At 38.6% G+C, this 72089-nt stretch overlaps 1 protein-coding gene and 1 long non-coding RNA gene across 3 annotated transcripts; one reads left to right on the top strand and one right to left on the bottom strand.

Annotated features, from left to right (window-relative positions):
• Nucleotides 1-12186: 12186 nt before the first annotated feature.
• Nucleotides 12187-40922, bottom strand: ITM2B (integral membrane protein 2B). Its single transcript, XM_003913861.3, has 6 exons — nt 40588-40922; nt 20052-20180; nt 17653-17859; nt 15827-15937; nt 15114-15264; nt 12187-12919 (listed from the first exon to the last, which is right to left on the bottom strand). Exons 1-6 carry the CDS (start codon nt 40702-40704, stop codon nt 12834-12836), a joined length of 801 nt encoding a protein of 266 aa, XP_003913910.1. The 5' UTR covers nt 40705-40922; the 3' UTR covers nt 12187-12833.
• Nucleotides 40923-41018: 96 nt separating this feature from the next.
• LOC103879233 lies at nt 41019-55486 on the top strand. Of its 2 annotated transcripts, none has more exons than XR_002518359.2 (3): nt 41019-41108; nt 41978-42098; nt 54350-55486. It is a non-coding gene; the product is annotated as an uncharacterized LOC103879233 (long non-coding RNA). The 2 variants fall into 2 exon arrangements; XR_002518358.2 differs by having other exon boundaries at nt 41034-42098; nt 54350-54397; nt 54680-55486.
• The last annotated feature ends 16603 nt before the right edge of the window (nt 55487-72089 follow it).

The following is a 72089-nucleotide window of genomic DNA, read 5'->3' as shown; positions in this document are numbered from 1 at the left end:
GGATTTGACTGCCAAATAAAATAGATTTATATTTACCATTAAATCTAACATAGAAAAACTAGCACATGCTTCACTTTGGCTAATGGACGGCACTTTCAAAACTGTTTCTTATTAACTACATACAACTCACGCCCCTGTGGAATCTGAAAATTCTAGAACTTGTTTGCTCATTTATGTATTAATGACTGGAAAAAGTGAAACACTTCATAAATGCTTATTTGAAGATTTAGTGTAGAAGAAAATAGATTTTAACTGAATGCCCAAACCATAATGACAGATTTGGAATTAGGTAAAACCAAGGTTTCTAAAAGCAAATTTTGAGGTGTTGCCAACAAAGTTTCTTTCTTACATTCAACCCAATGTGTTTGCGTTTGAAAAATTCAGATGAGTGGATTGGTCATGCAATACAGCAATGACGAAAACTTCAGTTTAAAAATGTGTCACTTGCCTGCATTGGCATTCCCTCTAGCTGATGACATGCCAGGAGCTTTCAATAAATTAAAGCAGTGTGTGCCTGAAAAAGTCGTCAAAGTTACTGACTGGTCCAAAAATAATTATGTGCATGGTAGAATAAGAAGACACTTACACGACGGTGTTGCTGTTCAAGCACTAATATTATTTCTCCTGAATTTGTGGTCTGTATATGTGTGCATGTGAAATGGATTTCCATGTGCGCAAAACAACAAAGAAGCATGGCACAGAAAATGCAAAAATTTTATAGGGAATGTTTATGTCCATGTATACTGAATCCTAGAAGAATTTCAAAAAGAGTAGCGCCAAATAGAAAATCAATGTGAAAGAGAGCCATGCTTTAAAAGAAAAAAAAAAAAAAAAAAGCAGCTATTCATAGAGACCCAAGATTTCAAAATGATCATGAAAGTTGGCCAGCTCTTAGAAATTAGCTCTGGTGCAATTGCTCACACTCTATCCCTGTAATAAACTTTTTCATATGTTGAGTTTTCTTATTATTTGTGTTTTGGGATTTTTTTTTTTTAATTTGTTCCCACTATTTTAAATTGTCAGCATTGGTTTTGACAATTTGCTATGCTTTGAATCATTTCCAATACCTGAGATATGAACTGTGTAAAGACTTTTAGAGAGTTCTAATTCATTTTATGCATTTTTTTTTTTTTTTTGCAAATTTGACTCCACAAGTGTTCTCACAACATTGACTTTGTGTGTAAACATTGTACTTTGTATGTACATTTTTGTGTACGTAAAGATACTGAAACTTCCTCAATAAGGGAAAAGATGTCCTTTTGGTACATCTGCATTTGTGAAAGGTAAAATCTCTTGAGATTTTGGTTCTTTGGACGACTGCCTATGTGGTGATGACCCATCATGGATTTCGATTATCTCCTCAAAAGACTTAGGTTGTCTGTCATGGTATTTCAGGTGACCACAGTTCTATTAGCTATTTCTTTATGAATATGGTGCATCTGCTCATAATTGTCAGACCTGTGCAACTGCCATTGGTATGCCTGTTTATGCTTGCAAAAATATGTTACTATTACTTATTTTAACGTGTAGAGTGGCCTATGAAGTATTCTGTCATATTTTTATGTTTCTCAAATAAATCCCCTTTGAAAAATGTAAACAAACAACTTTTAAATAATTTTAAAGTTATTTTTTCCAGAATTATATTTTTGGGATTTTGCTCTTTCAGGATTTCAACATTTGGGATTATGGACTCCATAATCCCAGGATTGTTATGTTTGGGGATTATGATCAACTCCCCCAGAGAAAGATAGCCAAGTTTATGATTCCCCTTTCAACCAATACTCCCAGGCAGATAAGACTTGCAACTTCCTTTAGGGCAGAGTTTAGTGTTGTAATCTGCACACATGGGTGCTCACTATGTTACTAATCAACTACCAGGAAATTTGATTTTCTGGGTCGTGTTGTAGAAAGCATTTCACTATAATGAAAATGTTGACTTCCAAAAAATAGAATTACACTAGATACTTGACAAAATTATTTGTTGGGCTGGTTATAGTGGCTCATGCCTGTAATCCAAGCACTTTGGGAGGCTGAGGTGGGAGATCTCTTGAGACTAGGAGTTTGAGACCAGCCTGGGCAACATAATGTAGGCAAGACCTCATTGCTACAAAAAATAAAAACATATTTTTTAAAAAAATTTAAATATTTGGCCAGGCACAGTGGCTCACACCTGTAATCCCAGCACTTTGGGAGGTCGAGGCGAGTGGATCACAAGATCAGGGGTTCGAGACCAGCCTGGCCAATATGGTGAAACCTCATCTCTACTAAAAATACAAAACTTAGCCAGGCGTGGTGGCAGGCACCTGTAGTCCCAGCTACTTGGGAGGCTGAGACAGGATAATTGCTTGAACCTGGGAGGCAGAGGTTGTGGTGAGCCAAGATCATGCCACTGCACTCCATCCTGGGTGACAGAGAGACTCTGTCTCAAAAAAAAAAAAATTTAAAATTTAAAAATTATGTTAGAATGAATCAATGAGAAGCAGCTACCGTTTCTATTTTGCGTCTCTACTATTCAAACCCATTCAGACCCCAAAACATGCAGATTTTTTTAAAAGGCAGTCCCTTTCTCATAGTGTTGTCTCCAAGAGGCCTTTTACTTGTGAATCAAGTCTGTATTTCAATATACTCTTTGCCATTTTTTCCTCCATTGTGATTCAGCCCTATCACATTTAAGGGATCCCTACATTAGGTAATTTGAACTTCGGATATTAAAATAAGGTAATAAATTTTGATTCTGTCTACTGAAGGCACAAGGCCCAGCTCACTTTCTTAACATGGCAACATCACTAGCACCAAATCTGAGGTGTACATAACTTGCTTTCTTGTGGCCATTCCCACTCCCAGATGAAATTCTGAAACTACAATTAAAGGAAAAAGAAAAAAAAAAAAGGCAAGTTTGATTTTGTTTATCAGTTGCCCCTGAAGTCTATATAACAGAGCCAATTTTTAAAAAGGAGGCTACATAGAACCATGTTAAATTTACTGAACAAAATTCATTCAGTAAATATTTGGTACCTAATACGTGCCAGGTGCTTTACTAGGTGCTGAGGATGTAACATGAACAAAAATAACAAAGTCTCTTGTTTTTAGGGAATTTACGTTTTATTTTGAGAGAGAAACAATAAACAAATACAAACATAAATATATAATGTATCAGATGGTGATAAGTACTATGGAGAAAAATAAGGCAGTGTGGTCATGGCCAGGAAGGCCCCTAAGAGGGCAGAATGGAAAAGTCTTAGAGCACAGGCACAGATAAGGAGCAATGCTCACAGCCACAAGGATACCCGGGCAAAGGCTTCTTGACTGGCTCACTGGGCAGCAAAATTATGGGGTTAAAGGAAGGGAAGCGGTGCCCACGGTTCTGTGTTTCTCTGCCCTAGTGGACATCTCACTCCACATGGGCTATGGAAACGACCACCTCCTGGAGGAGCCTCTGTGAGAAAGGAAAGGAAGACAAGGGAAAGCTTGTCTCCAATTACTCTCTCATTTATTCTTTGCATTGCTTATTAGCTGTTTTAGGAATCTTGAGCCAAGTCCTAGTCATTATTTTTGCCCATCCTTGAACTTGAAGCAGTCTTCATGGTCTGGCCTGCATTGTGCTAATTTGTATTGTTAAGAATACACTATAGGCCGGGCGCGGTGGCTCAAGCCTGTAATCCCAGCACTTTGGGAGGCCGAGACGGGTGCATCACGAGGTCAGGAGGTCGAGACCATCCTGGCTAACACGGTGAAACCCCGTCTCTACTAAAAAATACAAAAAACTAGCCGGGTGAGTTGGTGGGCGCCTGTAGTCCCAGCTACTCGGGAGGCTGAGGCAGGAGAATGGCATAAACCCGGGAGGCGGAGCTTGCAGTGAGCTGAGATCCGGCCACTGCACTCCAGCCTGGGCGACAGAGCGAGACTCCATCTCAAAAAAAAAAAAAAAAAAAAAAGAATACACTATAAACAGACATTGCCAGCATTGAAGGTGGAGGTGGGACTCACTATAGAAAAGGCGATCAGGCAAGACCTATCTAACGAAGTGACATTCCAGCAGACTTCACAGGAGGAAGGCAGTGAGCCTTGGGATACATGTGAGGGAAGGAGGGTGTGGAATTCCTGGCCCAGAAACAGCAAGTGCAAAGGCTCTGAAGCAGAATTGCCCCTGGTCCATTCAAAGGAAAGTGAGGCAGCTGTGTGGCTGTAGAGTGAGAAAGGGGGAGAGTTATAGGAGGCGATGTAAGGAGAGCTTTGGAGGCCTAGATTACCTACAGGTAGGGCATTGTTCGGCTTTTATTCTGAATAAAATGTTGGGATTTGAGCAGGGGAGTGACATGATGTGGCTTAGATTTAGAAAAGATCGCTCTAGCTACTCTGTTTAGAAGAGGCTCTAGGGGCCAAGTATGGAAGCAGGAAGAGCAGTTGTGAGGCCATTGCACCAATCCAAGCAAGAGATGACAGCAGCTTTGACTAGTATGTTAGCAGTAGAGACAGTGAGAAGTGGCTGAATTCTGGATAATCTGTATCTTGAAGGTAGAGCACACCAGATTTGCTGATGGATTTGATGTGAGGTTTATGAAAAAGAGAGGAATCAAGAATGACTTCATATTTTTAGCCTGTGCAACTGGAAAGAAAAGGAGCTGAGGAAACCATGGGAGGAAAATCAAGTTTGCCTTTGAACACGTTGTATCTGATAATGCCTACTGGACAAGCAAAACGGGAATTTGGAAAAGACAGTAACGTATGCCTTAAGGGGAATTTATATGAGAAGGTACCCAAGTTACACTAGTTTACTTGAAGGGATACATTACATATTTGGTTAGACCTTCCATTCTAAAACAATGAGAAACTGAAATTTATAAATGGTTCTTAGTGTTTGTTATGACTGTAACGCTAATACTTGGACTCCTGCATTGTCATGTATTTATTATTTATATTTTACCAATCTACCCTCAAAAAGATACGTTTACAATAAAGATGATTTTGCAATGAAATCATTAAATACTTTTTAAAACATGAGCTGTCTACAAAGACTTGTACATGCATGTTCATAGCAACTTTATTCATACTTCCCAACTTGGAAACAATCAAAATACTTACACTGAAAAAAATGATAAATTGTGGTATATACAAAAAATGGAATACTGGCAGGGGACAGTGGCTCACACTTGTAATCCTAGCACTTTGGGAGGCCGAGGAGGGTGGATTGCTTTGAGCCCAGGAGTTCAAGACCAGCCTGGACAACATGGCAAAACCCTGTCTCTACTAAACAAAAATACAAAAACTAGCTAGGTATGGTGGCATACGCCTGTAGAGTCTTAGCTACTTGGGAGGCTGAGGTTAGAGGATGGCTTGAGCCCAGGAAACAGAAATTGCAGTGAGCCGAGACGATGCCACTGCACTCCAGCCTGAGTTGACAGAGTCAGACTCTGTCTCAAAAAAAATAAAAAATAAATTTGAAAAGCACGCGCACACATACACACACACACACACAGAAAAGAAATGACTACACAGCAACTGAAAATAAACAACTGCTGAGTCATGCGACATGGACAAATGTCAAAACATTATATTGAGTTTTAAAAGCCAAACAAAAAGATTATATATGTACGATTCCATTCAAATAAAGTTCAAGAATAGCCAAAAACTAAACTACGGTCATAGAAATGAAAAAGTAGTTTTAGCAGAGTGAAGAAATACTTGCTGGAAAGGGGCACAATGGTATTTTCTGGGGCAATGAAAACGTTTTGATGATCGTTAACATGGACATACAAAAGTGTCAAAACTCGCTGAGTTGAACACTTAAGATACATGCATTTCGTTGCATGTAAACGATCTATAAAACTCACAACAAAATATGAGCAAACTGAAGGGTTACTTCAAGCCCTACCAAAGGCTGATATACAGAAAAACCTAGGCTGAAAGTAATTAACCTAAGCAATGAGCTTGGCTCTGAGTTTCCCAGTAACGAAGGCAAAAGGGAAGCAAATAAATTATTTCGATGTCCTACCTAATATTAACATGTATCGTAAGTGAAAAAAACTTTCCTAACACAATTTTTAAATACTGAGATAAGAAGTACTAGATATTACATAATGCTTTTTATAGGACTTTTACAAAAGCTGAAGAAACATTTCTGGCTCATTTTTATTTCTATCAATCCTCAACAAAAGTCAAGAGAATAATATTATGCCATGGTTCTACAAAGACATTTCTATCGGGAGCTAAAGGCAGGCATTCATAGTAGTTTTTTAGAGTATCAACTAGCTGCAGGGCTAGAATCTAGGGACTCATTCCAGAGACATGAAGGATTCTCACATTTCACAGGCTCATCTTCCTGAATGCCTCAGCAGTGTTTTTGACAGAACTTGGGTATCAGATAATTAGGGGTTAAATAAAGTGTAATGTTCCCTGGAGTTGATTAAAACTAGGTAAGTTTTAGCTGTTAAACTAGTATTTGGCTAATTATGTGTTTTAAGAAATGTTCTAAGAAGTTGCCGTATTCATACTCAAATGGAAAACTATCCCTGCATCTTAGTCTGAAGGCTTAACGGATATATTTATCCCTGGCATTCTGAAAGCTCTTCTCTCTCCTTTCATGCTTCACAGCAGGGGCATAATTGGCAAATCAGGAAGGGCAGTAATTTGTTGTGCAGGACTCCTGGACTTGTAAGACATTTAGCAACCTGCCTGGCTTCACCTACTAAATACAAATGGCATCCTCTAGTTCTGTGACAATCAAAAATTGCCCTTACATTTTAAAATGTAGTGCCAATCCCTTTTGATAATCACTGGGCCTTAAAAGAATGTTGGTATGTTTTAAATGTGGAAAACCATCTGGCCTAAAATACTATCCTGGAAGAAGGTGGCATTATGGAAGAAGACATAATCTTGGCTTGAAACATTTGTGGATATATATATAATTCTGTCATATAAAAATCTTAATATGGCCCCCACAGAACATTTTACTTAAAATGAGGCTCTAACTTTGAACAAGCCTGCCAAGATGAAATAGCCTCCAAGTATAACCCTTACCAGCTGAACGAGTTAATCCATGAAATGTAGCTCATTCATTCAACAAACATTGTCCATCTGAATAATGAAGATTGTCTGCCCCCCCAAAAAACCCCTTTGGTTTTAGTGAAGTAGATACCGTATTTTCTTTTTTTCTAGCTATAGTTACCAAGATGTTTATTCCTTCCTTCAATGTCAAGAATATCTATTATGTGCCAAATACTAAGAACACAGTATTAGCATTTTGCTAATAGGCGAGAGGAGGACTGCATGAAGACAGGTGATAAAGTATCATGAAAGGTATCAGAAACAGAGCTATGGTGGCATCTCAGGAAACTTTTAATCTGAGGATCTGAAAGATGAGTAGGAGTTAACTTTTCTTTGTGGAGGGCAGGGGGTGGAGTAGGGACAGAGACAACTGTTTCAGGCAGGGCTGTAAGCTTATATGAGGCCAAAACTGAAAGGTTAGGATGCAAATAGAGAAATGGTGAGAGAAGTCTAGTGAGGGCAGGATTTTAGGGCTTGAAAAAAGGATTTTCTCTTAAGTGCAGCAGGACACCATCACTGAATCTTACAGAAGACATGATTAGATTTATATTCAAGGCAACTCACTCAGATCCATGGGGATGAGATCTGAGGAGAAAGCCAGACAACTGGTTGGGAGATATAGTACCCAGAATAAAAATGACAGTGGGCAAGACTAGAGTGGTACAGGAAGGAATCATTCATTCATTCAATAAATAAGAGCTCCAACTACATGTCAGGTGCCCTACTAAGGTATTGAGCAGTCTAGTGGGGGAAATATATTAACCAAACAAGCAACAATGACAAAACATAAAATATTATATTCAAGTCACAAAAAAGAGACAGATGATGCTATGAAACTGAGAAACAAGAAAAGCCTTTCCTAATGGTTCAGGAAAGGTTTCTCTTGAGGAAGGGTCACCTGAATTAAATTCTGAAGGCTGAGAGGAAGCTAACTGAAGGGTGTGGGAGGAACAGATGGAAATAATCTTCAGGAAGTAAGAATAGCATTTACTAAGAAACAGTAAGGCAGGCAATGTGGTAGGACACTAGGAGCAAAGAGGGGTGTGATTAAGATGAAGCTGGAGAGTGGGTTGGGACTGGACTGTGCAGCATTAAGTATTTTGGTCTTTATCCTAAGAACCAGGGGAAGCCAGGAAAGTGTTTTAAGCTGGGGTGTGAAACCATCAAATTCGTGTTTTGGAAAGATTGTTGTGGCTCACGGGTGGGTGTGGGGAAGCAGGGAGAACCACTAGAGCAGAAGAACAGCAGGAAGCTATCGGGAGGTGGAGGACATGGTGACTGTGAAGACTTGGGGTTTCTGGCTTGGGTTTCTTAAATACACTCCATTTGTGATGGGGGTAAGACCACATCATTTGAAAAGAAGGTGTCTGCATCTTCTTAGTCACTAGGGCAAGAACTAGGTCATTGTGTATCACACATTATTGTATTGCACATTAAACTGTTGGGGAATGGGACTGAGGAAGGAGGATGGTAGAATGGGGGGAACATTTACTTTTTACCTTCAACATTTCTATATTATTTGATTTTTTTACAATGAAAATATAAACTAAAATGCAAGCTTAAAAATCAGATATAGAAGTCCCATCAAATTATTATAAGTGGGAGAAAGCTAGATTATCTTGTTTTATACCACACTTAGGTCTCGATTTTGACCCCTAAAGAGCCCACTCCCACTCATCCTGCTTCTCAGAACCAATCTGCAACAGGTGGCTGGAAGATTAAAAGTGTGGAATCTACAATCCATACCTGTGTGCTAACAGGAAATAATTTATGGCCTCAAAATTCACTAAATAGTTCAAAAAAATATTAAATTGTTCTTAAGTTTTTCAGTAAAAGCCTAAAATGATCAATAGATAGCTGAGACTAAATCATGCTTCTTCCTCAAAAAAGCACTAGCCACAAAGACTCAGAAAGCAGCAAACTAGCAATAACTTTGGACAAGATATTCAACAAACTGATGGCTGTATAGCTTTGTGGAGATGAAGAAATGTTCTTTTTCTAAATAGATACACATGAAGTCCTTAGTCTCGAAGAGTTAAACCTAAGTCTCAAAGAGTTAAACATGCAAAGATTAGTGTCCAATAGAGTAAGATTTATATAACTCTGGGCAACAAACTCTTTGCTAGGTGGAAGAGAAGATGTCTAGTAAACTATTAAATGTGCACTTAGCAGAATCTTAGAGATTCTGCCAACATTAATTCATAACCACATTCAAACATAGAATCTAGACCTTTTCCATTCAATAATCCATGTCTTTTCATTTGCATTATTAATCAGCCTTTAAGTTTTACACTCCTCCTTCTATTATTCAAGATAAACAACATTTAGAACACTGTGTACGTTTTTTTTTCTTGCTTCTAATATGGATGTGGAGTCTAAAAAGGGATATAGGAAAAGTAGAAATGAAAAATTACACATTACAAAACAAGATCAGTGTTTGCTTGCTAACATACAGCAGTGATAGGTTTCAAAAAAGGCATTGTCAACAACTGTAAAGAGCTGTACGAAGCACTTTCATGCCTATTATTTTAATTCTCAGCCACCTTTCGAGCCAGACTCTCATTTCTGCGTCACAGATGAGCAATCACGGCCAGAATCCTAACAACTTGTCAAGATTTACATAGTCTCATCTTGACTTCTATACTGTTTTTTTAAACCAATGCAATAGGGGCAGAATGTGTTGCAAAGCAGCAAACTAGAGCTATCTTAGATAAATAAATAAATAAATACACACACACACACACGCACGATGGGCTGCATTATGGAACTTGCTATGGTCTGAATGTTTGTGTCCCCCCAAATTCATGTTGAAATCCTTACCCCCAAGGTGACAGTATTAGGAAATGGGGCCTTTGAGAGGTGTTAGGTCATCAGAGTGGAACCCCCATGAATGCGATCAGTGTCCTTATATGAGGAACCCAGAGAAATCTGTGATATAAGGTCACAGAGAGAAGACAGCTGTCTGTGAGGAAGGAGGACCTCATCAGACACTGAATCTGCAGGTGACTTGATCTTGAACTTGCCAGCTTCCAGAACTGTGAGAAATAAGCTTTTGTTGTTTGAAGTCACTCAGTCTATGGTATTTTCTTATAGGAGCCCAAATGGACTAGACAGAACTCAAGAACAGGGAAGGACAGCCAAGTCTCCCTGGAACCCACTGAGAGACCAGGCAGTCCTCTCTGCGTATCTGATTTTCTTTGTCATCTTCTCATCCACATCCTTTGCCCTGTTTTTTCCATGCCACACCAAGACCACAGTTTCCAGCATGGCACAAGAGTTCAAAGGGCACATTATCCATTCAGCCCTAGAATGAATAATGAACCTGAAACCTCAGTTGGAGTTCCAAAATTCCTGGGACATGACTAAGCTTGGGTGAGAGGGGTACTCTCTACTCAATTGACTCTAAAGGAAATTATCAGAATACTAATGGAAATGAAGTAAAATCATGGGTATCATGTTAGATCAATGTGGCCAAATCAATGATTGCAAATGTTGTGAAGAATTATCAAAGGTTTTACTAAGATGATTATACAAAAACCTTTAAAAATTCAAGTGAAACAATTATATTTAGTAAAGTGTAAGTCTAGGTCCCTGGGAGTCTGGAGGCTGCCTGCCACACTGGACTGTGATGAAGGCATATTCCTACTGCATGAAGCCAGTGAGATGTTGGGATTATTACTGCAGTTCAGCTACCCTAATACCGCATTACTACTATAATCACCGGGAAAACAAACTAATAATAAGCTCCTTCCAAAATGTAAAGCTTCAACAGTGGCCCATGGTCTACTGAATGAAGTCCTTAAGATGATATATACGGTCTTCCATGACCTAATCCCATGCACTTCACATTCTTTTTTTTTTTTTTTTTTTTTTTTTTTTGAGACGGAGTCTCGCTCTGTCGTCCGGGCTGGAGTGCAGTGGCCGGATCTCAGCTCACTGCAAGCTCCGCCTCCCGGGTTCACGCCATTCTCCGGCCTCAGCCTCCCGAGTAGCTGGGACTACAGACGCCCGCCACCTCGCCCGGCTAGTTTTTTGTATTTCTTAATAGAGACGGGGTTTCACCATGTTAGCCAGGATGGTCTCGATCTCCTGACCTCGTGATCCGCCCGTCTCGGCCTCCCAAAGTGCTGGGATTACAGGCTTGAGCCACCGCGCCCGGCCCGGCCGCACTTCACATTCTGAAAGTCTCACTGACTCTCCTAAATGTTTTCCAAAGAACCTACACCTGTTCTCCTTCATACTACTGATCCCAATGTATTGTAACTAGTTGGGTGCTGTCCGTCTCTTTTCCTAGATTGTGAGTCTCCACGATGGCAGTGGCTTTTTTTCTTCTTTGCAGATGTATCTTCAACATAATATCGTATGTTGGGCATATAAAAGATGCTCAATGAACAATGTGCTCCTAAATGTTCACAGCTACCTGAAAATTCATGTAATTTTAGAGCCTGGAAAGTAGGAAAAACCAATTCTCATTTTATTGAAACATATTATCTTCTAAAATTGTTAATTCCTGAATACCCAACTCACTGGCTTAAAGCTCTGACAATATTACTGAAACGAAACGAAGAGCCATGAGTAAATAATATCCTTTTGAATTAGAATTGGTTTCTAGACCAAATCCTTTAAGAGTTTGAAGCTTTAAAAACTCTGACCTCCTAAAGTCAGAATTGACATTTTTTGTCTTAGGAATTTGAGGTGAAATGAATCATAGATATTTTAAATGGGGATGGATTCTGAATTATTTCAGAGAGGAAGCAAACTTAGAAGTATAAGAATCATCATTATTAACTCAAAATGTTCCATTTCTGAGGTGGGCACTCTCAGAGAAGCACAGTTCTTTTATGTTCCTTGGAAACGTTAGGCTTTGATAGCCCTTCCATGAAAAATAAAAGCATTTTATATTAAACAACATCATTCAAGGTTGAGGCTTAAATGTTATTTTAATAGTATCCACAAAGAATCTGGTTTAGTTATTAAAAGGACTTATTTTTATTTAAAGAAAAATCTATGATTTTACTCATTGTATATATATATATATAAGTGAATTTTTAAAAAATAGTTTCTTCCTTTATGTGGATTCTCTTAAGATATGAAGAACCAAACTATTCTTTGGTTTTATTATACGGGAAAAACAACACGCAGTCTAGTTAAACAACTTTGTGATATTTATATTCCATTGCACAGATATGGGTTATACAAATTAGTAACACAAGTTATTTCTTAAATTCCAAACATTTTCTAAAATATTATTACAGCAGATGCCTAGGATATTAAAACATAAAGGTGGAAATCATTCTCTAAATAGTTAAATATGATACTGAAAATACTGCACATTTTAATTAGAGGAAAATTAAAATGTGTGCTCAAATGCTCTAACAAACTAGGTAGCAGGGCAACTAACAACTACAAATAAGTCACTGTGGTCCATTTTTACGTATGCATATATATGATTATTCTCTAGATAATCCGTCTTCTTGAAAATGCTAATAAAACATAAAAATCCAGATAAATGATTTAAAGAAATTGTAATTCTTCCTACTACCTAAGGTGACATGTACTATTATCTATGACTTCATACAGTTACTAATTCAAATACAAAAGACACCACACTTGGAAAGAAAAAAATTTTAAGGTAATGGTTTTAATTGAATTAATGAGATGAAAAGATAGTAAAGCCCTGTTTGCTACTTACATGAAAGAAGATTTTAAAAAATAATCACTGCACAAAATGTAAAGGGTGGGATTATGCTGTGGTATTAATTTTCCTCAATAATGTTTTTCTCGACTATTCAAGAACAAATTAAAGTTTCCACGGCAAATTTGTTTTCAAAATGCCGAATTGCGAAACAATTGCTGGCTTCACGTTTCTGAATACCTGTTGGAGAGGGAAAAAGTTTTTTAAAATTTTGATTCTTTAGTCATAAACATTCACATATTTTTTATAGTTATTATTTAGATGTATAGAAGCATTTCACTCTATACTCCACAAAAACTTCTACAGTTTGAATCTGTTTATGCTGAAGAAAAATAATTTTTTTCCCTTTTCTGAACTATTAATATATTGACAGATCACAGCAACATTAATAATGCTACACAGATTGCTTACAAATTCATGAACTTGAAGGTATTAAAAATGTTCCGTATCTTGACTATGGTGGTGCTTGCAAGACCATGTGTATCTTTGTGGAAACTCAGAGTTGCACACTAAAAAGGGTAAATTTCATGGCATGTGTAAGGCTGACTTAAAAAAAAATTATGAACCAAGAGCATTTTTAAATGTAAGAAATCAACACAGCAATAAAAAAGAATGAAATCATGTCCTTTGCAGCAATATGGATGCAGCTGGAGACCATTATCATAAATGAATTAACCCAGAAACAGAAAGCCAAATACCTACCTTACAATGCTCTCACTTATTAGTAGGAGGTAAACACTGGGTACTCACTGACATAAAGATGGGAACAATACATACAGGGGACTATAAGGAAGGGAGGGAGGGAGGGAGGAGGTAAGGGTTGAAAAACTACCTATTGGGGAATGCTTTTACACTGTTGGTGGGAGTGTAAATTAGTTCAACCATTGTGGAAGACAGTGTGGCGATTCCTCAAGGATCTAGAACTAGAAATACCATTTGACCTAACAATCCCGTTACTGGGCATATACCCAAAGGATTATAAATCATGCTATGATAAAGACACATACACATGTATGTTTACTGCAGCACTATTCACAATAGCAAAGACTTGGAACCAACCCAAATGTCCATCAATGATAGACTGGATTAAGAAAATGTGGCACCTATACTCCATGGAATTCTATGCAGCCATAAAAAAGGATGAGTTCATGTCCTTTGCAGGGACATGGATGAAGCTGGAAATCATTATTCTCAGCAAACTATCACAAGATCAGAAAACCAAACACCGCATGTTCTCACTCATAAGTGGGAGGTGAACAATAAGAATACATGGACACAGGGAGGGGAACATCACACACTGGGGCCTGTTGGGAGGTGGGGGCCTTGGGGAGGGATAACATTAGGAGAAATACCTAATTTGGTGACAGGTTGATGGGTGCAGCAAACCAACATGGCACCTGTATACCTATGCAACAAACCTGCATATTGTACACATGTAACCCAGAACTTGATAATAATAATAAAAAAAAAAAAAGAGAAACTACCTATTGGGTACTATGCTCACTACCTGAGTGATGGGATCATTTGTACCCCAAACCTCCCATCAGATAATATAATACACCCTTTGAAACAAACCTGCACATGTACCCCCTGAATCTAAAATAAAAGTTGGGGGAAAAAAAAAAAAACATGCAATCAAGCTGGTTTCAGATGACTCAACAGCCAGAGATGAGAGAACAGTATTATTTAAAATGCTAGCAAAAAGCCAGGAAAGCACTTTTACTGGGTGACACAATTCCAAAGAAATCACACCACAGTGTATCTGAATGGCACTTCTTACTTTCCACAGCTGCCACATGTACTTTATTTTCACAATGAGCTTAAAAGGAAATGGGGAGATACTGTAATCCTTATATTTCAGGTGAGAAAATAAAGGTTAAATGATTTGGCAAAGCTACAACATTAGTTGTATCAATGCTCTTAATTCTTCACCCATATTCCTTTCCAACTACCCTGGCAGTGATTATTCCCAATATGATCCAAAAGGCAAACGGCCTGCTTAGAATCCAGATCTCTGAAAACACAGCTGAAGACCTGGTCCCAAGAGACCCTCTGGATAATAAAAATCCTTTCAGTATGGCTGAACCACAGTGGTTAGGATGTGAAGTTGGATACGGTGACTAACGAGATGGAAAATGAGGTACCAGCATCTCAAGGCAATGACATTTCACATTGACCTTTTCTCTCCATCTGAAAAGGGCGGACTTATAAATAGAATTAAGATAATTCTATAGAAACCTGGGAATATTATATAACGACACAATATTATCTCACTCATGGCAAGTATATTGGTAACAATGACTAGGCTTCACCTAAATCTAGTTTAACGCAATGAACTTTTCTGCCCAACACTTCAACATTTAAAAAGTATTACCTTTAATAGTTTCTCTGCGTTGCAGTTTGTAAGTTTCCTTGTCATGACACAGTCGATAAATAAAGAAACCCAGGTGATCAATGTTTTCAATGCGATCAGTAATAACCATGTGCTCATGAATCAGATACGACTGAGGCAAATAGGTTCCAGCCTACATTCAGAAAAGAATACATGACATGACTATCTCAGAACATATACTGAGTAGACTAGAGTAACAAGACAAAATTCTTACACATTATGGTATGGAACAGGTTGCCAAACTACTACCCACCATCTGTTTGTTTGTTTTATGTTCTATGTTGTCCAGGCTGGTCTCAAATTCCTGGCCTCAAGCGAATCTCCCACCTAGGCCTCCCGAAGTCCTGGGATTACAGGCATGAGCCTCCACCCCCGGCTTATTTTTATAAGTAGAGTTTTTTTTGGAATATAGTCATGTTCATTTGTTTTACATATTGTCTATGGCAACAGAATTAAGTAGTTGGCCAGTATTTACTCTCTGGCTCTTTAGGAAAACTTAAAACATTATTTGAGAAATTGTATTTCAATTTCAAGATATAAAACATTAAAAACAAAAACCATGAGTATTCGTTCATCCTTGTAAAATTCTTAACTACAGTCTGATAAAATGAGCTCCTACAGGGCTAATTTCTCAACAGGGTATTCCAAAACACTATAAGGGCATCATTCATCAAAAATAGTCAACATTCTTATACCTTGATGTTAATAAGTAACTCCAGTAGGTTTCTGGGTGGCATAACAATGGAAGTGTTCAGAGGGATCACATAGCACTTATCCAGGTTAAGATCTAAATAGGCTGTAAGTTTCTGGGAAGAAAAAGATACAGTGTAGTCACAGTAATAGCAAAACAGGCAGCAACTGGATTTTTAAGAATAATTTGTATCATTAAAATGAATTGGCTTTAGAATGTATAAATCACTTGCATTTCAACAAATTCAGAATTTGGCTGGATAAAGTTGGAAGTGGGAATGGGAGAGGAAAAAATATTGCTGCTACCAGTAAATAAAATGCTCACCAAGAGTGTATTTCTATAATAAATAATAATACATATTCAAATTAACTGCAAATACTTATATAATTAAGCAATTTAACTTTCTCACTTATAAGCTCAAATGCCCTCTAAGGCTATCTGTCCATTGTGCATAAAGATTAAGTTTTCTCGTATGTATCTTCAATACTACTACCATCGTTAGAACATTGGAGAAACAGTCATTTAAATGATTTTGTGTTCTATGGTTCAAATGAGAAATGCTGGTTGAGAAAGACTGTCTCATAGGATGGTTTTTAAGAGTAAGTTAAACCAAACAATGTCAACATTTTGATTCCTAAGAGCTCGGTGTTAGCTATTATTATTTACTATTTGCTTTGGATGTTTATTTCCTTGAAATAAGTAAATTTTCAAACTGGTTTCTAAACATCCATCAGATGTATCAGGCACGAAATGTTTGCAAAGCTAACTTCAGTAATATATTGGAGTGTTCAAAATGGCAAGCTTATACAGAGAGACACAAAAATCACAGGTGATACATGAACTTCTGAATCTCTGAATCCTGATTTGAAAAAACAAAAAATTATTGGGACAAAAATTGGGGAAATTTAAACACAAATATAAATTGTAAACATATTAAATACAGTAGTCTCTCTTATCTGAGGTTGTGCTTCCTGAGTTTCAGTTACCTTCAGTTAACTACAGTCCACAAATACCTAGGTAGGTACAGTATAGTAAAATATTTTGAGAAACCACCTTCACATACCTTTTATTATAGTATTTTAACTGTTTTATTAATTATTGTTAATCTATTACTGTGGCTAATTTGTAAATTAAATTTTAACATATGTATATATGTACACTAATACGGAAAAACATAGTATATATATGGTTTGGTACTATCTGCGGTTTCAGACATCCACTGGGGGGTCTTAGCTTGTATCCCCCACAGATAAGGCGGGACTACTGTCCTACAGGATCATGTTAGTTTTCTTAGATGTGATAATGATGTGGTTATGTAGGAGGACATCTCATTCTTGAGAGATAACAGCATAAGTACTTACATCAAATGACAGAAAAAGAGATGAAGCAAATATGACAATATCTGGAACAAAGTGGAGGATTTTGGATATTCAACTTTTCTGCATTACATAAAAATGCTCAAAAGCTGGGGGGAAATGTAGAACGAGAACTTAAAAACAGATTAACAAAATTATTGATTTTGAAAATGCTACCAAAAAACAGGGACATAAATTACCTCTTATCTAAGAAAATGTGGGAACATATAAAAAATATTAGTTTGTCAGCAAAGGAGGAACAGTCATGAGGTGGGCTTTAAGGGAAAGGAAAGACAAGATATGAGAAGGCTGGGTCACCAGGGTCTGCTTCAGACAAAGCAGAGCCCACCAAATGTTGACAGTTTATTAAACTGAACTCTAAATATAATAAACTAGCAAATATTGAAATTAAAACTACAAAAAGCATAAACTACAGAACCTGCACTCTTTCTACAATTCTGGACACTTGGCTCACCTTGTTAAAGTCATGAACAATGTTGGCAGGATCACTATCTGCAAACTCTGGAACAGGCACACTGATAAATTCAACTTCTTCTTCTTCAAAGATTTTAATATTTTCTTCAATTGTCTGGTAGAGAGCAGCTGGGGCATCTGCAGAGGGCTCATTTAAGATGACATCATCTTTGATGTACTTTATTCCACAGTAGTACACGTCATCTGGCTATAGAGTTTAAAGACTCATTTCAGCAATTCAGCATGAGACAGGTTTTTAAATAAGCATTACTTAAGCTGCCACCTCTATCTAAATAGCATTTTGCTTGCAAACTCTTGCTTTTAGATGACAAGTCAGACAGTTTAATTACAGAGTTAGCATATTCTTTAAGATCAGGTTTTGAAGCACTGTAAAAGAACAGCTTCAAAAGAAGAAAGGCAGCTGGTTTTCCCTTTACTTTTCGTGGTAGGTGAAAATAGAACATAAAAATAATCAGCTATCCAGTAACAAATAAATATAAAGAAACAACAGACCTACTCTACTTGTAAGCAGTTTTTATAAAAGAATATATTCCAAAACTAGTTAAGTTTTTCTGAAAGAATATATTAAAAAGTTTTGATATGGTCTACTAATTAAATGACTTTTTTCTTATTAGCCAAAAAAGGGATAACTTTTCTGAAATTTCTATATGCATATAAGTAGTTCTAATTTTCCCTTTATGTCACAATTCAGGGGAAAATATTGGATTACAGCAAATCTTTATACTACTGTCTCACTTTTACAAAAAGAAAAAACAGTATATGAGGTCGGGTGCAGTAACTCATGCCTGTAATCCTAATACTTTGGGGGTGGAGGCCTGAGACAGATGAACTGCTTGAGCCCAGGAGTTCAAAACCAGCCTGGGCAACATGGTGAGACCGTGTCTCCACAAAAAATGAAAAAATTAGCTGGGCATGGTACCACACACCTGTAGTCCTAGCTACTACTGGGGAGGCTGAGGCAGGAGAATTGCTTGAGCCCAAGAGGTTGAGGCTGCAGTGAGCTGTGATTGCACCACCGCACTCCAGCCCGGGTGACTGAGTGAGATCCCATCTCAAAAAAAACCAAACACACAGTACATGTACACACACATACACACTCTACACACACAATAAAGACTAAGGGTATATAAAATGTGAATGCACCGGGCCAGGCGTGGTGGCTTACGCCTGTAATCCTAGCATTTTGGGAGGCCAAGGTGGGTGGATCACCTGAGGTCAGGAGTTCGAGACCAGCCCGGCCAACATAGTGAAACCCTGTCTTTACTAAAAGTACAAAAATTAGCCAGGTGTGGTGGCAGGCACTTGTAATCTCAGCTACTTGGGAGGCTGAGACAGGAGAACTACTTGAACCCGGGAGGTGGAGGGTGCAGTGAGCCGAGATCGCGCCATTGCACTCCAGCCTGGGCAACAAGAGCGAAACTCCGTTAAAAACAAAAACAAACAAACAAACAAACAAACAAAAACAGTTAATGCACCAAATGTTATCTCCGGAAAATGGAATTGCAATGATTTTTTCTATACTATATGTATTTCTTGTAAAAAAACGGTATTAAAAAAGATGACTAGTATTTTGCTAATGTCTATCAACATGTGATTGATCATCTTGAACAACACAGAAAATGAGCATGAAATTGAGAACGTTTCAAAATGTTATTTAAATTATTTTAATAAGTCTCGTTGTCAACTTTCTCCAAATTTTGAAACAGCTGAAGTAGTCATAAAACCTTGAAAGTAATTTCCTCTTCAAAACTCCTAAAAAACTTCTGAATTATTGCCAAGAGAAATATATCACAAAATAGACTGTAAATTATAATTAATCAGAAGGAAAACCTTTGTCTTAACCCACTGGGATTACTATTAATCCTATGTTATTTCAATATCACCGCTGAAGTCACCCAGTTCTTTAGTGAAGCCAGTGACTGGAAAAGAAGCAGAGACATGGTCTTACTGTACTCTGGGCCCAAGGGTACAGTAGGACCAACGGGAGTCCAAGCTGACTATCAAGTTATGGCCTATCAATATGACAACATTTGTGGCTGATGTATTTATTCAACTGGCAATTCATAATACTATTCCTCTCAACCCTTATTTATAGTAGGAAAATAAAGGTTAGTAAAATCACCCAATGACCTAAATAAATCCTTTAGTCAGCAACATTTCAAGTTACTCTGCTTTTAGTGACTGTGTGTGATGGGCTCAGCAAACATATCATGGAGAGATGTTTAAACACAGCTTTAAAATAGAACTACCACTCTGGCTGAAGGTCACAGATAAAAAGTACAAGCTTACAGCAAGTTGTAAACAATTTTGTAACGCACATCAGGAGAGGCAAAAAAAAAAAAAAAAAAATCAGAGACACAAAATAATTTTTCCACTTACTTGAAGTGCAAAATATTTGTACAAGTATGCTCCTCCTAGAATAACACCTGCAAGCATAAATGCCAGTCCAAAGCACATGCACCAACACCAGGCTCTTCTTTGGCCAACTGGTACCACATCATCTGGGTCCTAAAATATGAAAAAGACAGTTAAGTATCTTATCTCCACACAGAACAACAGAAGGCTCAGGATCGGAAAAACCTCATGGATTATCATTTTAATAAATGAAGACATAAAGACCAAAGGAGTTGTGCCTCTCATCAAAATCAACCCAGGAATGATTAAATGGTAGCTCCAGGGCTCATCTTAATGGTTCTTGGACTGGGACATTGGTCTCTAGGAGAGTTGTCTACTTCTAATCTCAACACCCCACCTGCTAACCCTGACTCAAGCAATGATACACTCCATAATTTTTATTTTGCATGCACAACTTTTGGTGATATCTTCTAAAATTTAATAATTTAGAAGAGGTTATGCTACAACTTAGTCATATAATATGATGATGAGCCTTGTAAATTATAAATCCAGGGCATCTCTCTATCTGATCGTTTATGAAATTATGTGTTAGGCCTGCTACAGATGGTTTATATTTCATACCAGGTATAAAACTATTCTAAACCATCCACAAGAAAAAATTACAGGAAAATAAGGAACAGAATAAACAATGATACTAAAATTATTTAAACAATTAGAATTTCAAAAAATAGGATAAAATTCTATACATAAAAATACATAATCCTATTATCCCACTGCTCTACTCTAAACCATGGTCTGATAAAATTCTTCACTTTCTTTTAAAGATAGAAGCAGTAGAAAAAAATGAGAAAATATTCAATGATAAAAACTTACTTATAAATTCAAGAAACAAAACCAGCACAAGATTTTATAGAATTTTCATTTTTATCCACTTAAAACAATTTAGTATTAGAACATTATTTGGGGTCATGACATTCATAATTCCTAGATACTCCTCCCTCCCTGTGCCCTTATAACCTGATCCCTCTATTCTGTCACTTTAGAATTACAGCAAATTTCTGATTTGTACCCAAGTTCACGTGCAAAGAGCTAAGAAAACAATAAATAGTAAAGACTGCAAAAATTCATAGTATACATGAACAGCTTCTTGAAGTACATGACTCTGTTCTTTACTTGGAAAACCCAATATGGGGTAGGCTTAAGGGAGAAAGTAGACTTCACCTAAACCTATCTAATAGGATAAAAAATTAGGAAGAAAAACTATGAATGATGCACAAGAACAGGATGGGTTACTGGAACAGCCCTCCACAACCCTTTTTGGCACCACGGACCAGTTTCGTAGAAGACAATTTTTCCACAGACAGATTGAGGGGGGTTGGGATATGGTTTTGGGGTGAAGCTGTTCCACCTCAGAAGATCATCAGGCATTAGATTCTCAAAAGAAGCGCACAACCTAGATCCCTAACACGTACAGTTTACAATAGGGTTCGCACTCCTAAGAGAATCTAATGTCCCCGCTGATCTGAGAGGAGGTGGAGCTCAGGCAGCAATGCTAACTGTGCAGCCAAGTTCCTAGCCAAGACCAGTTCCGGTACTGGTCTGTGGCCTGGTGGTTGGGGACCCCTGTATTAGAACACAGATTTGGTTGAAGCAAGAATTCAGTTAGGAATGAAACCTAACATTATATGTTTTTAATTCTAAGATGAAGAACTTTAACATGATACCACTGAGAAAGGTCTAATCCCAGATGCTGAAGCAACCAACAACAATGTGATGTGATATAGTGTGTTCTTAGGTTGAGATTTCAAACATAGAATTTAACATCGAACAACAAATACTGTTTATTCTAAGAATCAGTCCATTGCTATGAGAATGTCATGGTTTCTGTAGCACATGTCAATATACTATGTGTGTAAGACAATGAGTGTATTGCAAGGAATTAAAGTATGTAATAAGTCTGAAGAATTTATCAAGCCATGTAAGATATCCCAGCTGTGAAAAGAAAGTTACAAGAATTCCATGGAGTCATAAGGTATTACAAAACTTTAATGATAAAGTATACATCTTTTGCTTGAGCCCTTGTCTGACATAAGTATCTAAGGAGGTAAGAAATTGTTCCTAACATAATTAATTTTAGGGTGGAGGGAGAGTGGGGGGAATGAAAATGACAGATGGAAATAGTTATTTCCAACATTTGGTATCAGCTGCTGAGACAGCCAAATGTGCGCACACACCCACCCCATTTGGCAGGCTTTCTCTTCCAACAGTACATAAATGAATAGCCAAACAGCACAGGCAGACATCTGTAAAAGAATATGCAGCCCCAACTGGCAAATTGATGACAAATTTCAAGGCATTGTAATATATCATTTTTAACTGTTCAACAATCATTTTGAGAATAAATTATAAATGTCTACTATGTGCCAAGAGCTGTGCTAGGCACTGGAAATAGATGCTCTGCCAAGAAAGAGACCAGTTGGATCAGTCTGGAAAATAGACAAATATACAAAAAGAAATAAATATGATACGAGCTCTAATAGGAAAATGCACAGAGAGCACGTAAGAGGGGATGAGTTTCAGGAAGACTTCCCAAGGGAGAAAATACTTCAGTGGAATGTTAAAGGACAAATACTCATTACCTCAGCAGAAGACAGAGTTAAAGGAAATTATATATATGGCAGAGATTTTTCAAAAATTATGGAGCTAAAATGCATGACATTTCCAAGAGCCACACGTGCTTTGGCTGGACTGCCCAATATGGTGGAAAGGGGTATGAGAAATGATGGACAAGAAACTGGGGCAGGTCACAAAAGACCTTTATAAACCATGCTAGAGTTTGACTTCTCGTGTTCATTCAAAACTCACTTCTCAGCACTATTACAGTTTTTTAAAAATTCAATTTCTTAAGGAATTTCACTTACAAAACACTTCACTTATCCACAGGTCAATTTATTCAGCACCTCAATAACGTGAAACATGGCTTAAGAATCAGGAAATAAACAAGAGTGTTTGATGAGCCAGATTATAGACCCCAAACCTATGCACCACCATCATGTACTTCATAGAAGAGCTGTTAAATCTGCAAAGTCTATCTAATCTTTTCTCTCTAAATTCCTAGTGATCACTTTTCTTTCATTAGAATAATTCACATAAAGATCCTCTCTCTACCAGGCTATAAGATCTTTTGAGTATCCATTCATATTCATTTTGCATTACAGGCAGCTCCAAGCCAAGCTTGGGCTTGGCATTAGTTGGCACTTATATATTTGATGAGTGAATAAAACTTAGATCAATTTTCTTTCTTTTTTTTTTTTTGAGACAGAGTCTCTCTCGCTCTGTTGCCCAGGCTGCAGTGCAGTGGCGCGATCTCAGCTCACTGCAAGCTCTGTCTCCTGGGTTCGCACCATTCTCCTGCCTCTGCCTCCCGAGTAGCCTGGACTACAGGCACCTGCCACCACGCCTGGCTAACTTTTTGTATTTTTAGTAGAGACAAGGTTTCACCGTGTCAGCCAGGATGGTCTCGATCTCCTGACCTCGTGATTCACCCACCTCGGCTTCCCAAAGTGCTGGGATTACAGGCGTGAGCCACCATGCCTGGCCAGCTTAGATATATTTTTTAAAAAGCGTGATTATTTAATTCTTTATGATTCATAAAAGTTATATCAGCAGCCAGCATGATAATGAGGGAAGGGAGAGATGCAACATAATTCATAACGTAAAACAAACTGTGGCTATTTAGCAAGAGAGGTAGCCTAGTTCAGCATTTATTAATGCCTGCTATTTGCAATATACTGTGCTAGATCCTGTGGGAAATTCAAATGTGATTAAGACATGGCTTAAACCTTGAGCAATTTATAGTCAAGAATTAACACCATGTATGATAGATAAATGATGTTCCATAATACAATCTGAGTCATGGAGAAGGGATTAAAGTATGCTCAAGATTAAAAAGTTTTTAATCTAAGAGATTTATTAAAAATGTTTTTAGAGTGATTAAATTTTAACACTTCAAAGAGTAAGCTTTACTTAAAGAAAAAGCCACGTAAGATTTAAGAAGAAAAACCCCGTGCCTATCTCAAAATATACAGAAAACGTATTTGACAAAATTCAACTTCCATTAAAAAAAAAATCTTTGCAAACTAGCAAAGGCTGAAATTCTTTAACATCAGTAAGGCTAACAATCAAAAGTCTATAGAAAGCCTCATTCTTAATGGTGAAACTTTATACTTCACCATACCCTTTTAATTGAGGAATACAGGAATGCCCACTAAAATTGACTGCTTCCATTGAACACTGTACTAGAGATCCTACAGCAAGTACACAAACGATAACAAGATTAGGTATTAGAAAAAAGAAAACAAAACTGTTATTATTTGTAAATAATTTGTCTATGTAGAAAATCTAAGAGTCAAATTATTCAAACTAATTAGAGGGTAGCAAGATTTTTAAATATCAATAATCAAAAATCAACTGAGTCAAACATTTGTACATGAATATTTACAGCATCATTATTTATATACTAGCCCCAAACTAGAAACAACTCAAATATCCATCAACTGATGAATGAATGAATTGTGGTATATTCATACCATGAAATAGAAAGCAACAAAAAGGAACAAAATAAGACACACCATCAGGACTGAATCTCAAAAACATGCTAAGTGAAAGAAGTCTAGCACAAAAGATTACTCACTGTATGATTACATCTTTATCAAATTCTAGAAAAGGCAAAACCGTAATGACAAAAGCAGCTTACTGGCTGGGGAAGGGGAGACTGACTACAAACAGGCGTGAAGAAACTTATTAGGGTGATGGAAATGTTTCGTATCTTGACTGTTGGGGTGGATATACGACCTTATACAATTACCATAAATTCAATCAAATTGTACACATAAAATGCATGAGTTTTATTCCATGTAAATTATATTTTAATACAGAGGGTGGAGAGGAAAATAACTGAGTTCCTATCTACCAGGCAATAAAAGAATATCTAACACCAAGTGCTAGAAAAGTGTGTAACAAAGGGAACCTGGGAACTTCCACTCGACAAAAATTTAGGTATAATTGCTTTGGAGAACAATTTGGCAGTATCTAATAAACACACACCAAGCTTGTCCAACCCGTGGCCCATAGGCTGCGTATGGCCCAGGACAGCTTTGAATGTGGCCCAACAGAAATTCATAAACTTTCTTAAATCAATATGATTTTTTTTTGTGATTTTTTTTTCCAGCTCATCAACAATTGTTAGTGTTAGTGTATTTTATGTGTGGCTCAAAACAATTCTTGTTCCAGTGTGGCCCAGGAAAGCCAAGAGATTGGACACCCCTGACATACATTTATCTTATGACCTGGCGATTCCATTCCTAGGTATAAATCCTGGATAAACTTTTGAATATGTAAGGAAATATGTCCAAGAATATACACTACATTGTCGGCAACAACAAAAAAAATTGAAATAAATTATTATAGATTCATATAATACTGCTAAAAAGATTCAACTAGTGAACAGGCCCAGTGGCTCATGGCTATACTCTCAGCACTTTAGGAGGCAGAGGCAGAAGAATTGCTTGAGCCCAGGAGTTCGAGACCAGTCTGGGCAACATAGCAAGACCCTATCTCTATTAAAAAATAAAAATTAAAAAAAAAAAAACAAAAAAACAAATGTACTAGCACTGCTGATTTTTAGATAAGCGTAAGAAACGTAATTGCTGACCCCCCAGAAAAGGCAGGTTGCACAATATATAACACCACGTATTTAAGTGTTTTGTAAGTATGTGATATTTAAGACTTTCAAAACGTACAAAATATACTTCAGGTTCTCTGTATTTTGTGTGCTTGAAATATTTCATAATTTAAAAAAAGAAAAAGAAAAACCACTAACAAGAGCTTCTTCACTGGGGTATATAACTTCACCTGGCCTAATTTAAAACAAGTCACCGAGACATTTCCTCCCTTCTACTGCAGTAAAACTGGTGCACCTTGCATGGTGCTTAAAAGGTAACAGAACTCCCACAGGTGCTGCACAATTATTATCTAATTAATCTTCCTAAACCTCAAGTTTTTTAGCCCAGTTTATAAATGAAGACACTGCAGCACACACTGGCCTATAACCACCTTGCAACAGTAGATACAGAAAGACCTGGCTTTCAGAAGCACTCTCACTCTGGCACAGTACTAATTTCTAGTTCAAATAAATCTCAGCATTAGATGATAAAATAAAATTACTTAAGAAGTTATATCTTAAACAAAATGAAGGACAAATTCTTTTCTGGTACTTCAATTAGTTAAGAATTAGGTCACCTCAATCAGTTCCCTAAGAGGCTTTAGTAAATGTGCTTTAATTATAAACTTAAATAAAAATGTATATTTTTTCATGTAATTTTAACTCTGTTCTCAAACTAACAAATCACTTCACATTCTTAGGCACCTCTATTTGAACCTTTTTTACAGGTTGACTGAAGCTTTTAAGAGACATTTTTCAAAGTGCTCAGATATAATATTTTACATTTCTATATCAAATGCAACAACAGTGCTTTAGGAACCAGGATACTAAAGAGGAAAACATCTCTTAGGGTTAAAAATTGTATTATCAAAAAATACATATACGGAAAAGAACCAATACTATTTATTCAAAAAACATATATAGAGAAAAAATCCAACACAATATATTCAACTCAAAATATACTGAACATTCAGAAACAGATTTAGTTACTTAGAAACATGCTAGGTAACACAGGTAAATATGGGGGTGCATAGGCCAGCTGCCCACAGATGTGTTGTTTGGCTGGCATAATGCTTTCCAAAACAGAAAAACAGCTGGGACATTAAAACAATTTAGTGATTCACACTTTTAAAAACTAGATTTCCCGGCTGGGTGCAGTGGCTCATGCCTGTAATCCCAGCACTCTGGGAGGCTGAGGTGGGCGGATCACAAGGTCAGGAGATCGAGACTATCCTGGCCAACATGGTGAAACCCCATCTCGAATAAAAATACACAAATTAGCTGGGTGTGGTGGCTTGTGCCTGTAATCCCAGCTACTCAGGAGGCTGAGGCACAAGAATCGCTTGAACCCAGGAGGTGGAGGTTGCAGTGAGCTGAGATGGCGCCACTGAACTCCAGCCTGGTGACAAAGTAAGACTCCATCTCAAACAAAACAAAAAAACTACATTTCCCATTAATGTTCTAGTATTTTCAACTCCTCTCATCTTTTTTTCTCCCTAGTTGGAGACCAAATATACCTAGTTCTTTTCTACCATGTTGCTAGGTTTTGAACTCTGATCTTCACTTCCAGCTATGACTGGGTATACTGCCTTCTGGGATCCTATTTATATTAAATAATCAATCTAAACTACTTTTCCATATAAAGGATTTTGAGTTCTGGGTTTTGTAGACTGGGACATATTCACTTGGTTTCTACATTAGGTTTCTTTCCTCAGTATGAAAGCATCAAAAGGACATGATGTGGTGATCCGCTAATTATTAACTGCATTGATTACCAAATATATCTGCTATATGTAAAACACAAAATCTCTGGCTGAAAAGTTAACAATCCATGAGGACATCGAACATTTGTTTGCATTTTTTCTTATTCATTTAAATCAGTATCTGAATTTTGCTTTTTAATTTGCCTTTTGAAATGAGATTGCTACTGTCTCAACTGCAGTGAGGAAGTCCACTATAAACGTTACGTTTGACACATAAAAAAGAAGCAGTTTTCCAAGTGTCTGGCATTATACAGAAAGTTGCTCTCTATATTTGTAAGTACTATGATATATTTCACAAAGGCCTCTGATCTTTTGTCAATTATTGGATTTCATTTAGTTAAGATAAATTAGTATTTAGAGTCAAAATTGGGAATTATACCAACATGTTATGATTAATGACATTAAGGCATTATTCTGTACTGGAATTCAAATGGGAAAGGTTTGAAAAGGAGAACTTAATCTCAAACGACAAGGTCTACAAAACAGATTTCTCATTAACATACTTTTTTGTTAAAAAATCCTGCAACATAAAAGCAGCAATACAGAAAGGAAAAACAATAAAATTTAAAGCCATTGCATAATAATGTAACTACTGTGAGAAATCTATGAAACTTGAACCAAATTATTAGCATCACATAAAACTAGCACAGTCTTAGGTTAAATAAAAATAGGTTGGAACTGGGAAAAAAAAAAAGGGCAGACTATCAATGCAATGCATTTAGACTTGGATCATAACTTAATCACTTTTGTATCAGAGAAGCAGGGTAGTGCAAAGTAGAATATTAACATATATGAATAATAAGTTTAAAATCTCCTATTCTTTTTTCTATGTAGTTTAAAAAATTACTATCATTTCTTTTTTTTTTTTTTTTTTGAGAGGGAGTCTTGCTCTGTCGCCTAGGCTGGAGTGCAGTGGCGCGACCTCCATTCACTGCAAGCTCTGCCTCCCGGGTTCACGCCATTCTCCTGCCTCAGCCTCTCGTGTAGCTGGTACTACAGGCGCCTGCCACCACACCTGGCTAATTTTTGTATTTTTAGTAGAGACGGGGTTTCACCGTGTTAGCCAGGATGGTCTCGATCTCCTGACCTCGTGATCCGCCCATCTCGGCCTCCCAAAGTGCTGGGATTACAGGCATGAACCATCGCGCCCGGATATGACTATCATTTCTATACAGTGTTTATTCAATCTACGCTGAACAGAACTGTATCTTTTTTTTTTTTTTTTTTTTTGAGATGGAGTCTCACCCTCACCAAGGCTGGAGTGCAGTGGCGCCATCTCAGCTCACTGCAACCTCTGCCTCCCAGGTTCAAGCAATTTTCCTGCCTCAGCCTTCCGAGCAGCTGGGATTATAGGCTCATGCCACCAGGGCCGGCTAACTTTTGTCTTTTCAGTAGAGACAGGATCTCACTATGTTGGCCAGGCTGGTCTCGAACTCTTGACCTCAACTGATCTGCTCGCCTTGGCCTCCCAAATTGCTGGGATTACAGGCATGAGCCATTGTACCTGGCCTTGTATCCATTTTATAAAGTGAAATTTTAGCAGAATTTCAAATTCATATTGGTGAGTAAAAGGCATCAGGATGGCAAAAAGAAAGCCTAGACTAGCACAAACAGGCAAATGTTCGTAAACAACAGCATTATACACAAATGTTATTTATTGTTAATATTATCCTTTACCAGAGATAAATTGGTGAAGACAGATTTTCTCTACCACTGGCTGAATGAAACTAGAGTCCACATTGTTACCAGTATCAACTAACTGTTTCCCTAAAAATTTTAAGCACAATACTAATGCTCTAATTTTATATAATTCATTCTAAAATTCAGTGTCAAGATTAAAGAAAAAAAAGAACAAACCTGTTCTAGATTCACTTTTATACAAATGCTGGCTTTTAATGCCTTTCAACAATATAATTATCACACATTCATATTCAAATATGGGTAATTTCATTTAAAATGCGTAACTTTTGGTAAGAAAATTCCAAATATATTCATCTGAAAGTATAACATAATTTAAATGAGGACAGTTAAGAGAAAATTTCTGTCCAAGCTTGGAATTTTAAATGTTAAACAAGATGACTACTAGAAAAAATAATTATAGTTCTTGAGATCAGGAATATTTGTCTCTCTACATGTGAGAAGTGCTTTGACCCTATGAGCCCTACTGCCTAGCACTGAATGCATGTGCAGTAAAAACTCAGTGGTAATATTGAATGTTGCTCCCTATTCCACCACTCTCCTGGCTCTTGGATCCAGGGGTGTGATTTTCTTCTAAGAATAAATATAGGCATTTAAATAGGTTGTGACTAATTTGGTTTTCATAACTGGTTGGTCTTTCCTAGCTACACAATGTTTCTTGAAAGCTGGAGTACTTAGCAATTTTAAAATTCCAGTTATAGTACCTGGCTAGCCAGTAGATGCTTCTGAATATGTGATCAATACAGTTCTCAGGAACAGATCCCCTATGGAAGTACCATGAAAGTAGTTTAATCCAATACATCATTTACAGATAAATATGAGGCCCAGAGAAGTAAAATTATTTATGTAATATCACAGAGCTAATAAGGTCTGAATATTATCTTGACTCCATGTGCTGCTTAAGGAAGCTGACTTAAAACAGCTTAGGCAAATTAACTCTGATAATAAATGAAGTACAGACACCATGTCACACTTGGATAATACTCCTTTCTAACGAGAAACCACATAGCCTGATTTTTAAAATTATTTTTCTTAAATATATATTTTTTAATTTTTTTTTTTTTTTTGGAGACAGGGTCTTGCTCTGTCACTCCAGCTACAGTCTAATAATGCAATCATGGCTCACTGCAGCCTCAACCTCCTGGGCTCAAGTGATCCTCCTACCTCAGCCTCCCGAGTAGCTGGGACTACAGATGTGCACCACCACGCCTGGCTAATTTTTTAATTTTTTTGTGTAGGTGGCAGTCTCACTATGTTGCCCAGGCTGGTCTTAAGCAATTCTCCTGCCTCAAAGTGCTGGAATTATAGATGTGAGCCACCATGCCCGGCCCACAGCGTGAATCTCTACTGTTGTAAAAGGTTTACTTAAATTGACCCATACTAATAAGCCCTACATGTGTGAACTATTACAAAGGCAGTAACACTACTTTTAATATGTTGTCAAAATTAATAGGGCTTTTCTCTGTTGCTCATCAAATTACAAAGGATGGTAGAAAAAGTATTAAAATCATATACATGTGAACTTAAAACAATAAAGGAAAATAACTAAAGCACACCAGCACATATGCATTTCAACATAAATGAAAAAGGCAAAATATTAATTACAAAAGTGAAACTTAATAATGCCACAAAGCAAAACTACCAAGTTGGTAATGAGTTGCCTCTAAAATTCTTCATGAAGGAGACAATCTTGGAACTTTGAAGAAGACGATCAGAAGATGCCTCATCAATCTTTCTAGACCATCCTGTCTGATCTTAAATTAATGCTAATAGTAATTCAGATGGTTTCCATTATTATTCATTATTAATTATCATTAAGTCCATTTTTAATGTAAAAGGAAATATTCTAACAAATCTTTAAAAAGCTATCAAGATAGCTGAGTTGAATTTCTAATATTGATTTCCAGTTAAATGTTTGTTTACTTCCTCCTGAAAGCTCAATAAAGTGATAGTAAAGGGATAAAACAAATAAACCTTAAGCCACAAAGAATGAAAATGAATGACAGCAGACAAGTCACGTCAATAAAAATGTTGAAAGCTGAAAGCATAAAAAAAAAAAGGTATAAGCAGAAAATCTCCAGCCTGTAGACAACCAAAGGGGGAAAAAAAGTCATGTACAAACAAGGAATCAGAATGGCATCACATTAGAAGATAATGGAGCAATGCCATCAAAATGCTGAGAGAAAAATGAATGCTAACCTAGAATTTTACACCCAGATAAATTATCAAATATGAGGATGGAATAATGATTCTCAGACACGCAAGATTTTTTAAAAATTTATCTTTTTCTTCAGATTTATAAAACTGCAGATCTAGCATGTGATGAAGATAAAGGCAATTCTTCCAAGATGATTACGACTCTCAAGACATTTGTATGGCAACATACCTAGAGTAGAGTGCAAACAGTCTGGACTAGAAAACTAATGAATGACAGGCAAGAAATCATTTAAAAAAAAAAAAGAAGAAGAAAGAAAGAAACTTGGTGAGTTACCTGGTGAGTCTGAAGATACAGAAAGACAACTATATTGCTGTCAGAATCTGAGAAATGAAGGAGCAGTAAGTATACAGAAAATTAAGGAACCCTCTCTCCTGCCCCAAAAAGCATGATCAAATCCAAGGAAAAAAAAAAGTTGTTATACAAGAAAGGAAGTAAAATAAAAGTATACAACGATATTCAAATGTAAATAGTGTTTATGTCAATTATAATAAAAAGCACTAAATATTAACCTAACCAGAAATTGCTATAACAGGAGAACAGATTATGTGTGCAGTGTGTAAATACACAGGAAAAGCTAAATATTCACCTTCCATGTAGCTATTATCAATAGGTATTATCTAAAACTGCAAAAAATAAAACAAATGAAAACAAACCATGAAACAGCAGCATAAGCAAGTATTTAGAGTACACATTCGCCAAATGTGGTCCAGGAATACCTTTCAGGGGATCCACAAAGTCAAACTTTTTTCATAATAAAACTAAGACTGTGTTAGTTTAATAAACTAAATAATAAAACTGTCATTTTCACTTTCATTCTCTTGCAATGTTTACATACAATAAAAATTGTACAGTGCAATTTTCCAGAAGCTAACCACCATATTACAACAGACTGAATGAAGAAGCTGATAGAAGAATCCGGCTATCTTCTATTAAGCTATTCAGTAAAGGGCACTGCCAAATGTAAAACAATGTTACTGTTAGTCTTCTTAAATCTTTTTGGTTGTTTGGAAATATATATAACCTACACAAAGCAAAAGCTCTTTGGGATCCTGAACAATTTTTAAGAGTATAAAGGGGTTCTCAGAGCAAAATGTTTAACAACCACTGATTTAGAGAAATAAGGAGTTAAGAGAGAAACATGGAGGGCCAGGTGCTGTAGTTCAGCCTGTAAGCCCAGCACTTTGCGAGGCTAAGGTAGGCGGATCGCTTGAGGTCAGGAGTTCGAGACCAGCCTGGTCAACATGGTGAAACCCCATCTCTACTAAAAATACAAAAATTAGCTGGGAGTGGTGGCAGGCGCCTGTAATCCCAGCTATTTGGGAGGCTGAGGCAGGGGAATCACTTGAACCTGGGAGGCGGAGGTTGCAGTGAGCTGAGATCATGCCATTGCACTCGAGCCTGGGTGACAGAGCGAGACTCCGTTGCCCGCCACACCACCCCCATAGGAGCAAAACATGAAAAACATGGAGTTAAGATCACCATGTATGGTTGGGCAAGTTGTTTCCAGTACAAGGACCCCAGGCAAAGGGGATCAGTAGGTCTAGAATCCAGTTGATGCTCTATTCTCCAAAACATCAGAGAGGGGATCTTTTTCTAAATTGCACAAAGGCAGAAGAGGGTCTAGTGGTCACCATGGTAATAAAAGACCAGAAGAAGGTAAGGAGTGAATGTGATTGCTCTGAATTAATCTATGGGGAGAGAAATTAGAATAGTGGTTACCTCTAAGGAGAACAAATTGTAAAAGGACATGAGATAACTTTCTGAGTTGTTGACAATGTTCCAGCTTGACTGGGAGTTAGAGCCCAGGTATATACACTTAAGATTATCTAACTATACACTCATGATCTGTGCATTTTACTGTATACAATGATGCTACAATTTTTTTAAAGTGTGTTCCTCTGACATAGGGCAGGACTATGTATTTGTATATTAAAATTCAGTATTACTTTGGTAAAACTCAAATTCTATTAACACCTATTACGCAATGAATAAATAACATTTTTAAATGAAAATGGGTACAACTACTGAATCCTAAAGGTTTTTATGTTGCAGGAATTAATCTTTACCAGAATGCCTTGTTGTGAAAAAAGTACTAACAATATTGTTATTGACATGTGAGGTAGGGACAAGCAGTAACAGTAATACAAGAAATAATATTCCAAAACAAGAATGATGAGGAGAGAAAACTGGGACTTTAATAATGGTAGCTGATCAAGAGGTCAGGAGTTCGAGACCAACCTGGCCAACATGGTGAAACCCCGTCTCTACCAAAAATACAAACAATTAGCCGGGCATGGTGGCGGGCGCCTGTAATCCCAGCTACTTGGGAGGCTGAGGCAGTAGAATCGCTTGAACCCGGGAGACAGAGGTTGCAGTGAGCCAAGATCGCATCACTGCACTCCTGCCTGGGTGACAGGGCGAGACTCCTTCTCAAAAAACGAAAATAAATAAAATAACTACTGATTTTTAACTCTGTTCCAGGCATTGTGCTATTATTGTCACAGATTATTATTTTCCCCATTTTGCTGATGAAAAAACTGAGACACAGAGAACTGAAGTAACTTACCCAAGGTATCACAGTAAATGGTAGAGACAAAATTTAAACCTTTCGAAAAACGACTGTATAGCCTGAATTCTGCTAGTGCTACTGCTTCCCAAATAGCAGCAGCCCCTCCCCACCAATTCGGTGAGGGTACTGTGCAAAAAGGAGATATTTTTCCCAACCATTAAAAAATATAAAAATCATTCTTACCCCATGGGCTACAGAAAAACAGCAGGCAGGCAGTATTTGAAGATACAGGCTATAATTTGCCAGTCCTGCGTTCCACTTTAAAGGAGGTTATAAAATAGTGGCCCATGGCTTAAGTGTTTTTGGCTAAAATTCTAGTATGAATTAAAATAGTACTGATTTTTAGCTTGCCTTTGAAAATTGGAGGATCAAGCAACACTGGACTAATGTTTTAAAAATGAAAACCAAGAATATTCTTTTGTTTTTTGAGACGGAGTCTTGCTCTGTCACCCAAGCTGGAGTGCAGTGGCGCACTCTCAGCTCACTGAAACCTCCACCTCGCAGGTTCACGCGATTCTCCTATTTCAGCCTCCCAAAAAACTTGGATTACAGGTGTGTGCCACCACGCCCGGCTAAATGCTTTTGTATTTTCAGTAGAAACAGCGTTTCACTATGTTGGCCAGGCTTATCTTGAACTCCTGACATCAGGTGATCAACTGGCCTCAGTCTCCCAAAGGGCTGGGATTACAGGTGTGAGTCACCACATCTGGCAGGAAAACCAAGAATATTCTTACTTGTTTCATATGCAAAAAGCCCAGCTTCAACAATTCATCTGCTTCAGTCCAGGAGACACAGAATTTGCCTTCTCTGCTTGACATGACTAGCACTGCCCTAGGTAAAACTGACATGAAATTTTATGTCCCAGTATTAAAATAAAAGCAAGGAAAAAATGAATTGGATAGAGTTATATAAAATGAAAAACTGCAAACTGATAATGCAAAGTTAAATAGACTGGCTCTCAAAAATAATTTTCCCCAGCATAAAAACGGGTCTGCTTTTGGATATTGCAGAGATTCAAGTGATTTAATTAACAACGCATCTTTTTAAATTTTTATATAAAATAATCTAAAACATTATAATCATATATAAGCAGAGAAAATAGTTAAGACTTAAGCTTTATCCTTAACTCATTCTGAAAACAAACAACTTTTAAAAATAATTTGAGCCTTGGCTGCTCTGCCTATGCAGTGCCATTCTTTTACTCTTTTACTTTCTGAATAAACTTGCTCTCACTAAAAAAAGTAATAATAATTTGAGCCTTAAAGTTAAACATTCAAATAAATACAAAAATCCACCAATCTGGTTTTTTAAAGTATGAAATTCAACTATGCCAAAAACAATTTATGCAAATATTTCAAAATTTCAAAGTATAATATCCAACACCATACTTAGTATCACTTTCCCAAATAAATGTCCAGGACATTTAACTTAGAAGTGGTATTATATATAAGCTGCGCAAATTTTATTTCTCTTTTGTCGTATTTATAGTAGCTCAACATCATAAAACTATTGCTGGTAACTTATCAGTACTGAAAAATAAAACATTAAGTGAAAAATCAGAATATCTCTCTACCATAAAAACAAGGGTAATTTTCTCATCTCTACAACTCAAGATTCAAACTTTTCTGTTTAAGAATAAAAAGTCTATGTTCATTCTTACCTGATTTTTCCCCAAGTACAATTATAGAAATATTGCAAAAAGTTCTTTTTTTCCTCTAATAAAAGACCTTAAAGAATGCACAATAATTTAAAATAATCTTGTTCATTTAATTGTTGGTAACACTTATAAAATGAGGTCATATTGTAGATATCCTTAAAGCTATTAAAAATATGTGTTGTAAGTACTAATTAAAAGGGATAACCACAATTAAGTGGAGATTTTTCAAAAATGATGTCTAGTGTTATGTCTGTAATTTCCAATTTTCAACTTTCAGCTGTCTACTTTGTAAAAGACCTTCACTGTGAAGCACAGCTCCAGTGTTAATATTTTGTACATCATTTAGGCAAAAATCACCTCATTCAGAAATTCAGAATTCTCAAATCCTTTAACACGTTGCAGTAACAGTCTAAAGTCCTTAATTTCTTTTGCTTTAGTCTTTAAGCTCTAATAAAATGCCACATTTGCCAAAAAAGTAAGAGGATGATTTCACTGGTAGCCCAAAAAGATTTTTTTTTCTGGATCTTCCTTTACTGACACTGACATACAAAGCAGTTCAAGAAGCTTTAGTTAAAAGAGTAATTCAGAAAGTAGTATTTCCTTTTGGAAAAAGAATGTGGCTTTTGAATAAACACTCCAGACATTTAAGTTATGGTATGATAAAACTAAGAGAAATAAAATCTCCCCCAATGACTACTAAGTACATTTTTCTATGTACATTTACATGCAAGTCAAGATTCGGTAATGCATAATAAACACCTTGTAAGTCAAATTCTAAATTAATTTAAATAGGTCTGTACCATAAATGTATTTGAGATATTTCTGCTTAAAAAATACTTCCAGTCACATAAACCTTTTATATGTCAGAGTTGAATTCCATGAGGTCATTTGGGCTTATTACGCCAAGTATATTATACGCATTTCTGTCTAGTTGGGAAGACTACAATCCTGTGCAATATGCAACCTTGCACACTCAATATGCAACAGTAGTGTCCTATCAGGGATGTGTACACAGGAGGTCCTGCCAAGGCATTGGGGATGCACCTAGGCAATTCGTTTATTTCCCAGCACTAAACCCTCACTTCAGATATTAATACCCTCATGGAGAACCAAAATGTAAAGTAAAAGTTTCACTGGCTAATATTTGCAAACACGGAATTACATAACTAGGTAATAAGATGCACTTTGGTTAAAGAGAACCAAGCTCTCAATCCCTTGAGAGCATTATATCAACATTACAGTAAATGGCCAGCCATGCATTTTATGTCTCTTCTCCTCACTGCCCCAAAAACACACAAACAAAACCACCACCACAAACAAAAAGCTTAATTATCAAAATCTTCAGTCTTGATTGGGTGAATAGGGAAAACCAGAAAGGATAAAGAACCAGGGTCTAAATAGCTATTTGTCATAGGTAACTCAGAACTTATACTGGGCTAGTCAGCCTTCACTTTCTCTCATGTGCTCATCCTGCCACTATTTTCTTTCCTATATCAGCACTTTACTTTTCTCTCTCCTTTTAAAGAACATCTACAAAGTGGGGTAGATAGAAAGCAACACTATTTGTCAGCAAAACAACCTGCAGGGATACATATGAAGCAAGCTTAACCTATTCTGCAGCCTGATACTGGAAAAGGCGTTTCATAAGCAGGCACTGCAACAAAGAGGTGCTGACAACTTCACTGTTCACTGTGAGGTAAACAGAAGTGACAATGTGCTTTATTACATAATACCTCTACCCATCTCCTTTCTCTTTGACCCACTGCTACTTGATATGAGGGAAGAATGTAACATGTAAAACACCAAAAGGAAGAAAGGGAATAGTCTGGTTAGAGTGAGGAGGTAGTTGTTATTTTTCACAACTAAAACAATTTAATTTCTGCCAAATATAATTATGTAATCCTAGTATCTTCATAGATTTTTGAAACTGGAAAAATCCTTACAGGCCATCTGGTCCTACCCTCTCATCTTACAGACAGAAAACCTAAAAATTTAAGCCCAAGATCAAACAGTTATGTAATGACAGAACTGGGTCTTCTGATACAGTACATCAAGTATTTTGGTATTTGCAAATATACAACAATTTCCCAAGGTTCAAAGTATTGACACAAAAATAAATGAATTGTTGCCTATAGCATGAAACATATATAATTTCAAATTCACTTTTGCTACCCAAAATACATCCCATCTTTGCTGTCTATAGCTCTAAGAGCTTTATGCCTACTAGGAGAGGAGAGGAGGAAGGTGAAAACACTTAAGGGAAAAATGCAGGAAAAGAATAAACAGCAAGCTAGTTGAGGTAAAACAATCAACAGAAATGGCTGTTAGGATTAAGAGCTACTGAAAAGATAAGACTGAGAAATGGGGTAATGGAACTGTTTCCGGAGAGTTCTCACCCTGCAGAAGAAAAAAACAGCAAGACAGAAGCAATGCAAAAGTACTGGAATGCATGTTATATAAGCCAGCTGATTAGAGTGATCAGAATTCTTGTGGCATAAGGTAACAGAATCTGCATTTTAAAACCAGAACTCCAGAGGATACCAGAGCAGGTGGTCCCTAAGAGCACATTTTGGAAAACACTGGTCTGTGGGATATTGTGATCTAGGAGGGTTAAAGACAAGAAAAACTCTTGTTCAGGAGTTCTGGGCCATTAACTAGCTTGGTTTGATTCTTTCAACCAACCAGGCAAAGGAAATGCCCTCGGCAAAACACATTAAGGCTGATTGTGTTCCCAGTCCAGGCAGTCAGACAAGGTGGCTGCCACAGAGTCACCCGCAAGGAGCCAGAGAACATTATGTAATCACTGCCCAAGCTCTGAAATGAAGAGATCAGAACTTCTTTCACAAAAGTCTGTCATTAAGGTTTTCCTTTTCCCATTAAGCGACTGACTGATTAAAGGATTCTACTTTCAATGTAGAGAAATATTTTGTCATCCCCTAAAGAAGTTTTTCAGCTTATAGCTGGAAAGAGAATTAGTCATTTTGTATCTACCAACTCATCCGTTACTGCTGCGTGGTTTACAAAGACGACTCTGGCCCTCACTCTTTAGTCCCAGCAGTATTTTTCTTTGGATATGGAGGATCTGAGAAAATAAAAAATGGAAAACAAAGCACGGAGCTACCAATAATTACTTATAGCTGCAATAACCACAAAATTTAAATATGGTGAACTCGTGAGCAATTTTGAGAATGTGGCAGAGTCACTATTTCAGAAATGACAAAAATTGTCAGAAGTCAGATTTAATGGTGCTCAGCAAATGTAATTCTGATGTTTGTCCAGAGTTTCAAATCTCCACTACAGCGGAACAGAGAAAAGCTGTCTGAAGTGACGTCATCCAATGCTTGCTCACTCTCTCTTTCTAAATGGGAGCAGTTATATTTGTTAATAGGATTTTTAAATGTATAAATATATGTGATAGCATTAAGACTACACATATTTGAGATTGTTGTGACTGGGTACTTGACTCTCAATTTATTTTAGATACAATAAATGTATAAACAAAGAGCTAACATAATAATTTGCTACTGGAATTTTCATCTGTGCATTCCAAACGTTTTCTTTAAAGACCAAGATTGTTTGCAATGGCTTCAGGAAAACAATGCCAATACGGAAAACCAAAACCTTTAATCCTTTTAGGGAATCAGTTCACTGTTCCTATTTCAAGGCAAGGCAAGTCATTTAGAAATCAACCCCTGACGTGTTTGTTTTTATCAGAGCATTTCGAGAAAGTAAGATTACCATTATAAAGACAGATTATATTCAGAATATAATAAATTATAATATGTCTAGATTACCATTATATTGTGAATTTTTTACAATATTATTAGTGGCCTATTTTTCAGTAATAATTTTTATTCGTCCATATTAAAACTCCTATTAGTCATACGTGGCACACACATTTTTTTTAAGTTAAAACTAAATTTACCCTACTGATAATAGGTCTTGAAAAATGCTAACGACAACAAAAAAGATAAGCAACATAACTTTACAGTTAATTTCTAATTTTTGCAGCCTAAAAAGGATCTGGGTAAGAGGCTGTGGGCTTTAACTTATGAGACAATTACACTCATATTTAAGTAAATATGATCGTAACCTACTAAAAGTCAACACAATAACAGCCCCACTTCATGAATTTTCCTAGGATTAAAGGGAGATTTTGTAAAACGAAGGAGAATTTTATTAGTGACCCGGGGGCAAATTTCTTGTGTTTAGTTTCACGCAGCAGGAGTCCTCACAAAGACGCTGATATAATTTAAATGCCAACTATTCGCTTTTCACTAACATCCACATAGTCATTACTGGCCTTTACCAGTAATGGCAAGAGACAGCCCAAACCTACTTCGGGCGGAGTGTCCCTTCGTCCCCTCTCCAGGTGAAGTTCACCTGCCACTACCGAAGGGCCGTGGAAAAAGGAGGTAAAGAAACACTTTTAAAATTAAGACGCTTACAGTTGCTGGACTTAGTCCAAGTGCTGTTCAAGCCTAGAAACGAAAGTAGGAAACAACAGAGGTTTAGGCTTGTAATGATGTCAGCCATTTTAGGTACATTATTTATACTGGGAAGGAAGTGCCAAACTCGGTGGTTGTTGTTGTGCCTGTCGCTGACGGTCCCCAGATCGAACGAGCCCAGTCCTGGCGGCACGCACGCTCCCCGGACTGCACAAACGACCGGGACCTCGGCACAATTAGCCAATCGTTCCCTCTCCAGATCTCCCAAGCCCCCGACCCCGCGTCAGGCTCCGCTTCCAGCACACGCAGTTCCTTACAAAGGAGCTGCGGCCCCACAGGAAACGGGAACGCCGGGCTCTCTCGGACACTTCTCCCCACGGCGCCAGCCCAGCGCCCGCCACCTCGGGGCGCACTGCCGCTCCAGCCCGCGCAGCCCTCCCCGGCCGGGCCCAGCACCCGCTTCCCCGACCTCCCCGGCCTCGGACCTTGCAGTCCACAGCGACGGCGTCGGGGGGGATGATAAGCGCCTCCTCGCCGCTCTTGGGCTCGTCCTTCTTGGCTTCCTTCTGGGCCAGAGCGGAGTTGAACGTCACTTTCACCATGGCGCGGCCTGGGACGCCCTCGAAGGGCGGCGGCGGGCTCGGGGCGCGGGCTGCGGGCTCCCGGCTGCGACTGCAGCCTCTATAGCCGGGCTCCGGGCGCGGCTCCGGGCGGCTGAGGAGGTTCGGGAGGCTCCGCGGCGGCAGAGGCGGCTACTGCGGTAGGGCTCTCGCAGCCTCCCAGCTCCCGCGCGAAGGCGGAGACGGCTCGCGCACCCACTCGGAGGCGGGAGGGGGCGGGGCCAGCGGCCGGAGGCGGGGCGCTGCGCGGGACCCTGCCCTCGCCCCGCAGCTGGGCGCGGGATCCCGGCGCGCCTGGAAGAGGGATGGGCATCCATCTGGGACGCCCAGAATTTCCAGTTCTGAATTCGCTCCCAACCAGTTTACGTCCAGGCCCAGTGCTGCAGGTTTGTAGCAAAATCGAGTGAACTTTCCTGAGTTCGCTGGGTACAAGGGACTAACCTTTGCAGCACCAGACTGCCGCTTGTCTGCCCCCTGTCCCCACTGCAAGCCTTAAAGGCCATGGAATTTTTGTGCACCTATATCTTCATTTTCTCACTTATTAGGGAACAGACTCAGTGGAGCACAAAAACAGTTAAAGCTCTCTGCCCTTGAGATCTGACTTTATCTTTCACGGACCTCACCCAAGGGCGTTTACCTGGCTCAGACCTGCCTGGTCTTCCTTCCCTCGCTCGGGAGGTCAGGGCCTGTTCTGCCTAGTCCCAGACCAATGTGGAGGAAGCCTCTTGGCAGATTTGTATATCAAACATCTCACACTCATAAAACGAAATGTTCCATTCTTGTGCATACTTGGAAAAAAACCACGTGCACACTTGGCTGATTTTTTACTCAAGGTAAAGTACTCGATGACGAGTCCCTTTATTTTTCTGCAAAATGAAAAAATAATTAAAGATAAAGCAAAATTGTCATGTTTTGAAGACCTTTAATTTACAACTAATGTGAGGGAGAATGCTGGCTCCCATCTTTATTGCGTTCATGACTGTCAACAGACGGCCCCATTGGACAAATGGGTGATCTTGTATCCTTCTTCCACCCCATTCTGTCCTAGTTCATCCACAGTTGTGGGTATGCTCCAGAATGTTACAGCTGTGTCAGCTCTGCCCTGGACCAACTCTGAGAAAAGTGAGTTGAGTCTGAGATCTTCGGGGATTTGGCCCTGCTCAAGGAGAGAGTTGGGTATCTCCATAGAACATCAGATCATAAGTCCCTGGGAAACAGCCCAAAATCTCCAAATCCTTCTGTTCATTTATTTCAGAAACATCCTGGGCTGAGATAGAAACCCAAGTCAGACTTTGAGTTTGCTTTGGGTATTCAGGAATTCCTGTCAAAATGAAATCTGCTCAACCGAGAGGAGGATGAGTTGGGCTCCAGTTCTGGTGAGTTTTAACAGTAGTTAACCATACTTGAAGCAACTTATTTAAACTCCCTGGGTCTCCCTTGTCCAGGCATCAGCTCTGTGAGGTTGACTCTATGGACTGGCCTTTCATAGCATCTAATGTTATCTAATTCCTCAGAATTAACAACTGCTCCCAGCTCCCTAGTTTAATAGGTTTCCTGAGATATTGCAATTGAAGACTAAGTATTTCTGGAAGCAGGAGTTGGAGGATTATAAATAATTATATGTACATTTTTCTACTTCGTTCTGTGTTAAGATGGTAGAAAAATGCTCAAGGCATTTTGCAGTAGATGGTAGAGAAGAATCTGGCTGTCATTATACTCTGGAGGGGAAAAAAAGAATTACAGAAGAAAAGAAAACAAAATTCTTTGTGAACAAGACTAGTGAACAGACTAGGAAGCTGAGGCAAAGCATGAACAAATGAGGTTGACAGAACTAGAAATCCTCCCCTGGCCCAGGATTTCTATTTTGAAAGACTCATGAATAAAAGACCATTCATTATTTTGTGTACTTGCAGTGAGCAACAGTTTAAAATCAGTTGGCAACCGGTCTGGGAATAATCTCCTGGTTTTGCTTCTCCATTTTATCTCATGTGTCTACAGAACTGTGTAGTGCACAACAGCAGGGATAATAAAGACTCTGGAGCAAAACCAAACATAGCAAATACAGTCTTGTGATTTAGAAAATGTTGCCCGTTGACCCTGAAAACTTAGGAGCAAGGGAGGAGGAGAGTCCATGACTCAACAAAAGAAAGTTAAAAACATAGTTATAAGTTACTATTAACTACCAAATGTAAAGGGAGTCTTAGAGGACCTTTGTTTTCCTTTTTCATGTTGATTTTGAGAGAGCAAGATGAATCTGATTCCAGCTCTGCATATCACAGGGAACCATGTTTGTTTTTATGCTTACCAAAGGAGGGAGGAAAAAATGGAAGTGGGGAACTGAATTCTAAAATCTTTTATTAATAGATTTGTGTGATGTGCTTCAACAAGGATTTTTTTTTTTTTTTTTTTTAATTTTTGGCTTCTTTACATCTCTATTCTGTCCTTTCTCAAGGAAACAATCCCTATTCAGAGAAATTTCTTGTAGTCTTACAGAATGATTGGAAACTTTTTTTTTTTCCCCACAAATATAGGGTCCTTGGTGAAACAACATCACTGAATATGCCCTTTAAAATGTGCTCCTGTTGCCTTTTCTCTTAACCCAATGTGTAGTTTAGCTGGGCATCTTGTGGCTTTGTCTGAACTTTCATAAAAGAAGTGTTTCTTCTAGGTGAGAAGTGAAGGCTTTGACTTGCCTCTTCAGAGACTTAAGCACTGTTTATATTTCTTACCGACTTCCTACTTCAATATTATATATGCTTTTCAATTTTTAAAATTTATTTTATATAAATTATTGTAATGTAATTTTAAAATAATTTATCATTATTTTCCTTGAACTGCAGATGCATTTTTTTTTTCTTTCTCAAATCTTGGGCTCTATAATATCCCGAGACCCTTTGGGAATTATCCTAATAACAAATGCAGCTCTCTTTTGATTTGACTGGCTGTGGCACTTGGGATTTTTGTTTTGCTTTGTGAAAAGACTGGATATGCTTTGCACTGATGAAAGAGAGAGAGAAGCCGGGCGCGGTGGCTCACGCCTATAATCCCAGAACTTTGGGAGGCCCAGGCAGGCAGATCACCTGAGGTCGGGAGTTCGAGACCAGCCTGACCAAAATGGAGAAACCCCGACTCTACTGAAAATACAAAAAATTAGCTGGGCATGGTGGCACATGCCTGTAATTCCAACTACTTGGGAGGCTGAGGTAGTAGAATTGTTTGAATCCGGGAGGCAGAGGTTTCAGTGAGTCCAGATTGCGCCATTGCATTCCAGCCTGGACAACAGGAGCGAAACTCCGTGCCCCTCCCTGCAAAAAAAAAAAAAAAAAAAGAGAGAGGGAGGAAAAAGAAGGAAAAGATGAGAAACACAAACCATAAAAAGAGTGAAATCAAAAGAAGGGGAAGACAAGCCACAGACTGGGAGAAAGTATTTGCAAAAGATGTATCTGATGAAAGACTTGAATCCAAAATACACAAATAACTCTTTAAACTCAACAATAAGAAAACAAACCACCTCATTAAAAAATAGGCCACCGAGCCAAGTGCACTGTCACAAGCCTATAGTCCCAGCTACTCAGGAAGCTGAGGCGGGAGGATTGCTTGAGTCCAGGAATTCAAGGTTGCAATGCATTATGACCATACCTATGAATAGTCACTGCACTCCATCCTGGGCAACATAATGAGACCCTGTCTCTATTTTTAAAAATTATTTTTCTTTACAGGGTGTAGTGGTGCATTCTATAGTCCCAGCTACTTGGGAGGCTGAAGCAAGAAAATCATTTGAGCACAGGAGTCCCTAAAAATAAACAAACAAATAAATAAATACAAATCAAAATTAAATAAAACCAATAATCCAGTTCCCTAGTTGCAATAACCACATTTTTAAAAAAAGGGCAAGCAATCTGAAGAGACCCCTTACCAAAGAACATACACAGATGGCAATTAAGCATATGAAAAGATACTCCACATCTACCTTTACGTGTATCATTAGGGAATTGCAAATTAAAACTACAATGAAATACCCTGAACACCTATTAAAATGGCCAAAATTGGCAACAGCAACCACACCAATTATTGATGAGGATGCTGGGCAAAGGGAACGCTCATTCATCACTGATGGAAATGGAAAATGGTACAGCCGCAATTTCTTACAAAACTAAACACACTCTTATCATACAATCCAACAATTATGCTCCTTGGTATTTACCCCAAGGAGCTGAAAACTTATGTCCACCAAAAAGCCCTGTGTATGTATGTTTACAGCTGCTTTATTCATAATTACCAAAATGTTAAAGCAACCAAGATATCCTTCAGTAGATGAATGGATAAACTGTCGTACATCCAGATAATGAAATATTATTCAGCACTGAAAAGAAATGAACCATCAAACCATAAAGACATGGAGGAAATGTAAAGACATATTATTAAGTCAAAGAAGCCAGTCTGAAAAGGCTACCGACTGTATAATTCCAACTATATGACATTTTGGAAAAGGCGTAACTATAGAAACAGTAGAAAGATCACTGGTTACCACTGATCAGTAAAACGATCAGAGTTAGTGGCAAGGGAGGAAGGGATGAATAGGAGGAGCAGAGAGGATTTTTAGGACAGTGAAACTGCTCTGCATGATACTACAATGGTGATACATGCCATTATCCATTCGTCAAAATCCATAGAATGTATCAATGTAGGTTCATTGATTTAACAAGTGTATGAGCCTGGTGGGAGCTATAGACAGTCGGGGAGGTTGTATGTGTGTGGAGACGGGGTATATGGAAACTCTCTGTACTTTCTTGCTCAAGTTTGCTGGGAACCTAAAAGTGCTCAAAACATAATGTTAATTAAAATGAAAGAGAGAGAAATGGTACAAAGGTTGGTGGTCGAATGGATAGAACCCTCTCAGAAGACCCAGACCCTTGTCTTGTCTGAACCTCACCATTCTTCATATTTTCATTGGTAATACTCTGCAAATAAACCAACTGTTTAAAGCATGATGTTGGAGTCTACAAAGAGCTGGAGCAGCCTGGTAAGGTTTCACAGAGGAGACAAAATTTTAGTTGGAGAAATGGAAAGGGTTTAGGTGAAGGCAAAGGAAAAGGAAGAAGAGCCTGAGTGGAGGGAAGAGCATGAAGAAGAGAACTGAGACCAGGAAAGAGGACTGAGGCAAGAGGAGAGAAGCACCACTCAGGCTGAGGGTGTATGCTGAGTAATTGTGGGGAACACAGCTGGATGGGTGATGGAGCCATAAAGCTGCATGTCCTGTTATAATTAGTAATATGGACTTTATCCTCAAAGGGACTGTGGAAAGTTTCTGCAAATATGAGTTGTTGTTTTTTATTTTATTTATTTATGTTTTGAGATGGAGTCTCGCTCTGTGGCCCAGGCTGGAGTATAGTGGTGTGATCTCAGTTCACTGCAGCGTCAGCCTCCCAGCTAGCTGGGATTACAGGTGCACGCTACCATGCCAGCTCATTTTTGTATTTTCAGTAGAGAAGAGGTTTCACCATATTGGCCAGGCCAGTCTCAAACTCCTGACCTCAAGTGATCTGCCCACCTCTGCCTCCCAAAGTGCTGGGATTACAGACAGTCGTGAGCCACTGCACCCAGCCATGCAAATATCAGTTTTTAAAATAAAAGGCTGCTCTATAAAGATTGATCTGGCTTTCTGAGTGAACAGGAAAAGAGGAAACACCAGAAGCAGAAAGAGAAGTTCAAATAGCTTCTCTCCTTTTTTATGGGGATAAATGAGATAAGATTCTAATGCCTTTTATTTATGTTGGAAGAAAGAATACCAAATAAATCTGGCATTACTAGTAACAATGTCTAATAAACAGTACTTGTGTTTATAAGTCAAGTGACGTAAAAGACATATGCACCAAGGCAGGCAGAACAGTGTAAAGGTCTGTCCTCCTTTGATTGAACCTTACCAAGTGTCCTACTGGGCTTCATCCAGGAAGGCTTTGAACTTCCAGGGGAATAGCATAAAGGCATTGATGTTGTCATAGCCATTGTTTTGACAACATGGATTGTAGGAGGAGACACTAATATTTATCATGATTGCATTTATGTGTGTGTATGTGTGTGTGTGTGTATATATGTATACACACACACATTGCATATATAATAAATATGTGGTGGGGGTGTGTGTGCGTGCGTGTGTGTGTGAGTGTGTGTGATCTAAACTCCTCTATATGTTTCTTAAGGCCCTCCATTACCTGCCTGGTGACATCGCACCAAGCCAACCTTATATCTCTCATGTACTCTCTCCACTCTGTTCTGTTCAGCGTTTAGTGTAGGAATCTGCCTTGCTTATTATCTTTATCAAAATCATTGCTCTAATTAAGATCGAGAAAGCATGTAGCAAATTTTGTTGTAACAAAAGGGGAATATGAAGTTAGTATGAAGAAATTTCTTTCAGTGGGTTTCTTAGATGCTTGACCACATTTCCAAAGTACCATTTTCTTTTTTCCCCATTTTTCTAAAATGAGATAAACCTGACACATATATAGTAGGACATGTAAAGTTTCCCGAAGGCAGACTCCATCTAATCTTGATTTTTAAAGATGTATCAATTACCCCAAGATCTAATTTAAAGTCCTCATGTGATCCCTAAATATTTTTCTTTCTTTTTTCTTTCTTTCTTTTTTAACCTTTTCCCCAGAGCTGGGACAAAAGCAATGGTAACTTTATGTGAGTTGTTATGAATTTTTTAACATTATGGCACTTTAATGAAAAAACTAAAAGTTGTCACTTAACCTAGACTCTGAAAATACCTTTTAAACTGTGGATGCTTTCATAAGTGGAACATATGAAAATATACATTTATTTCCTGGAGATATTTGATAAATCTAATTGTTAACTAACTTTGAAAAATTTGCCCAGAACAAGGACTTCATGTCTAAAACACCAAAAGCAATGGCAACAAAAGCCAAAATTGACAAATGGGATCTAATTAAACTAGAGAGCTTCTGCACAGCAAAAGAAACTACCATCAGAGCAAACAGGCAACCTACAGAACGGGAGAAAATTTTTGCAATCTACTCATCTGACAAAGGCTAATATCCAGAACCTACAAAGAACTCAAACAAATTTACAAGAAAAAAACAAACAACCCCATCAAAAAGTGGGCAAGGGATATGAACAGACATTTCTCAAAAGAAGACATGCATACAGCCAACAGACACATGAAAAAATGCTGGCCATCAGAGAAATGCAAATCAAAACCACAATGAGATACCATCTCACACGGGTTAGAATGGCAATCATTAAAAAGTCAGGAAACAACAGGTGCTGGAGAGGATGTGGAGAAATAGGAACACTTTTACACTGTTGGTGGGATTGTAAACTAGTTCAACCATTATGGAAAACAGTATGGCGATTCCTCGAGGATCTAGAACTAGAAGTACCATATGACCCAGCCATCCCATTACTGGGTATATACCCAAACGATTATAAATCATGCTGCTATAAAGACACATGCACACGTATGTTCATTGCGGCACTATTCACAATAGCAAAGACTTGGAATCAACCCAAATGTCCATCAGTGACAGACTGGATTAAGAAAATGTGGCACATATACACCATGGAATTCTATGCAGCCATAAAAAAGGATGAGTTTGTGTCCTTTGTAGGGACATGGATGCAGCTGGAAACCATCATTCTCAGCAAACTATCACAAGAACAGAAAACCAAACACCACACGTTCTCACTCATAGGTGGGAATTGAACAATGAGATCACTTGGACTCGGGAAGGGGAACATCACACACCGGGGCCTGTTATGGGGAGGGGGGAGGGAGGAGAGATTGCCTTGGGAGTTATACCGGATATAAAGGATGAGTTGATGGGTGCTGACGAGTTGATGGGTGCAGCACACCAACATGGCACAAGTATACATATGTAACAAACCTGCACATTAAGCACATGTACCCTAGAATTTAAAGTATAATTTAAAAAAAAAAATTTGCCCAGAAACTTTATGAGAAAGACTGAGATAGACTAACCATGGTTATATGATATACCACATCTCTAAATATTTTTGTATATTATATCTTAGACAGTTGGCACTCCATATCTATGTATTCTGTATCTGTGGGTTTTGCATCCATAGATTCAACCAATGGGTCAAAGATATTTGAAAAAAAAAAAAAAGGATGGTTGTGCCTGTACTGAATATGTTTACACACCTTTTTTCTTGTCACGGTTTTCTAAACAATACAGTGTAATAATTTATATAACAGTTACATTGTATTTTGTATTATAAGTAATCTAGAGATAATTTAAAATATATGGGAGGATGTGTGTAGGTTATATGCAAATACTATACCATTTTATATAAGGGAATTGAGCATCTGTGGATTTTGGTATCTGAGGGGAGTCCTGGAACCAGTCCCTCATGGATACTGAGGGATGACTGTATTTTGTAAATACTTATTATATCTAAGGCATATGTGCAGTTTAAATCTAAGTCAAAGTAAGAAAAAAAAGTGCTGGGCAGGAAATCAAAAAACAAACTTGCCTGGCATGGGAAACTCAAATTTCTGAAAACCGTATATTTGAAGTCTCATCTTCTCAGACTTAATAGCCAGAAGACTTTGCCTTGTGTTCAAACAGTGTTCTAGCTAATAGAATCAAAGAACTGGAAAAAACAAAACAAAACAAACAAAAAACATTTAAGATAACTTCTGATAGTTCTTTTTCTGCCTAGTCCAAGGACAGACTGCAACCCAGTCTAATGGGAAGGTCATGCTTATTTAGACAGACTTAGTTTTTATTTATTTATTTATTTTTTGAGCCACAACAAAATTATTTTTCTTACGATCATTTAACAAAAATACCCAAAAAATCAAGGAAAACTTGAACTATTTTTATCTCCAGAAGAGCTGTGGTCAATGGCAGCTATAGGTGGTCAGACACTAAAGCGATCTTTCCAACTTGGGACCCCAAGACACATTGCATCTGGCAATAGTTATTAAGCAAGAAAAACATTCATAAAGCAACATAATTAATGGGATTGAAACAGTAAGAGCTTTATCCTACATTTAGTCTTCCTGGCTACTGGGTGGTATGCAACCTAGCCATAGATACTTTGAGGAGACTGTTTTCTATTAACTCTGGGATCATTTCCTAGTCTAGCATGATAGACTATGCCTAGCTAAACCCATCCCCCATATTCCCAGCCTTTAGTAGACACATAGACCAGGAAAGTCCTCACAATGAGTTATTGACAAACCCTTAGAAGCAACTGGGACAGTGAGTCCAGACTCCTTGAATCATTTCCTAGGGTATGCGGGGGTAGTGTCTGTACTTGAAAGGTGCGTCTCTCAAACTTGGTGAAAACTGCAAGCTCTTTGGGTTGATGCAATGAATTTGTTCTCCTGGGTTCTGCCCCAATACTTTAAAATTTCTAAAGATTTATTTTGATGTTGAAGAAAAGACTATTAAACAAATGTGTCCCCTTAGCGAAGTAATAGCTGTAAAGCAAATTGGGAGGTTATAACCAAAGGAGCTCCAGGTGGGATGAAAGTATATGAAATGAACTGTGCTGGGTGACCCATGCCTGGAACAAAATGAGGCCTGAAAGAAGTATGTTTGGGACCCTTCCCATTACAGATGGCTTCCTTCAGTACACTTCAATTCAAAGGGGGTTATTTTATTCCCAAATCTGCCTGGGTTCCAGGCCAATTTAACCAACTTGTGAAAGAACATGAGAAATGCATGGGCCGGGAGTGGTGGCTCACACCTGTAATCCCAGCACTTTGGGAGGCCGAGATGGGCAGATCATGAGGTCAGGAGTTGTAAACCAGCTTAGCCAATATGGTGAAACCCCGGCTCTACTAAAAATACAAAAATTAGCTGGGCGCTGTGACAAACACCTGTAGTCAAAGCTACTTGGGAGGCTGAGACAGCAGAATTGCTTGAACCCGGGAGCTGAGACCGCGCCAGCAGTGAGCTGAGACTGCGCCACTGCACTCCAGCCTGGTCGACAGAGCGAGACTCCATCTCAAAAAGAAAAGAATATGAGAAATGCAAACAAGTCCACCAAAACAAGAGAAATCTACTTGGATTTTTACTTTGTTTGTTTGTTTTAGATGGAGTCTTGCTCTTGTTGCCCAGGATGGACTACAGTGGCACTATCTCGGCTCACTGCAACCTCTGCCTCCTGGGTTCAAGTGATTCTCCTGCCTCAGCCTCCCAAATAGCTGGGACTACAGGTGTGCACCACTACACCTGGCTAATTTTTTGTGTTTTCAGTAGAGACAGGGTTTCGCCATGTTGGTCAGGCTGGCCTTGAACTCCTGACCTCAGGTGATCCACCCACCTTGGCCTTCCAAAGTGCTGGGAAGATTTTTACTTTGAATCTGGTATAATCAACTTCCTTGTGCTTGGAATCATTGAATTACAGTGAGAACTTATACCCAAGAGAAATTTGTACTTTGAGTCAGAAAGTATCTAAAAAGACTGTTTCTGTATAATCTTTCACCTACTTTTTCCTCTGGCTTATTGTCAGAAAAGGGAGGAAAGGTTTGATTTACTAAAATTCCAGAGAACAAAGATACAAATATTTACATAAAAACTCCTTTTTGAATTTTTAAAGTTTTCTTTAGAGGATGTTTTAGACAGATAAAAATAAGAACAGTGTCAAGATATACCTTTGGAAGACCAAGGGAAATTCAGCATGTTAAGCATGCTATATTATATGTAATATAGTATATTATATGAATATAGCATATTTATGTGTAGGGAGAAACATGGAAGTTTCTCCTTAGGATATTCTTGGGTTTGGTTGATCACACAGCATAAAAGTCCTGTAAATTCCATCTTAGAGAAAGCGCATGACCTAAAGCAGAAATAGCGTGTTTAACTGCCATTTGCTTTAACAGACCACACACGGAGGGGAAAAAAAGTATAAAAGAGAATCTGATCAGATACTAAAAGATATACTAAGGAAGTAGTCTGCTTTTGGTTTCACCAGTGAAAACAGCAAAGGAATAGAAAATAGTCAGTACCTCCTTTCCCTTTCTAAACGCTTGGGGGGCCATTTTTTAGGCATAGAAGGATTAGAGGAACAAACACAATTAAGACATTCCCTAAGACAATAAAATTACATGGAACTGCAAATAAACCTCTACTCAACAGACAAGAAACAAAAATTGCTAGTGGTTCAAGAAATACCCATACAGTCAGGAACTTTTTCAAGCAGTCTAGTCTCAGTCAAAGTCCGGTGAGTCACTAAATGAGGGGAACAATACCTCGGTGTAGCTATGCGCTATTAGCATTTGTCCCACTTGACTCTTTTAATGCCTTTGTCTTTAGTACTGTGGGTCATACTATTGATGGAGTCTGCTGTTTCATATATATCTTAACTAGTTTTTACTTTTTTTCCTTGATGCCTTTTTAAACTTTGATATTCATCTCTTTCTGAAAGTGAAACTAATTATGTTTTGCAAGGAAAAAGGATACTCTTGGAGGCATAATAAAGCATTGCGTTATAGTCATTACCAAGAAATTGCATAACTATCATTCTGAGATACCAGTGTTAGTTTTGTTGTTTTTTGTTTTTTGTTTTGAGGCTGATGGAGCCTTACTCTATTGCCCAGGCTGGAGTATGATGGCGTGATCTTGGCTCACTGCAACCTCCGCCCCCCGGGTTCAAGCAATTCTCCTGCCTCAGCCTCCCAAGTAGCTGTGATCACAGGCACTCACGACCACGCCTGGCTAATTTCTGTATTTTTAGCAGAGACGGGGTTTCACCATATTGGCCAGACTCAGACTCCTGACCTCAGGTGATCCGCCCACCTCTGCTTCCCAAAGTGCTGGGATTACAGTCATGAGCCACCACGCCGGGCCCCTAGCGTTAGTTTTATGAAGTATTGGACTGTGTATAACAGAAACAAACACATATATACTGCAAACAAGGAGTCTTAATGGCATTTAATCAAAAGCAATTCAATTCAGTGTTTAAAAATTTTTTGCCACATTACCTATGCACTTTATAAAAATCACATTCATCATTATGGAGATGAAAAAGGTTCCTTGTTAATGGCAAGTGAGTGGGTGGTTGCAGAAGACTGTGCAAAGATACAGACATAAAGGAAGAGAGAAATTGGGCAGAGAGGGCGTGGGGTATGGGAAGTAGAAGAAAGGACACATGTCATTAAGAACAAGTCGTTCTGTGAAACAGGAATGTGAACTAATAAATCCTGTTGTCTAATGGAATGCACCCAAGAAGAAAATAAACAGTTCAGTTGGTTGAAGACAGATTTCTAAGAAGTTTTTCTTATAGAGTACCCAAGGGAAAGCCGGTATTTCAGAAACTCTGGTGTCCATGACCAAATGGTATTTTCAAACAACTGTGGAGAGAAGTCAAGATGCATACACTTGGAGTCATTAAATAATGAGGAAGACAAGGTAGTGAGAAATCATTGCTAAACTGCAGTTCACCCCGTGCCTGCCAACAGATACAGAGCAGACAAGGTTGTGTTCCTGAGGTGACGCTGCTCTCATTGAGGGCACCACTAAGCCAAACGAAGAACATTACTTATATATAGCAGGCTCTCCCTCAGGGAGGAACCCAAGGAAAGTCACAAAAAAAGTAGAGGAAGCCAAAAGAGTGTTTTTAGTCTCACACATCCTGTACTTTTTTTTTCAACTGCTATTTTGAAAGATAAACATTACATTTGTGGTTGAGTTGTCTTCCAGGTTAGAGAAAACAAAACAATATGGTTGTGAAAGAAGAGGCCTGTGATGGAGCTAATGACCTTGGAAAGGCAGACTGCTTTCCTGGCTTTCAAAACAAAACAAAACAAAGAAACCATTTTTAAAAAGTGGTTGAAAAAGAGTAAAGCCCTTGCATCTATCTCCAGTGCCCCTAGGCCCCCAGCTGGTTCTAGAGTGACCTGGACACAAAGATGCTCTGTCCAGGTGTGAGCAGAGGAATGGCACACCATCCCTGTATAGCCACATTCCATCTTCAGCTTTCATTCAACTGGCATTTTATAGGCAGGAAGTTGTGTTCAACTCAGGTTTTATTGAAACTAGGGCATTTCTATATTCTTCTTAATTTGAAAATGAAAGCAAATTTTATTTAGGAAGCTAGCAGAGTTTTCTTGTGGGTTTGAAGGCAATCTCACTTTACCAATGGGTCAATTCCATAGATCCTTTGGTTTCCTATTAGACACCGAAAGTGCCTCCTACTTACTATATCCAAAACCCTGCTGTCATCACACAGGGCACCACTAAAGCCTGTAGTCACCTAAGAGATCAAAGAATTTGAGAAGAAGAAACCAACCTATATAGCAGTAGTAGAGCAGTGGGTGGAAATGCCTGTTGGTTTAGATATTATTGAGCCTCCTTGAGAAATTACTCAATATGACGATAACATGTGTTGAAAGGTGTTGCAGAGTGGCTTCCTTTATGCAGTCTACAGTGGGATTGACTTGTAATGGTGCCATTAGGTTGGAATTGGAAGACAGACAGGGCTCTAGAAGACCCCAGATGCTTGATTCTTAAACCTCCCAAAAATAAAATATATTGTTGATTGGCATTGTGTTAGGATTCCTGTGGCTGCTCTAACAAATTATCACAAATTTTGTGGCTTAAAACAACTGAAATGTATTCTCTCACAGGTCTGGAGGCAAGAAGTCCTAAATTAGCGTCACCAGGCTGAAATCAAGGTACTGGCAGAGCTGTGCTCCCTCCAGATGCTCCAGGGCAGAATCTGTTTTCTGCCTTTTCCAGTTTCTGACACTCTTTGGTTTGTGGCTTTATCACTTCATTCACTCCATCTTCAATTTTTTCTCTGCTCTTTCACATCATCCTCTCTCTCTCTCAATGTCTCTCTCTCTCTCTCTCTTTCTGTGTGTGTGTGTGTATGCGCGTGCGCACATGTGCGTGAGTGTGTGTATGTGTGTGTGAGAGAGAGAGAGAGAGATCTCCCTCTGCTTCTCTCTTATAAGGACACTTATAATGACATTTACGGCTCACTGGATAATCCAGGATAATCTCCCCATCTCAAGATTCTTAATCACATCTGCAAAGACCCTTCTTCTACATAAGGTAATGTTTATAGTTTCTAGGGATTAGAACCCTATATCTTTGGGATCATCATTCAGCCTACTATAGGCATGCACTCTGTTCTCTCTCACACACATAGTAACATTCAATATATATACTATTCTAGGAGTCGTCACTGGACGACTTGGAGAACACTGACTGATAAGTGCTTACTGAGCACCTGCTCTGTGCTGAGCTCTGTCCAAGTTGCAGCAGCAAAACAAAAGAAGTATGAAACACAACCTCTGCCTTGAAGTAAAAGACAAATATGGTTGGAAGACAAGACTCATACACAAGTGACATAAATAGAAACACTGCAAGACAGAAGATAGTCATATAGTATAGATTATAAATGCTATAAGAGTTCAAATAAAGGAGATCCTTATTTAAAAAGTATAGAAAATATTAGCAATTTTAAAGCCTGCAGTTGTTGAGAGACAGTCTACATTTTTCACTACTTGGGGAGTTCCATATAAAATTACTTGTAACACCTACAAGGCCCAAGTGAATAAAACACTGGATGATTAAATAACCTTAGTGGCATTATTGACTTTTGCAAAAACTTGAAGCAGTATCTTATATCCAACTGGTCATCTTTGTTATTAATTATAATCAGATGTTGATGATACTCTGTACTGAAGTACAAATTGGTTTGTAGAAGATGAATTTCTTTTTTTTTTTTTTTTTTGAGATAGGGTCTCACTCTGTTGCCCAGGCTGGAGTGCTGTGGTGCTATCACAGCTCACTGAAGTCATGACCTGCCAGCCTCAGGTGATCCTCCTACCTCAGCCTCGTGAGTAGCTGGGACTACAGGCACATGCCACCATGCCCAGATAATTTTTTGTAATTTTTTTTTTGTAGAGACAGGGTTTTGCCATGTTGTCCAGGCTGGTCTTGAGCTCCTGGGCTCAATCTATCCACCCACCTTGGCTTCCCAGAGTGATAGGCTTAAAGGCACAAACCACCGCGCCCGGCCAGAATCAGAACTATCGATAAAACAGGGCATATTACCAGAAGCAAAATGTGTATGCTTGAAAGTGTTCAGTGGGCATTGTGGTGGATGTTCAAACATTCATTCCAGTACAATTATATTGCCAGGTATTTGTTTCTGTGTCGGGTACCTAAAAGGAGGAGATAATCCCTTCTTCCCCTAGACTTTGCCATATCTGGATATGATGCTTGGGATTACTTAGCCACTTTGCTACCAATATTTGCAAATCTAAGAGCTGGATAGAACTTGGTGTATGATGGCATTACTGAAAGGATATATTGACCAACTGCAGATCTTGCCCTGTTCAGACATCTTATTAAGTGAGTTAAGACAATTCCTTCTTCTTTAAATCAGTCTTTATTTGGTTTCCTAATATTGTACTATACAGAATCTTGACTGATACAAGGTATAAAAATAAAGAAACCCTATATGTCTTCATGCAATTTTAAAAAGAGAAAGCAACAAAATACAGAATGTATATGAAAATATGTAACTGCTAGGAATGGCTAACACTTAAATGGGATTTATTTGGGATTTGTTATAGGCTGGACATTGGACTAAATTCTTTATATATACTAACTAATTTAATCTTTACAATACTTCTAATTAGGTGGTTACCATTATCATCCCTGTTTAGGAGATGACAAAGTGTCTGTTGTTAATTTGCTAGTAATTGGCAGAGCCAGGATTAGATCCCAGGCAGTCAAATTCCAGACTCTAATTGCAGGCACTATAATTCCAGTGCTGGAATACATTATGCTAGACTGCCTCTTGCTTCTCTTTATTCCTCTCTGATTTTTTTTTTTTTAAAGTGGCTATTGGGCCAGGCGCTGTGGCTCATGCCTGTAATTCCAGCACTTTGGGAGGCAGAGGTGGGCAGATCACAAAGTCACAAGTTTGAGACCAGCCTGGCCAATATGGTGAAACCCTGTCTCTACTAAAAATGCAAAAATTAGCCGAGCATGGTGGTGCTTGCCTATAGTCCCAGCTACTTGGGAGGCTGAGGCAGAAGAAATGCTTGAACCCAGGAGGCGGAGGTTGCAGTGAGCTGAGATCATGCCACTGCACTCCAGCCTGGGCAACAGAGTGAGAGTCCATCTCAAAAAAAAAAAAAAAAAAGGCTATTTCAAATAATTAAACAAATATATGTCAACATCCCAAATTGCACTCAATAGGTGGTTAAAAGACATATATATACTGTATCAGTTATCTATTGCTGAGTGTATTAATCTGTTCTCCCACTGCTAATATTATACTACACAGAATCTTGAGACTAGGTAATTTATAATGGAAAGAGGTTTAATTGACTCACAGCTCAGCATGGCTGAGGAGGCCCCATGAAACTTACAATCATGGCAGAAGTGGAAGCAAACACATCCTTCTTCACATGGTGGCAGGAAAGAGAAATGTCAAGCAAAAGGGGAAAAGCCTCTTATAAAACCACCAGATCTCATGAGAACTCACTCACTATCACAAGAACAGCATGGAGGTAACTGCCCCCGTGATTCAATTACCTCCCACCGTGTCCCTCCCATGACACATGGGGATTGTGGGAACTACAATTCAAGATGAGATTTGGGTGGGGACACAGCCAGACCATATAATTCCATCCCTGCCCAAATCTCATTTCCTCACATTTCAAAACATAATCATACCTTTCCAACAGTCCCCAAACTCTCAACTTATTCCAGCAGTAACCCAAAAGTACATGTCCAAGGTCTCATCTGAGACAAGGCAAGTCCCTTCTTCCTATGAGCCTGGAAAATCAAAAGCAAGTTATTTATTTTCTAAATACAGTGGGGGTACAGGCATTGGGCAAACACACCCACTCCAAATGGGAGAAATTGACCAAAACAAAGGGGCCACAGACCCCATGCAACTCCAAAATCCAATAGGATTTAAACCTTATAATGTACCTTCAGCCCTGCCAAATGCTGGTTCAAAATGTTTAATTCTTTTTGAGGTTTTTAAGTTAGCATTCTTTTTTTACATTGTGACTGCATTTTTCCCACTTCACAGCTGAGTTCCTATCTGTATTGTCTCATGTATGAAAGTGTCATTAAAACTTAGCCAGTCATTAAACCTTAAAGTTCCAAAATGATCTTCTTTGACTCCATGTCTCACATCCAGGTCACGCTGATGCAAGAAGTGGGCTCCCATGGCCTTGAGTAGCTTCTCCCCTGTGGCTTTGCAGGGTACAGCCCCCCACCTGGCTGCTTTCACAGGCTGACGTTGAGTGTCAGAAGCTTTTCTAGGTGCATGATGCAAGCTGTCGGTGGATCTACCATTCTTGAGTCTGGAGGACAGTGGCCCTCTTCTCACAGCTCTACTGGCCAGTGCCCCAGTGGGGACTCTCTGTGGGGGCTCTGACCCCACATTTCCCTTCTGCACTGCCCTAGCAGAGGTTATCCATGAGGGCTCTGTCCCTGCAGCAAACTTCTACCTGGATATCCAGGCATTTCCATACATCCTCTGAAATCTAGGCAGAGGTTCCCAAACCTCAATTCTTGACTTCTGTGCACCTGCAGGCTCAACACCACCTGGAAGCTGCCAAGGCCTGGGACTTGCAGCCTCTGAAGCAACACCCTGAGCTGTACCTTGGTCCCTTTTAGCCCCAGCTGGAGTGACTGGGATGCAGGGCACCAAGTCCTGAGGTTGCACACAGCAGGGAGGCCCTGGATCGGCCCAGGAAACCATTTTTCCCTCTTAGGCCTCTGTGGTTGTGTTGGGAGGCACTGCCATGAAGGTCTCTGACATTTCCCCATTGTCTTGCTGATTAGCATTTGACTCCTTGTTACTTATGCAAATTTCTGCAACTGGCTTGAATTTCTCCCCAGAAAATGTATTTTTCTTCTGCATTGTCAGGCTGCAAATTTTCCAAACTTTTATGCTTGGTCATCTCTTAAATGCTTTGCTGCTTAGAAATTTCTTCCACCAGATACTTTAAATAATCTCTCTCAAGTTCGAAGTTCCACAGATCTCTAGGGCAGGGGCAAAATGCTGCCAGTCTCTTTGCTAAAGCATACCAAGAGTCACCTTTGTTCCAATTCCTAGGAAGTTCCTCATCTCCATCTGAGACCACCTCAGCCTGGACTTCATTGTCCATATCTCTGTCAGCATGTTGGTCAAAACCAACAAGTCTCTAGGAAGTTCCAAACTTATCACAGCATCCTGTCTTCTGAGCCCTCCAAGTCTCTAGGAAGTTCCAAACTTTCCCACATTTTCCGGTCTTCTTCTGAGCCCTCCAAACTGTTATAGCCACTGCCTGTTACCCAGTTCCAAAGTTGCTTCCACATTTTTGGATATCTTTACAGCAGCACTCCACTCTCTATGGTACCAATCTACTGTATTAGTCTGTTCTCACACTGCTAAGAAAGACATACCTGAGGCTGGGCATGGTCACTCACACCTGTAATCCCAAAACTTTGGGAGGCTGAGACAGGTGGATCACCAGAGGTCAGGAGTTTGAGACCAGCCTGGTCAACATAGCAAAACCTTGTCTCTACTAAAAATACAAAAATTAGCCATGCATAGTGGTGCACGCCTGAAATGCCAGCTCTCGGGAGGCTGAGGCAGGAGAATCACTTGAACCTGGGAGGTGGAGGTTGCAGTGAGCTGAGATCGCACCACTGCACTCCAGCCTGGGCAACAAAGCAAGACTCCATCTCAAAAAAAATAAAAAATAAGAATAAATAAAGACATATTTGAGACTGGTAATTTATAAAGAAAAGAGGTTTAATTGACTCACAGTTCCACAGGAATGGGGAGGCCTCAGGAAACTTATAATCATGGTGGAAGGGAAACAAACACATCCTTCTTCATTTCACATGGTTGCAGGAAGGAGAAATGCCAAGCAAAAGGAGAAGAGCCCCTTATAAAACCATCAGATCTTGTGAGAACTCACTATCACAAGAGCAGCATAGAGGTAACCACCCCCATGATTCAATTACCTCCCACCAGGTCCCTCCTGCAACGTAGGGATTATGGGAACTACAATTCAAGATGAGATTTGGGTGAGGACACATCTGAACCATGTCACTGAGTAACAAACCAGCCCCAAATTCTGTGGTTTACAACAAAGACAGTAATTTATTTATCTTGCCCATAAATCTTTAATTTGGGCAAGGCTCAGCAAGGATGCCTTATCCCACAGCATCATCAGGGTGGCTAGCTTGGGCACTGAAGAATATCCCTTCAAGATGACTCACCCACGTGGCTAGCAAGTTGCTGCTGGTTGCTTACCCAGCACAGCCTAGGCTGGAAGCTGGGGCCCTCAGTTATGCTTCACTTAGGCCTCCTTACCGGCTTCTTAAGCTTCCTTACAGAATGGTAGCCCAGTTCTGGTATTAAAAGAACCCAAGCACGAGTTGTTTTGCATTTTATAACCTAGCCTTAGAGGTCACACAGTGTCATTTCTGTCAGTCACAAGGCCAGACCAAATAAAGGAGAACATAGATCTCACTTCTGAATGAGAGGAGTGTCAAAGAAGAGCATGTGGGTTGTTTGGTTGCTGCAGACAGATTGGAAGAATATACTCTGCCACAAACACCTTTATACATGAGACAATATAGATAGGAAGTCAGATGTGCGGTGGGAAGATGCAGTAACAATGTAAAAAGTGCTAAATTAAAAATCTCTAAAAGAATTAAAAATTTTGAACAGTGTTTGGCAGGGCTGAAGGTATATTATAAATTGGTTTAAGTGTTCTTGAACACTACTTGATAGTATTCATACTCTGAAATAATATAAAAATATGGAAGCATTCTAAATACTAATAAGAAGTCAGTAAATATGGTGATTCCATATTGTTTAATAATTATATGGCTAGTAAAAATGGCAACTTTGTAAACTTATAGATATAAGTAAATGCACACACTAACAAAACAACACAAAAATAGTGTGCATAAAGTACTAGAATTGTGCAACAGGTATACATATATAATGACAGATTAGAAGTGAATAGAGAATAATAGAAATATAATTGAATGATCATTGTGTTTTTTTTTCTATGAACTTGCTTAAATTTATGGTACTAATAAATAATTTTAATATACTATATAAATTAAATGTATCACAAGCTCTAACAATCATAAATACAATACATTAAAGAAAGAACTCACAAAAGATACAGCAATCCCACTACTGGGTGTATATACAAAGGAAATGAAATCACTATGTTGAAGAGATATCTGCACTCCATTGTTTATTGCACATATAGCCAATATATGGAATATATATATTACCAAAGATATGGAGTAATAATATATTAATATATATCATAATAATAGCCAAGATATGGAATCAATGTAAGTGTCCATCAATGGATGAATGGATAAATAAAATGTGGTATATATATACAATGGAGTAGTATTACACCATAAAAGAGAACATAGCCAGGTGCAGTGGCTCATGCCTATAATCCCTTTTGGAGGCCAAGGCAGTTGGGCATATCACTTGATCAGCCTGGGAAACATAGCAAAACCCCATCTCTACAAAAAGTTAGCTGAGTGTGGTGGCATGTGCCTGTAGTCTCAGCTGCTTGGGAGGCTGAAGCAGGAGAATGACTTGAGCTCTGGAGTTTGAGGCTGCAGTGAGCCAGAATCATGCCACTGCACTCCAGCCTGGTTGACAGAGTGAAACACTGTCGCAAAAACAAATAAATAAATAACCAAATAAATAAATATTAAAAATAAAAGAGAACAAAATCCTGTCATTTGCAGCAACATGGATAGGACTAGAGGTCATTATGTTAAGCAAAATAAGCCAGACACAGAAGGACCACATGAAATCTCTCATATGTGGAATCTAAAAAAGCTGACTTCATAGAAGAGAATAGAATGGTGTTTACCAGAGCTTGAGTGGTTAGGGGACAAGGGGACTGGGAGATGTTGGTCAAAGAATATATAATTACAGCTATATAGGAGGAATTTCAAAATGTCCGGAATAGGCAAATACATGATTGTTCAGAGCTGGAGGGGTAGAGGGGAAAGGATGGGTTTTGGAGGGTGGAGAGAAATGGAGAATGAGTACTAATTGTTATTAAATTTCTTTTTTGGAGGATGAACATGTTCTCAAATGATAGTGGTGATGGTTTCACAACTCTGTGAACATACTAAAAACTACTGGATTTTACACTTTAAGTGAGTGAATTGTATGATATGTGAATTATAACTCAAAGCTGTTAAAAAAAAAAACTCAAAAAATAGAACCACATAGTTTATCATGTATAGGCTAGTAGATACCATTGATTAACAACATGGAATATTTAGTTAAGAATAATGTGCTTGCCTTTTAGAATTTAGAAGAATCACTGAGCTATAAAGTGGAGGCTTCTGGTACAACTTAAAGCAATGGTCTGTAAAGCTAAAGTTAAATCTTGCCCACTATTCTCTGCAAGCTTTTTTTTTTTTTTTTTTTTGAGACGGCATCTTGCTCTGTCTCCCAGGCTGGAGTGCAGTGGCGCAATCTCAGCTCACTGCAAGCTCTGCCTCCCATGTTCACGCCATTCTCCTGCCTCAGCCTCCCAAGTAGCTGGGACTACAGGCGCCACCACGCCCGGCTAATGTTTTAAAATATATTTTTAGTAGAGACAGGGTTTCACCGTGTTAGCAAGGATGGTCTTGATCTCCTGACCTCGTGATCCACCCGCCTTGGCCTCCCAAAGTGCTGGCATTACAGGCGTGAGCCACCGCGCCCAGCCTCTGCATGCTTTTTGTTATCATGGTAGAACTATCTTTCTAGGAAATTAAATTGGAATGGAGGACTGTGCAGTGGGTCTCTCTACCACTTACTCCAATGCCTTAAGTTTGCAAAAAGTTATAAAGAGAGAAGAATTCATACTATTACTTGAAAATAATAAAATGTGCTATCAGTATATATAAATTTTTTTTAAATTCCAGAAATATTGAAAGCATATATTATCAGATTAACAGAGCAAACCTCAGTTTAAAATGTAATGCAAAGCCGAGTGCAGATTATAACAAATGTACCACACTGATGCTGGATGTCGATGGTGGTGGAGGCTGTGTGTGGGAGTGGGTGGATTATGTACTTTCAGCTCCGTTTTGCTTTGAACCTAAAACTGCCCTAAAAAAAAAAAGTCTATTAATTTAAAAATCAAAACAACAAAAAACCTAGTGTACCAGAGACTTTACAGGTAGGAGTTGTTGCAAGAATGGTCACATGTTCTAAGCTTTGGATTTCGCTTATGTTCTAGGCATTGGGTAAAGGAAGAGGAGAGTTCTGAGGTCAACTGCTTTGGAAGCAGAAGGCAAAAATAACATTTACTGGTAGGACAGTTAATGCAGAAAAACAGGGACATTCTTCAGAGCATGATTTTTAGCTGGTGGTGATATTACTCCCACCAGGGCAAAACTTAGGTCTTGGGTGGGAAATTTCGGGGAAAGAAAACAAAAAAAGCCTAAATACTGCTATAGTCTGTGGCTCTAATGGCCACAGTACGTACACAGAGATGTAGCCTCTCTGTAGTACTAACATTGCATGAAGGAGAGGTGGTGATTAGGGAAAAAGTGTCTACAAGGTTTCCTTAGGAGGGTGATAATGAAAAAAAGATTGAGAAGCATTGCTCCAGAACATAGTAACCCAGGAAAGGAGTGGAAAAGGGATAGGCTGCTAGTTTTGGCATCTGTGGCCTGGCTCATCGACAAGCAGGGCTGTGCAATCACGAAGACCAGCAGCAAGCCAAGAATCACCAGACTTTTAAGGAAAACCAGCACTGTGAAAGACAGGCAGCAAACCCAATAAATATAAGTGTGAATGCCCAAGGAAACAGTTAATAGAGCAAACAAGATTTTAAGTTGGACTGTAATTAAAAACCTTAGAGCTATGAAAGGATACTGCAACCACAATAGCAGGCAGTTTTTAAAGAATCAGTTATTGATACTGAAAATAAAAAATATGGGCTGGGGGCTGGCAACAGTGGCTCACGCCTGTAATCCCAGCACTCTGGGAGGCCAAGGCAGGCGGATCACCTGAGGTCAGGAGTTTGAGACCAGCCTGGCCAGTATGGTGAAACTCTATCTCTACTAAAAATATGAAAATTAGCTGGGCCTGGTGGCACATGCCTGTAGTCCCAGCTACTCGGGAGGCTGAAGCAGGAGAATTGCTTGAACCCGGGAGGCAGAGGTTGCAGCGAGCCAAGATTGTACCACTGCACTCCAGCCTGGGTGACAGAGTGAGACTCCGTCTCAAAAGAAAAAAATGGGCCGGGCGTGGTGGCTCACGCCTGTAATCCCAGCACTTTGGGAGGCCAAGGTGGGTGGATCACTTGAGGTCAGGAGTTTGAGACCAGCCTGGCCAACATGGCGAAACCCCGTCTTATCTAAAAATACAAAAATTCGTCAGATGTGGTGGCACACACCTGTAATCCCAGCTACTTAGGAAGCTGAGGCCAGAGAATCGCTAGAACCCCAGAAATGGAAGTTGCAGTGATCCGGGATCGTGCCACTGCACTCCAGCCTGGGCGACAGAGTGAGACTCTTTCTCAAAAAAAAAAAAAAAAGGAAAGAAAAAAAGAAAAGAAAAAATATGATCACTGAAATAAGGGGCCTACTGGATAAACTAAATAGCAAAATAAATACAGCAAACAATAAAATAGTGAACTGTAAGAAGTGAGCACAAGAATTCAGCTGAAGTAGAGTATACCAGACAGAGATGGAAAGTACAGCCAAAAAAGGAATAAAACAATAAGTTAATGCATTTTAATTGCACAATTGTATGTTTTTTGGGAGGTGACAGAAGAAACTTATGCCTACAGATAGATATAACAGGTAGTCTTCTAAAATGGCCCCGTTTTATTTTCCTTTTTATAGGAGGGGAACTTCCTAGGACAACTTTGTAAGATTCTTACTTCATAGAGTTATCGTGAGAATTATTATCACAAAATGAACCTCAGTTGCGCAGCTCACAAAGTAAGACACTTTCCTTTATTCTTAACTGCACTACCATTACCTTACTGTGTGACTAAGATCTTTTTTGTCATTACACAGTGAGATCTTAGCATCAATAAGCAGGTTTGAAATGATTCAGTACTTTCTCTAACTTTATTGCACAATAGTAGTGAGTAGAGCACTGAGTCCGTTGGAGAAAAAATAGCCCATCTTAAGTTAAGTGAGAACCACGATAATAGAAGCCCTCAAACTGCATATTAACTGCACTTTACAATTAGTTGCTAACTGTAATAGGAAACTAATCATCCACATGTTATAGGTTCAGGAAAATAGAAAGGCAGAGTTTGCATGATTTTTTCAATCCTGTCAAACAACAGCAACAATATTGGGACATCCCATAATTCCTTTCTGCTATTCCACTGGACTTCTGCAATGCACTTGTGGCTCATGTAGACTTAACTATTCTCTGGCAAAGACAATAGCAAATATTAATTGAACACTATTGTATTTCAGGCATGTGGGTGCTTTACATGTATTAACTCAGGTAATTAATCCACAGGACATCCGTACAAGACAAGTATTACTTTTATCCCCATTTTACAGGTGAGAAAATTGAGGCTCAGAGATGTTCAAGCAATATGCCTAACAGCTAGTGACAGAATCCAGGGCAAACCAGGCAGTCTGGCTCCAAAGCTTACGCTCTTAACTTTGTGTGCAGTGGAGACACTTCGGGTTTATGGAATGAGACTGGAAGTACTGGGGGCTTTGAAGCGTTTCCTAGGGTGGAAGTAGAGAAATGCATTGTACTACTGGGCAACTAAGGCATTTCAGAAAGAGTTGTTACTGGCTGGCAGTAAATGCTGATTCCATTCCCAACAGTTTACTTGTATCTTTCTTTGTTATGCTTTCTCTTGACTTCTTTTCTTCCTTTTTTTTCTATGGCTGGAGATCAAGCCCGACTAAGGAGGAGGGTGGCCGTAAGTACCAAGCTGTAGGCCCCTTGTACTGAACAGTGTGTACACATGAAAGAGCAGTTTCAAGGTACCAGGGGGAGGCACACATATGGTGATCTTTCAAATTTCAAAGTAAAATATGGGAAGCCTACTTTCATTCTTTTACCATATTGGTATTTTTCAAATTATATCTGTTTTTGGTTTTGTTTTTGTCAAGATTTTCATAGAAAGACGTATCTGTACTACACTAGCTTGTGACCATGTTTTTAAAAATTACAATAGTAATATATGCTCATCATAACAAAAAAATTGAAGACTACAGATTTGCATAGAGCAAAAAAACCTTCCTTTGGGACAGAGATTTAAATGTAAATATGAACCTTAAATTACTAGAAGAAAATATTGGTGAATTTAAATAATTATTTTAGAATGAGGGAAGGACTCTAGGCATAAATACTGTAAGAATAAAGGAAAACACCAGTACATTAAATTGCATAAACTTTCTCATGAAAAATGTACCATCAAAAACTAAAAACATAACAAAAGCAGGGGGATAAAATTTTTAACACCGTGAGAAATTGCTATTTTTAAAAACCATACAAACAGCTATTTCAAATCAACAAGAAAATTATAATTAAATAGAAAAGCAGGCAAAAGGCATGAATAGTTTAACAAAAAAAAGCCTATAAAATGGATGTAATGGATGTATTTTTCCTATGATTACTGAAGATTTAAACTTCTTTTTTTTTTTTTTTTTGAGATAGAGTTTCACTCTTGTCACCCAGGCTGGAGTGCAATGGCACGATCTCAGCTCACTGCAACCTCCACCTCCCAGGCTCAAGTGATTCTCCTGCCTCAGCCTCCCGAGTAGCCGGGATTACAGGCGCCTGCCACCACACCTGGCTAATTTTTGTATTATTAGTAGAGACAGGGTTTCACCATGTTGGCCAGGCTGGTCTTGAGCTCCTGACCTCATGTGACCCACCTGCCTCGGCCTCTCAAAGTGCCAGGATTACAGGTGTGAACCACCATGCCTGGCCAATTTAAACTTTTTATAGTATCCAGTGCTGGCAAGAATGTGAAGAAGTAAGTAAGCTCACATACTCTTAGTGGAAGTAGAAGTTGATATAACCTTTTGGAAAGCAATATAGCAGTACTTTTTTATTATATTTTAAGTTCTGGGGTACACGTGCACAATATGCAGGTTTGTTACATAGGTATATGTTGCGGGAAGTCAGGGACCCCAAACGGAGGGACCGGCTAGAGCCGAGGCAGAAGAACATAAATTGTGAAGATTTCATGGACATTTATCAGTTCCCAAGATTAATACTTTTATAATTTCTTATGCCTGTCTTTACTGCAATCTCTGAACATACATTGTGAAGATTTCATGGACATTTATCACTTCCCTAATAATACTCTTATAATTTCTTATGCCTGTCTTTACTTTAATGACTTAATCCTGTTATCTTCATGAGCTGAGAATGTACGTCATCTCAGGATCACTATTGTACAAATTGATTGTAGAACATGTGTGTTTGAACAATGTGAAATCTGATTGTAAAACATGTGTGTTTGAACAATAAAAAATCAGTGCACCCTGAAAAGAGCAGAATAACAGCAATTTTCAGGGTAAAAGGGAAGATAAACATAAGGTCTGACTGCCTGCGGGGTCAGGCAGAATAGAGCCATATTTTTCTTCTCACAGAAAGCCTATAGATGGATGTGTGAGGAGGAGAAATATTGCTGAATAATTTTCCCAGCAAGGAATAACCCTGGGGAAGGAATGCATTCCTGGGTGTAGGTCTATAGATGGCTACTCTGGGAGTGTCTGTCTTATGCAGTTGAGATAAGGACTGAAATACGTCCTAGTCTCCTGCAGTACCCTCAGGCTTACTAGGATTGGGAAATTCCTGCCTGGTAAATTCTAGTCAGACTGGTTCTCTGCTCTTGAACCCTGTTTCCTGTTAAGATGTTTATCAAAACAATACATGCACAGCAGGACATAGACCTTCATCAGTAATTCTAATTTTGCCTTTGTCTTCTGATCTTTATGGCCCTTCGAAGCATGTGATCCTTGTGATCTACTCCCTGTTTCTACACCCCTCCCCTTTTTAAAATCCCTAATAAAAACTTGCTGGTTTTGCAGCTCGGGGTCGTCATCACGGTCCTACCAATATGTGATGACACCCCCGGAGGCCCAGCTGTAAAATTTCTCTCTTTGTACTCTTTCTTTTTATTTCTCAGAGCGGCTGACACTTAGGGAAAATAGAAAGAACCTACGCTGAAGTATTGGGGGCCGGTTCCCCCAATAGGTATACATGTGCCATGTTGGTTTGCTGCACCCATTAACTCATCATTTACATTAGGTATTTCTCCTAATGCTATCTCTCCCGCAACTTTCCACCCCCCAACAGGCCCCAGTGTGTGATGTTCCCCTTCCTGAGTCTGTGTGTTCTCATTGTTCAACTCCCACTTATGAGCGAGAACATACGGTGTTTTGTTTTCTGTCCTTGTGATGGTTTGCTGAGAATGATGGTTTCCAACTTCATCCATGTTCCTGCAAAAGACACGAACTCATCTTTTTTTACAGCAGCATAGGATTCCATGGAGTATATGAGCCACATTTTCTTAATCCAGTCTATTATTGATGGACATTTCGGTTGGTTCCAAGTCTTTGCTATTGTGAAAAGTGCTGCAATAAACATACGTGTGCATATGTCTTTATAGTAGCATGATTTATAATCCTTTTGGGTATATACCCAGTAATGGGATGGCTGGGTCACATGGTATTTCTAGTTCTAGATCCTTGAGGAGTCGCCATACTGTCTTCCACAATGGTTGAACTAATTTACCATCCCACCAACAGTGTAAAAGCGTTCCTATTTCTCTACATTTTCTCCAGCATCTGTTGTTTCCTGACTTTTTAATAATGGCCATTCTAACTGGTGTGAGATGGTATCTCACTGTGGTTTTGATTTACATTTCTCTAGTGACCAGTGATGATGAGCATTTTTTCATATGTCTGTTGGCTGCATAAATGTCTTCTTTTGAGGAGTGTCTGTTCATATCCTTTGCCCACTTTTTAATGGGGTTGTTTGTTCTTTTCCTATAAATTTAAGTTTTTTGTAGATTCTGGATATTAGCCCTTTGTCAGATGAGTAGAATGCAAAAATTTTCTCCCATTCTGTAAGTTCCCTCTTCACTCTGCTGATAGTTTCTTTTGCTATGCAGAAGCTCTGTAGTTTAATTAGATCCCATTTGTCAATTTTGGCTTTTGTTGCCATTGCTTTTGGTGTTTTACTCATGAAGTCTTTGCCCATGCCTATGTCCTGAATGTTATTGCCTAGGTTTTGTTCTACAGTTTTTATGGTGTTAGGTCTTACATTTAAGTCTTTAATCCATCTTGAGATAATTTTTGAATAAGATGTAGGAAAGGGATCCAGTTTTAGCTTTCTATATATGGCTAGCCAGTTTTCCCAGCACCATTTATTAAACAGGGAATACTTTCCTCATTGCTTGTTTTTGTCAGGTTTGTCAAAGATCAGATGGTGGTAGATGTGTGGTGTTATTTCTGAGGCCTCTGTTCTGTTCCATTGGTCTATATATCTGTTTTGGTAACAGTACCAAGCTGTTTTGGGTACTGTAGCCTTGTAGTATAGTTTCAAGTAAGGTAGTTTAATGCCTCCAGCTTTGTTCTGTTTGCTTAGGATTGTCTTGGCTATGCAGGCTCTTTTTTGGTTCCATATGAAATTTAAAGTAGTTTTTTCCAGTTCTGTGAAGAAAGTCATTGGTAGCTTAATGGGGATAGTATTGAATCTATAAATTACTTTGGGCAATATGGCCATTTTCACAATATTGATTCTTCCTATCTATGAGCATGGAATGTTCTTCCATTTGTTTGTGTCCTCTTTCATTTCATTGAGCAGTGGTTTCTAGTTCTCCTTGAAGAGGTCCTTCACATCCCTTGTAAGTTGGATTCCTAGGTATTTTATTCTCTTTCTAGCAATTGTGAAGTGGATTTTTTCATGATTTGACTCTCTCTTTGTCTGTTATTGGTATATAGGAATGCTTGTGATTTTTGCCCGTTGATTTTCTATCCTGAGACTTTGCTGAAGTTGCTTATCAGCTTAAGGAGATTGTGGACTGAGATGATGGGGTTTTCTAAATATACAATCATGTCATCTGCAAACAGAGACAATTTGACTTCCTCTTTTCCTAACTGAATACTTTTTATTTCCTTCTCTTGCCTGATTGCCCTGGCCAGAAATTCCAATACTATGTTGAATAGGAGTGGTGAGAGGGTATCCTTGTCTTGTGTCTGTTTTCAAAGGGAATGCTTCCAGTTTTGCCCATTCAGTATGATACTGGCTGTGGATTTGTCATAAATGGCTCTTATTATTTTGAGATACATTCAATTAATACCTAGTTTATTGAGAGTTTTTAGCATGAAGTGCTGTTGAATTTTGTTGAAAGCTTGCTCTGCATCTATTGAGATAATCATGTGTTTTTGTCTTTGGTTCTGTTTATGTGATGGATTACATTTATTGATTTGAGTATGTTGAACCAGCCTTGCATCCCAGGGATGAAGCCGACTTGATCATGGTGGATAAGCTTTTTAATGTGCTGCTGGATTCAGTTTGTAGGGTATTTCATTGAGGATTTTCGCATCGATGTTCATCGCAGATATTGGCCTAAAAATTCTCTTTTTTTGTTGTGTCTCTGCCAGGCTTTGGTATCAGAATAATGCTGGCCTCATAAAATGAGTTAGGGAGGATTCTCTCTTTTTCTATTGATTGAAATAGTTTCAGAAGGAATGGTAGCAGCTCCTCGTACCTCTGGTAGAATTCAGCTGTGAATCCATCTGGTCCTGGACTTTCTTTGGTTGGTAGGCTATTAATTATTGCCTCAATTTCAGAGCCTGTTATTGGTCTATTCAGAGATTCAACTTCTTGTGAGTTAGTCTTGGGAGGGTGTGTGTGTCCAGGAATTTATCCATTTCTTCTAGATTTTCTAGTTTATTTACATTGAGGCCTTTATACTATTCTCTGATGGTAGTTTGTATTTCTGTGGGATCGTTGGTGATATCCCCTTTACCATTTTTTATTGGGTCTATTTGATTCTTCTCTCTTTTCTTCCTTATTAGTCTGGCTAGTGGTCTATTTTGTTGATCTTTTCAAAAAACCAGCCCCTGTATTCATTGATTCTTTGAAGGGTTTTTTGTGTCTCTATCTCCTTCAGTTCTGCTCTGATCTTAGTTATTTCTTGTCTTCTGCTAGCTTTTGAATTGGTTTGCTCTTGCTTCTCTGGTTATTCTAATTGTGATGTTAGGGTGTCGATTTTAGATCTTTCCTGCTTTCTCTTGTGGGCATTTAGTGCTATAAATTTCCCTCTACACACTGCTTTAAATGTGTCCCAGAGATTCTGGTATGTTGTGTCTTTGTTATCATTGGTTTCAAAGAACATCTTTATTTCACCTTCATTTCATTATTTACCCAGTAGTCATTCAGGAGCAGGTTGTTCAGTTTCCATGTAGTTGTGTGGTTTTGAGTGAGTTTCTTAATCCTGAATTCTAATTTGATTGCACTCTGGTCTGAGAGTTTGTTGTGATTTCTGTTCTTTCACATTTGCTGAAGAGTGCTTTACTTCCAAGTATGTGGTCAATTTTGGAATAAGTGCGATGTGGTGCTGAGAAGAATGTACATTGTGTTGATTTGGGGTGGAGAATTCCGTAGCTGTCTATTAGGTCCGCTTGCTCCAGAGCTGAGTTCAAGCCCTGGATATCCTTGTTAATTTTCCGTCTCATTGATCTGTCTGATATTGACAGTGGGGTGTTAAAATCTCCCATCGTTATTGTGTGGGAGTCTAATTCTCTTTGCAGGACTCTGAGAACTTGCTTTATGAATCTGGGTGCTCCTGTACTGTTTGCATATATATTTAGAATAGTTAGCTCTTCTTGTTGAATTGATCCCTTTACCATTGTGTAATGGCCTTCTTTGTCTCTTTTGATCTTTGTTGGTTTAAAGTCTGTTTCATCAGAGACTAGGATTACAACCGCTGCTTTTTTTTTGCTTTCCATGCTTGGTAGCTATTCCTCCATCCCTTTATTTTAAGCCTATGTGTGTCTTTGCACTTGAGATGGGTCTCCTGAATACAGACCACTGATGGGTCTTCACTCTTTATCCAATTTGCCAGTCTGTGTCTTTTAGTTGGGGCATTTAGCCCATTTACATTTAAGGTAAATATTGTTATGTGTGAATTTGATCCTGTCATTATAATGCTAACTGGTTATTTTAACCGTTAGTTGATGCAGTTTCTTCATAGTGTCAATGGTCTTTACAATTTGGCATGCTTTTGCAGTGGCTGGCACAGATTGTTCCTTTCCATGTTTAGTGCCTCCTTCAGGAGCTCTTGTAAGGCAGACCTGGTGGTGACAGAATATCTCAGCATTTGCTTGTCT

This window comes from Papio anubis, chromosome 15, assembly GCF_008728515.1.
Source record: "Papio anubis isolate 15944 chromosome 15, Panubis1.0, whole genome shotgun sequence".
Lineage (NCBI taxonomy): Eukaryota > Metazoa > Chordata > Mammalia > Primates > Cercopithecidae > Papio > Papio anubis.
The sequence above is the reverse complement of the archived record's forward strand: the minus strand, read 5'-3'. Positions and strand labels throughout refer to the sequence as shown.

Coding starts and splice junctions, on each gene's coding strand:
- ITM2B (XM_003913861.3), bottom strand. CDS start 40,704: ATGGTGAAAGTGACGTTCAACTCCGCTCTGGCCCAGAAGGAAGCCAAG. Junction 20,181..40,587: donor CCGTCGCTGTGGACTGCAAG/GTCCGAGGCCGG, acceptor TTCATATTTTAG/GACCCAGATGATGTGGTACC. Junction 15,938..17,652: donor TTGTTCATGACTTTAACAAG/GTGAGCCAAGTG, acceptor TTTTCTTCCCAG/AAACTTACAGCCTATTTAGA.